Raw genomic sequence first — 72,089 nt, forward strand, 5'->3', positions numbered from 1 at the left:
TCTATTCCATAATGCTTTATTTTGACTTAACCATTGGTTTTCTGAATTTCTTTATGTAGTAGGTTTTTAAATGAAAAGCTCATAGGTGCCATACTTTCTGAATTCCTGAGAATATTTGCCTGTTGCCTTTGGGCTTGAATGACTTCAGAGACATTGTTCCACAATGTTGTGACATTGAATAATGCTGAGGAGAAGACTTTTCCTTCTGAAGTGCTTGAAATATTTTATCTTTATCCTTGAAGTTTGATAACTTAATCAAGGTATGTGTAGGTATTGATCTTCCTGCACCAATTATTCTTGAAATAAGAATAGGTACCCTAGAGTGCTGCAGAATTAGTTCTTTATTTCAAGGAACTTTTCTGCTGTTTATCTTTGAATACACTTTCCATTGCATTCACTGGGATTTCTACTTCAAGGATACCAAATAATCTTCTGGTAAACAATTTTCTTTTTACTTTTTATCTTCCCTCCATTTAGGCATTGGGAAGAAGGAGAGCCTCTCTCTTTTTTGTAACCTGGAAGTCATCAGTAAATTAATCCAAGAAACATCTCTATTAAATGAGTACATTTGTAAAACCAATCAACCAGCATCCACTGATGACCTGCTATTCACCATACAATTCATTCGGTCACAAGATTTAGCCCCTGTTCTGTGCCAGACTCTGTGCTGAGTCCCAAGGACTGAGAAGACTTACACCTGGTTTATTAAACTGTTCTTGCATTGCTATAAAGAAATACCCGAGACTGGGTAATTTGTAAGAGAAGAGGTTTAATTGGCTTAGGGTTCTACAGTCTGTACAGGAAGCATGGCACTGGCATCTGCTTCTGGGGAGGCCTTAGGAAGCTTACAATCATGGTGGAAGGTGAAGAGGGAGCAGGCATTGCACATGGCGGGAGCAGGAGCAAGGGAGGTAGGAGGTGCCACACACTTTTAAACAACCAGATGTCATGAGAACTCATTTACTATGGTAAGGACAGCACCACACCATAAGGGATCCACCCCCATGACCCAAACACCCCCGCTAGGCTCCCTACCTCCAATATTGGGGATTACATCTCAACATGAGATTTGGACAGGGACAAATATCCAAACCATGTCACCTGGTCTCCACCTCCAGGCCTTGCAGGGTAATGAGAGGACACAGGTACAATCAGAAGATGAAGCAGAATTGAGATGAGCAAGAGGCCCAAGAGCAAAGTAGGGGCCATACTCAAATAAGGCAGTTGATACAGATCTGAAGCATCAGATCTGTACGGGAATACAAGACCATCAGTGGGAAAGAGAATGAGGAGTCAGTATCTTCAGAATACTAGAATCAGGTTGGGAGTACAGGATGGGTTGGGACGAAGGCCTCAGGATGGTGGTGGTGAATGAGGCAATAGTGCTGGCTGTGTGGCCATGGGGCAGAGAGACCACTTCACAGGTACTTAGACTAAATTGTAGGTTTGAGTCTCCTGAGCCCTTCCCTTGTCCTCCCTCCACAGCGCTCTTGGGAGTATTTCCTCCTCCTGAGCTTTTCTCCATCAGCTGCTTTTCCTAGCAGCCTTGTCCTTGCAGCTGGTTCTGATTTTGTCTCCAGGTTCATCCATCTAGGCAACTTGGAGGCACCTTTCTTATACTTTCCTGTGGGAGAATGTCTATGGTGCTTGTGGGTGGGAGAAGGAAACAAACAAAATAATTTTTCTTTGCACCCCACCTTCTAAAGATGATGTCAGAAGTAAAGTCCTGAGTAAAGAAGAGGCTGGAGTCTGGGAGAAAAAGGACAAAAACATTAAGGAGTCTTGAAATCACACTGACTTTTCAAGCTGTGCTCTGCAGCTGTTCTGGTCCCTGTGATCCTGTCCTGGGTAGGACTCACCCTGACCTATCCTTTCTCCAGGGACAAAGTAGCTGGACTGTTGGGAAGATACAACAACTGATGTCTCTGAACCCTGAAAAAAGACAGGCAGAGGAGAGCTCTGCTGTGTATTAGTCAAAACATTTTTGGTTCCACAGGGTAGAAGTTCAGCTCAAACTAGCTGTACCAGTCTAGCAAATAGCAGAAAACAACTCTGACTGGTTTAATCAACAGATAATTTTACCAAAGGATATTAGGTATCTCACGAAATCTATATGGGGTCAGAGATCTGGGTCATATGTCTGAGCTCTACTTGCAAGGGAGGTTGGAAAGCAAGTAAAGGCTTCTTCAGTGGCAGGAGAAGGTGGGAAACTCCTCAAACATAGGAAGCTTCTGGGCAGCCAAGATAATGACAACGTCCAACACACCAGCTTGAGTAAACACAAAATTCATTTGTTCACTTAACTGGGATGTCCACGGGGACTGTTTGGCTTCTAATGTGGCTGACCCAAGAATTCAACCAATCATTCTGTTTTGCTCCATCTCTCAAAGATATTTTCCCCATATTGGTTTCATTCTCAGGTAAGTCCTTTCCAGAGTCACATTATAACTTTCATAGGCCCTTGGTACTTTTGCTTTTTGGGTTCCTCCCTCCATACAACAATATTAAAAATTACATTTTTACAGTTGCATGAGTATAAAGTTGAATATAATCCAGGCTGAACTGTATTTCTTTTTTTCTGATTTTAAAAGAGTTAAAACATTTTCATGGGCTCCTGAAAGTATAGTGGGCCCTAGGCACTTTTCTGCTGTCCCTAATGAATAACTCAGCCCTGGCTCTTTTCCCTGGATGGAGGAGTTGGTCAGTAGCAAATCCTGACTAACAGAGCTTACTCCATCCTTGCAGCTCCTGATCCCAAGTGATGAAAGTGCACAATTGTCTCTCGTATGAAGTATTGGCTCATTTGTGGAAGAATTGCTGCGTTCAGGACATGGGAATTTTCTAGTTAGACCGGGTCACGTGCCCATCCTTGAGGTGGTGAACGTGGTGCTGTGTGGTCACCAGCCCCACTGGAATCACACGGAGTTGGCGGAATTGCAGTTCCTAAAAACAAGAGCTGCTGGGCACACAGGAAAGTAATAGGTATCCACTCCAGCACCACAGTGAAGATGTTGCAGGTGGAGAAGAGGTTCACATCATAAATGATCTGACCTTACCAGGAAGTGACTGAACCATTTGGCAGCTATGACCTTCATGTAGGTTTGCCCCTGAGTATCATCTTGGAAGGTGCCAAGCACTTCCTGGCAAGTGGGCTGGAAAGTTTATTTATCTGTTCAGGTACCACCAGTGAATAGGTATAAAATCATAGAGCTAAAGATCCCAGACTGTTAGACTCTTAGACTTAAAATTTTAAGAATTTGGAATCATTGACACTTAGATTCTAAAGATTTTAGCATATTAGTCTCCAAAAATCTAAAATATCTAAAATCATGGAATTTTAGATTTTTACATTCTTCCCCTTGGAATCTTTGTTTCTAAATTTTAAAACTTTACAATCTCAAACCATAGACCTCAAACCTGAGAACTTTAGAATCTTAGACTCTAAGAATGGTTTTAACATAATAGAATATTAGGATATTTGAAGGAAAATCTTGAATCTCAGAATCTTGCCTTGGGGGTCATGTGTCTTCCAAATCAGAGAAGCTTGGGCTCAGACCCCTGGTCTCCTGACCCTAGAATCTCTGAGCTGTCAGGGACTTAAAGTCAGGAAAGAACCATATTTGGCAACTCAGACCTTTATAAGGAGGCACTGGGGTGGATGGTGAATTTACAGTCCCAGGGGTCAGTTTCTGTTCTGATTGTCCCATCTTGAACCTGACCTGATCCTTGCCCAGGTACCTCACAGTCTCCCTCAGAGCCTAGAGCCCGAATCTGCCGCACCCCCAAACCATGCCACCCCATCTTCTTAGGGCTGTTTCTTTTCTTTTTATGCCTAGGGTGCCCAAGCCTTCCCTGGTGACCACTCACATGAATAGGATCCCAAACTGGGCAGATGAGCCCATTGGAGAGGACAATAGGTTCCTTCCCCAGACCTTTTCCTAGGGCTCTCTGAGCTTTCTGGAGGCTAGGACTCCTTCTCTGAATATTATGCCTCTGGAACCTAGAGGAGTCATCCAGTAAGATACAGAAATGCCAGTGGAATCTCACAAGGCTCTTGCAAGGTGCCATAGAGCAACTGTTGGCTTTGTCTAGGGTCTGATATTCAGTAGCACCCTAATGTTTCCTTCATACTACTCAAGTCTGATAGCCACCTCTCCATAAGGAGCATTAATTAAGCAGCTTAGGGACAGAAAATTTCCCTGAAACTAGAGATTGTTCAAGACAATCTACTGAGAATAAAAGGTAACACAAAATAATATTTACTCCTTGATGTGGTTTGGATCCTGTCCCTGCCCAAATCTCATGTCAAATTATAATCCCCAATGTTGAAAGTGGGGCCTGGTGGGAGGTGATTGGATCATGGGGGTGGAATTCTCATGAATGGTTTAGCACCGTCCCCTTGGTGCTGTTCTCATCATAGTGGGTGAGTTCTTGTGAGATCTGGTTGTTGAAAAGTGTGTGGCACCTCCCCCCTCACTCTCTCTCTTGCTCCTGCTCTGGCCATGTAAAGTGCCCGCTCCCCCTTGGCCTTCTGCAGTGATTGTAATTTTCCTGCAGCCTCCCAAGAAGCCAAGCAGATGCCAGTATCCTGCTTCCTATACAGCCTGTAGAACCATGAGCCAATTAAACCTCTTTTCTTTATAAATTACCCAACCTCAAGTATTTATAGCATTGCAAGAATGGACTTAATACACTCCTGAAGGTTTTTCTGATGGTCATTAATTTGTTTTAAGCAGAAGTCTTCATAATTATATCTATGCATTTATAATACATATATATTTATTTATATTCTATGTATCAGAAAGATTTGAGATAGCTTTAGAAACTATAGACAAAGTTTTTAAAAAAGGAAAAAACATAACAAAAAATAATTTAGGAGGAGAGAGAAGAACAATTGATATTTTTAGGCACTTGAACAAGAGAGGTGCAAAAGATGAGGAAGCGGCTGAGTTCCTGTCAGCTAAGGCAAAAAAGAATCTAGCTGGATACGAAGCATTTCATTACCCAGCAAAAAAAGGAAAATAGTTTGCTTTTATGTAAAACATTTTTCTTCCACTATCTTTAAGGAGAAAGTTATTGGGCAACACTGAGTAATATTATGGGGATGACATTAAATTAATCAATTCTGCACAATAATATTAAAAGCTAATGCTTACTGAGTGCTAGCTATGTGCTTTCATCTGTTAGAAATGCAAACCCAGCTGGGTGCAGTGGCTCACGCCTGTAATCCCAGCACTTTGGGAGGCCGAGGTGGATGGATCACCTCAGGTCAGGAGTTTGAGACCAGCCTGGCCAACATGGTGAAACCCTGTCTCTACTAAAAATACAAAAATTATTCAGGTGTGATGGCGTATGCCTATAATCCCAGCTACTTGGGAGGCTGAGGCAGGAGAATCACTTGAACCCAGGAGGCAGAGGTAGCAGTGAGCCGAGATCGCACTACCGCACTCCAGCCTGGGTGACACAGCAAGACTCCATCTCAAAAAACAAAACAAAAAAAGAAAAAAAGAAAAGAAAAGAAATGCAAATCCTTCAGCACCACCCAAGATCTATGTGATTAAAAAAATCAGGTTAGAGCCCAGGCACCTGTGTTTTCATGAGCTGTCACTATGATTTCTATGCACACTAAAGTTTGAGAACCCCTGGTGTAGAGGATCAGGCACTGAAAGAAGGGGCACCCTGAAATTCTGTGTCGCCATGAATCACCCTCCATATCATCAAGCCTCTTGAGGAGAATGGACCTTTGACTTTGTTTTTACTCATTCTTCTTGTAAGGCTAAGGGGAGGGGCACTTAATGAGCGAAGACAGCCTAATGGAAATGAAATGGACCTCAGCCAGGACACTGGGGCTGTAGCTCTAGTTTTTCTTTAATTTCTCTGGTCCTCTCTCTCTGGACATGTGTCTATCTATCCATGCAATGTAGAATCTGATGAAATGTTTGTTCAGAGAGAGGGAGGGAACTAATGGTGAGTGACACCATGGGCCATGGGCTGAACTAATAAAGCCACTCTGTGTCCCAGGCCCTCTGAGAGGTGCTGTGGATACAGAGATGAAAAAGAGACCCAGTTTCCATCCTCACATGGCTTCATTCTTCTCATAAAAACACATATAAGTAACAACAAGGTAATTATAATTCAGTGTGATAAGGGCAGTTGTTGGGAACCAATATACTAGCTAGAAACTGGTTTTCTTTCTCTAGCATAACAATTAGAAAAAAATTTTAATGTTTTTCATGATAGTAACATAAATAAAAAAGTTTATCCTACCAAAAATGACTACCAAGTTTGTTGAAAAAAATTAAAAACTTAAATGAAAGAAGATTCAAATAAATGGGGAGGTATATCAGATAAGTGGGAGGAGTAGCATAATGCAACCCCCTGAAAATTGTGCTGAATTTTTGAGAGAGCTTGCAAACTTACTGCAAAATTTATTTATTTATTTAAAGACAGAGTTTTGCTCTTGTCACCCAGAGTGCAATGACACGATCTTGGCTCATTGAAAACTCTGCCTCCTGGGTTCAAGCAATTCTCCTGCTTCAGCCTCCCGAGTAGATGGGATTACAGGCACCCGCCACCATGCCTAGCTAATTTTTGTATTTTTAGTAGAGACAGGGTTTCACCATGTTAGCCAGGCTGGTCTCGAACTCCTGACCTCAGGTGATCCATCCTCCTTGACCTCCCAAAGTGCTGGGATTACAGTCATGAGCCACCACACCTGGTCCAAAATTTAAATGAAAGAATAAAGACAAGCAAATAGCTAAGTCAATTTTTAAAAATACCAAAGGATTGAAGGGGCTTCCATTATCAGCTAGGATAAAAGACATACTTCAAAGCTACAATAATAAAATAGTATTGTTCTGGCATAGCAATAGACAAAATAATAATAGAATATAATAGCTCAGAGGTAGATGAGGTGTGTAGGAATTTGATATTGATAAAGATGGTACTATAAAACAATGAGGAAGGACAGATTGTTTTTAAAAGATAGATTTTAGAAAAAAATGGCTTCTGATATGAAGAAAAAGAAACGAATTTCTTCCTTACACCTTAAACAGAGAGGAACTCCACATGATTTTAAGATATAAGTTTGAAAAATAAAACTGGGAAGCTAATGAAAAAACTGCTGGGAAATTCCTTTATGATACAAAAAGAAGACTAAAACTCCACAGGCCATAAAGTTTAAATGTGATGGATTTGACTACATCAAATTAGAGATTTCTGCTCAATGGAGGATAGATTACAAACTGGGAAAACATATTTGCAATTTAAAGTTGACACGGCATGAACATGTGGCAGTTCTGCAAAGCAATACAATAAGATAGAAGATCCAAAGAAATGAGCAAATTTTCTCAATAAGATTTGCAAAAGGGGCATGCTAAGTGCTAACAAGTATTTAAAGAGTGTTTGTATTTATTAGTAATCAGAAAGGTGTATATTAGGCAGAACGAAGTAGCTCTTTAGCCTGATAAGAATGGCAAAAATTAGAAAACTGGATAATAGCAAGTCTTGCTGAAGATGTGGAAAGATGGGAACTGTTTAGCTCATTACTGCTGGGAGTGTAAATGGCACAGCCATTCTAGGAAACAATCTCAAAGTACAGTCAACTGTCATTATTTACAGTAGTTATGTTTTATAAAGTTGCCGCAAACACTGAATTAGTGAATCCTGAATCATTTCTCTAGGGGAAATACAGGATTAGGTTTCTGCAAGCCTCTGGTTACAACATTTTTATCAATCAAACAATGCATAACCTGGTTTTACATATGTTTCTGTTTAAAGATATTGTATTTAACATGTATTATTGATTTGTTGACATTGAAGTCATGGCCAACAGCACTATAACTCAAGCCTGAACACAGCTTATCTAACACAACATTTTTTTCCCACAAGCCTTCTTGCATTAGGAACACTAGACAGCACTTCAGCACCATGCTTGGAAACGTTTTAAACAGTGATGTCACCAACAAAAAGAGCACAAAAATGTGAAAAACCTGGCTCTAAATAGCCCGCCGAAAGGACACTTATTTACGGAGCTGAACCACGAAGGCAGAACGTCATCATGTTTGATCTCAGCTAGGAACATGCTCACAGGGTGACTCAGATTTTTGGCCACTGTGTGCATGTTCGAGAATGACCCTGCAAGCTCTGTGAGTGTTGGGGTTAGCAAGCAGGCAAATCTACAATCTTCAAACGATGAGGATGGACTGTATTTAGCTAAAGGTTATGCATACCCTATGACTAATGTATTTCACTTCTTGGTATATATTTCAGGAAAATGCTCCATGGGTCTGTAAAGGGACATAACACAAGGACATTCATCAAGACATAAAGGTAGCAAAGAGTTAGAGGCAATTTGGGCGCCCTTCACTAGGAGAAAAGTAAAATGTGATCAAATCATACTATGGAATATTATGTATCAGTTGAAACTAATGAAACTAGATGTATAAATAACAACGTAAATATATCTTTAAAAAGTAGAATGAGTAAAAAATGTAAGAAATAAATTGAGACATGAAACAATTCTTTTATTGTAAATTAAAATTACACATACATGCACAAAGCAACACTATGCTTTGTGCTTATGTGGGAAGGAGATTGAAAGGGGAAAATAAGTAAAACAAGCAAGGGGCCTGCAGAAACTAATGAGTATGCCATGCTCTGAACTCTTTTCGCCTAAGGTCCAAAAAAAAAAGTGCCGTAATGGTGGAATTATAAAGTGCTACAGGGCACCAGCTGGCTGTGGTGGTTCACACCTGCAATCCTAGCACTTTGCAGGGCTGAGGTGGGAGGGTTTCTTGAGACTAGGAGCTGGAGACCAGCCTGGTCAACATAGTGAGACTCTCTCTTTCTCTCGTTCATAGGGTGACTGGGAATTTTGGCCACTCTGTGCATATATATATATGTATGTATGTATTCACACACACAGACACACACACACACACACACACACGTAAAGAATGACATCTACCTCACATTTCAGAATTAAGAGCCAGGACAGGCTTCTAATTCTCTAATTTCCTGGATGATTCCCTGGAGGAACCTGGATAAAATGTATGCAAGTGAGATGGACAAGGAGGAAAAGTGCTTCAGGAAGAGAGAAGAGTTTGCTAGAGTTTGAAGAGAGAATGAGAACTTGGTGTGTTTGAGAAACTGAAAAGAAATTCAGAATTGCCATGCAAGAGATAATGGCGAGACTTGAGGCCAAACAGATCGTTCAGGACTGGATCAGAGAGAATCTTTAAGTCACATAGAGGGTGGTAATATGACCAGATCTGTGTGTCAGAAAGCCTGCTCTGGCCACTTTATGTATGGGAACACGGACACACAAGCAGAGAGATCTGTGAAGAGAATGCTGTGCTCATCCAGAAGAGATCAGATGGTGACATCTGCACCCGGGTCAAGGATGTGGGGATGGAGAGGAGCCAAGGTGTCTAGGGATACCTTCACAACCACCACCTCAGGTTCACAGGGGTGAAAAGACTCCACCAAGTGTATAGGGCTTCAAACTCCCTCCCTCTCACCCTTCTTTTTAAGACAAACTGCTCCACTGATTCTTTTTGTAGGTTATTTATTTATTTATTTATTTTAATCAATAAACAAAAACTGTATATATTGGCTGGGCTTGGTGGTTCACGCCTGTAATCCTAGTGCTTTGTGGAGCAGAGGCGGGCAGATCACTTGAGCCCAGGAGTTAGAGACCAGCCTAGGCAACATGGCAAAACCTCATCTCTTTTTATTTAAAAAAAATGAAAAAAAAATTAAAACTCTATATATTTATGGTGTACAACATGATGTCTTGAAATATGAATACATTGCAGAATGGCTAAATCAAACTAAGTAACATGTATATGACCTTAAATACTTATTTTTTGTAGTGAGAACACAAAATCTATTCTTTTTCAATTTTTAAGTATACAATACATTGTTATTAATTATAGTCATCATGTTGTACAATAGATCTCTTGGACTTATTCCTCCTGCTTAGCTGAAATTTTGTATCCTTTGATTGATATCTTCCCAATCCACCTACCCTCCCTCCCCCAGTCGCTTCCACCGATTAGGTGCCCCTGTTAAATCATATGATTGAACTCATGCATTTCCCTCTGGCCACAGCTAGTTTGGTCCAGAGCCAGCATCTGACAAAAAGCAGCCAACTCCCAGGCTATCCGTGACCTGTGATCTATGGCCTGGCTTGAAACTATTTAACTTTAAAAAATTATGGTACATATACATAACATAATATTTGCCATTTAACCATTCTTAAGTGTAGAGCTCAATGGCATTAAATACATTTACAATGTTGTCCAACCATCACCACTACCCATTTCCAGAACCTTGTAGTCATCCCAAACAGAAACTCTGTATTTATAAAACAATAACTTCCCATTCTCCTCTCCCCTCAGCTCCTAGTAACCATTGTTCTACTATCTGTCCCTACGAATTTGATTATTCTAAGCACCTCATGTAAGTGAAATAATATAATAGTTATCCTTTTGTGTCTGGCTTATTTCCTTTAGCATAATGTCTTTAAGGTTCATCCATGTTGTAGCATGTATCAGAATTTCATTCCTTTTCAAGGTTGAATAATATTCCATTTAGTGTATATACCACATTTTGTTTTTCCATTCATCTGTCATTGGATATTTAGGTTGTTTCTGCCTCTTGACTATTGTGAATAATGCTCCTATGAACATAAGGATAAAAACATCTCTTCAGGACCCTGCTTTCAATTCTTTGGGATATATAACCAGAAGTGGAATTACCGGGTCATGTGGTATTTATGTGTTTAATATCTTGAGGAACTGCCATATTGTTTTCCATAGCAGCTGCACCATTTACATTCCTACTAATAATGCACAAGCGTTCCAATTTCTCCACATTCTTATCAACACTTATCATTTTCTGATTTATTTTATTAATAATAATTTTATTATTAAATATTTTATTAAGTATCATTATAAATTATTATGTCATTATAATAATATAATATTAATATTATATAATATATAATATATACTAATGTAATAATGTTATTATATGATGTGTTAATATAATAATAATTGATTATTATTTTATTAATAGTTATTATTGATTATTGGTTATTATTTTATTAATAATAATTATTAATTATTATCAGATATGTGATTGGCAAATATTTTCTCCCATTCTGTGGATTGTCTTTTCACTCTCTTGATAGTGTCCTTTGATGTACAAAAATTGAGGCAATTTTTTCTTACTTGGGAAATACGGAGAGACTACTAATTAGCAGGTACAGCTACAAGTGAAAAACGTTGTTGTTGCTATGATTTCATGTCTACTCGGATAAATGTTTAGGAGAAACCACAGGAAAATACTGAGTGAGGGTAGAACTAGCCTGAGATTCCATATCACTACAATTCACTTAACATGTGATTAATGCTTTGTTCATCTAGAAGGGGAGCTGAAGATGAAAAGATGTCATGATCTGGGGACACAGCAAACCAAAGCCCTGACCTGAAACTGAAATTGGTACCAGAAGGGAGGTTCTGAACAGATAAACCCCAGACAGAACTTTGGTAGTAACACAGGAGTACTTTGGGAATTGTTTATTGGGTGGTGGTGGAGTCGACAGTAAAAAAGTTTCCCCTCTACATCCTTAGGTTAAATTCTGATAGTGCATGGAACTCTAGGGCAAGGCGACTTATTAGGCTACCTCCTTTAGACCTTAAGGATGTGGTCCCACTGACATTTAGACATCAGTTTCAAGGAGTTGGAAATAAATGTCTTGCAAAATTAGTAATGTTTAGATAAAAGAACATGAGTCCCAATCCCAGCTGCCAGGGTCAGTAAACAAGGAAACTCAGAGCCTTCATATCACCCTGTTTTGGGAAGCCCTTTCTGACCATAGCAGGATCTCTGAGATCACAGAAAGCTGAGTCCAGGAACAAATCATATCCTTTGTTGAATTGCACCCATTGAGGTCCCATTTACATTGGGTCTTATGCAATGGGAGAATGGTTAACAGTATTGCCTTGATTGACAAAAACTGGGACTCTAGAAATTGGAATGAGGCTATCTGTGAAGAGCCAACGATGAGGATATTTGTCACCTGGGTTCCCCCTTAACACTTTTCATTGCTCTACATGTCCCTCAATGGACAAACCTGACAGGTCTTCAAGAGGAAATTTGCCATAGGAGAAGGGAATAAGGAGACTGGGCTTGCCACTTGGGGCAGGAAGAGGAATATCTAGGACCATACTTTGAGAAAGGGTGGTGGCCCCAGGAACAGCATACCTCTGATAAGGAGAAACTTCTCCACTCAGCCACCCGGTGTCTCTACTTAGCCACCGTGGGGAAACTATGGTGTGCTGAGAATTAAAATAACTACTGCTTTTTACCCAAACAGCTGTGCTAAGGGACACTGCTTGCCTGAGCATAAGCTGCGTGAGGGGCATGCTCTGCTTCTAGGGCATCACGCAGGTCTAGATAGCAGAGGCAAATTTCCTGTGTGACTGGTTTTGAAAATCAGTTGGCAGTGAATTTTCAAGCAACAAGGATTGAGATGTGAGCGGTTTCAGAGTTTTTCTATTGAGGGATATTTCTATCTAAGTTGCTATTTCACCAAAAAGGGCAAGAATAATTCATATCCAATAGCCAGCAATGCTAGGGATTTTCAGAAACATCGAAAGAAGAGATCCAAGGGAAAAGACAGAGTTTCTTGCTAATCAAATACTTGGAATCTCCAAGAATCAAAACTGTTTGAATTAATGGTAATGTGACCTCAATTATATTCACAGTCTTGTGAAATTTGGGGTTCACACCTTAAAATTAAATTTAAAAATCCTATTCTTTTTTTCTGTGAATTAAGAAAAAAATTATTATTTGATTACAGTGGAGGACTACCTAGGACGATATTTTGAGATTGAGTGTTCTGACTACTGGGTTTTCTAAATTTGCCATTTTTCCCCTCTATGTTATTGATGTTTATGAGAGAAGATGAAGTTATTTCTTTGAATCAGGGTTTCCTAGCGTTCTTTGGCTACCGGGGACATGCAATCTTGGTGATGGCTGCTTCGACATCCTTGTTCCTCAGTGTGTAGATGAGAGGGTTGAGAACGGGTGTGAGAATGGCAAATACCACATTGCCCATGATGTGGAAGTCGAGGAACAGGTCAGCCCTGTACGCCACATAGGCTAAGGCAATGGATGAGTAGCAGGCGCCCACCACCAGGAGGTGGGAGCTGCAGGTGGAGAAGGCTTTGGAGCGTCCTTCTTGGGAGTTGATGCAAAGCACCGAGGTCAAGATGTGGGCATAGGAGAGAAGCACCAGGAGAAGGGGGAGGAAGGACACCACCATGGCGATGCAGAAGCCCATGAAGGTCTGGGGGGTAGTGTCAGAGCAGGAGGCCTGGACCACAGCCAAGTGGTCACAGAAGCAGTGGTAGATGCAGGCAATGCTGTCAAATGCCATCCGGGAGGTCCTTACTACTGCTGGGATGGGCAGGAGGAGGGCAGTGAGCCAGGCACTGGTTGCCAAGACAGTGTTGGTCTGTGGGGTCATGAGGACAGGGTAGTGCAGTGGGTGGCAGATAGCCACATAGCGGTCATAGGCCCTGACCACCAGGATGAAGGCTTCTGAGCAGGAGAAGCTGTGGAACAGGTACATCTGCAGGAAGCAGGCAGGGAAGCTGAGGAAGCGGTCCCCAAGCAAGAATAGGGACAGCATCTTGGGGACAGTGGTTGTGGTGACAAGAATGTCCAAGGTGGAGAGGTTGATTAGGAAGAAGTACATGGGCTTGTGGAGGCTGGGCTTTGCCACCACAGCCACCAGGATCAAGGCATTACCCATCAGGATGAGCATGTAGAGGAGGAGAAAGACAAAGAAAATAGGAAGGAAGAGGCATTTTGGCAGAGAGGGGATGCCCATAAGGTAGAAGATGGTTGAGGAGTCCCCTGATCCATTACAGGTGATTGTTTCCATGGTGGGTTAAACCTGGAGGCTCTGAAGCTGAGTACTGGGAACACCTGGGAACCAGGCCCATCTGGAAGCCAAAACAACCAGAGATTCTGTAAGGAGAATTACTAAATGATCACTATATAATAAATAGATGATGGACTCGATCTTATCTCAAAATTCTTCATCCTATCCCAGAATTCTCTTTCCTTTTTAAATCAAGTATGGAAAAAGTACCTACAATATATAAATAATGTGTTATTTGCTGGATATATAGTAGACAACTTAGTGGGGTGGAAGAAAGACATTAAGCAATGAATCACATAATTATTTAATTGCAATTGTGTTAAGTGCTTTGGAAGAACTTCTAGTCCACTTTTCCATGTTCCATGTGATTATTTTGGGGATATCAGATCTCTTAAACCAGAACACCAAGTTCCTTTTTCTTTTGGCATTTGCTTTAAGTTTTTTTAAAATGGCATCTTTGTTACCACATCGAATAGGGAGGGCTGATGTCTCCCAGGTTTACTGCAACATGCTGTCTTTCCATCATAATTATTAACTAGGGAATGGCTCCTTTCTCTCTTGTTTGCTTGGTGCAGTGGTTCTGCTGTTTCCATCTAAGCTGAGTTCTCTGTATCCTGTCTCTGACTGTGGGGCTGTTCGTTATGCTACAGTGAAGGGAGTGACACTGGAATGCTCTTGGTAGGAAGAGTCATTCCAGACTGGGTTCCTGATAATGGCTTCTTCCACAGCTGGGCAACAACAGAGAATCCAAGACAGTCTCTGTAACTCCTTTGAGCTTCCCTCCCTGCTGGCTGCTGCAGCTCAGCTGTGCTCCTGTTTGACCACTGCATTCCCACCACCCAGCAGCCTTCTCTGCTTCTTTGCTAGTCAGAAAGTGTCACGGTAACCTGGGAAAACTTGGGAGGCATGATTGATAGAAAAGAACCACCTGGAAATCTGTTTGTAGTAGCTGCTCCGAGTCAAAAGAACCCCTTTTGGAACCAGGAATGAGTGCTTCAACCCACAGACACGGGGATTTTGAGCTGAAGGAAAGTACTGATTCCCCCTCTACTTCAGGCTTGTCTCTTGCGCTAAAGGACCCCCGGCACAAGTCTTTGTTGACGTTTGTATTACTGTCACATTAATCCCAATGATTCGGGAGCAGTTTCCACTATTTTTCCCAAGTCACTTCTAATTTCCCATTCCTCTAATGAAATATCTCTCATGGATAAAATCACTAATGTAAAAAATGGAAAAGGTGTTTATTTTCAAGTCCAAATAATTTACCCCCCATAGTCCAGAGGCTGCTCACAGAAAGGCTAGGGGCTTTCCCGGGTGCCACGGACAGCTGGCTGCGGAGCCAGAAACACTGCCAGGACAGGGTTCTTTCTTCTATACATGTTTCCTGAAGAATACAGAAGTCCAAGTTTCCAAGGGGAAGTCTTTTAAGACAAAGGTTTCTATTTCCCTTTTTTGTTTTCTAGTTGATAACATCAAACAAAACTAAATTTCACATGTTCCTGTGGGTTTTTATACGGTAGGTACTAAATCACTGTCTAGCAACGCAAATGCTCCTTTAAAATAATGTCGCAAGACCTGGCAAGAGTGAACTTGCTTTGTCCCAAGTTGAGAAGGTTATCCCTCAGTTAACCAGAACCCTGTCCCAACAGATTCAGTAGCTAGGTTTTCCTCATACCCAAAGCGGGCAACTGCACTTCCCTGGACATTGCTGCACTCGGAGAGTGAGTCATGGGCTGACTATCCTCACGTTAGGCTGAGTTGGGGGTCTGAGGGACAGAAACTCAGAAGGTCAAAGCTAGAGGGGCCCTTGGAGGCCATCCAGTCCAGCTGCCCCTCCTCCTCTCTCCTGTATCCACTGCTTTGCAGAAGGAGACATGGATGCTGAGACCCCCTGGTGGAGAGACAGCCTGAAGCTTTTCACAGCCAGGTGGTGCTGGACTACCCAACAGGCAGACTAGGCTTGGGTCACCAGCAAAGCAGAGGCACCAAAAATACTTCCTGAGAGAATTTAATATGTATTTTTTCAAAGCACCATTCAACTAGCCCATCATAGGAAATATCAGAATTTGGCTGGACTTTCTGTACAATTTAGAGTTATTTTATTCTGAATTACTTGCTATCTCTAAGTAATGCAGCCCTGTGCTTAGGGCTAAAACGACACTGTTTCCCAGGGCAGAGAACTTGTCCAGCAGACCTTTCCAGTTAGGTTTGTCTATGAGTCAGTTACAGTGCTGGTGGGGGAGAGAAAAGGACAGAAAAACTGATGACCCGAATGTCATCCTGTACTTTCTGTACATCATCTCTCCCCATCAGACAGCCCTGCAAGGAAGTGCTTATGCCCCTTCAACTAATGAAGAAACTGAGGGTCGGAGAAGGCCAGACCCTCCTTCAGGGTCACAGTTGGTGAGGGGTGAGAGCACAGGCTGCTCCTGGAGCCTGGCAGCCCACAGTCCTGCCTCCTGGGCCAGCTCTGACACTCTCTTTCTGTGGCTGTGGGTCTCTGAGTCTTGATTTTCTCATCCATGCAGTGAGGGGTTTGAGGAAATCATCTCTGAGAGGTTTCCAATTCAATGAGGCATTTTCTGAGTGTCCCTCTGCGTTTTGCAGAGTGGGAGTTCAGGACAGATATCACATGACCCACGCCTCTAAGGGTGAGGATGAGGGCTCTCGCACTGAGGGAACACCGCAGCAGAACTGGGTTCTTGACCTTCATTATGTCATGTGCACCTTAGTGGTTATGTGTGTGGACTCAGGAGTCAATCCCTGCTTCTAACTCCAGCTGTGTGACATTGAGCAAGTCACTTTCCCCTCTCTGAACCTTTTGCCCCTGATCTGTGACCTCATGGGGTTTTCTTTATGTAGAGAACGCTTAGATATGCTTACAAAGAGCCCGGAACATGGAAGAGCACAAAGTGTGCTAGTGTTTCCCGTGGTTCCTGCTGTTAACAGTCTTTTCTCCCTGCAGGAAGCATTGGCCAAGAATATTTGAATCCCGTCTGTAAGTGCATTCATTGCCCAGGCCTGTCAGGATATCTGGCCAAAGGTCTCACAGCCCAGGCATGCACCTGGATCCCAGGCACCTTCCAACCTGGATCCTGGGTGCCTGCTCTGTGCATACTAAATCTGTCTTCCTGACCTCTGGCCCAGGTTTGTAGTCCCTGGACACCCTGTCCCTGTCTTTCCATCCCAGATTTCTCTGCCTATCTCTGGGCACCCCATCTCCAGCAACGTTCACCTGTTGAGCCTGCTGCACACTGATATCTCCTGTGTTCCTCCATGAGAGACCTTGGAGGAGGTGGCAGGCTGGGGCTGAGCCATGGCCCATTAAACCCTCAGGCCCCTCTTTTCTGGCAGGCCTCCTGGGGTACTTTCTCTCAATGGTGCTTCCATGGCACGCCACACTCACCATCCCTCAGCGATCAACTCCCTGGCATCTCCTTCATCTTGTATGTGATAGAAGTAGTATTTGTCCCTGGGCTTTGCAAATAATAACAAGATCATTATTAACAGCCCTCAAGGGCCCAAAACTTTACACCAATGGTGTAGCCTTTATCCTCATTATCCTCTCTGATCCTCACAATAGCAGAGAAGACAGGAATTAACAATAGGATATACAGTAAGTCCAAGAGAAAGAAAACGAGGTCTAGGAAGTGAAACAGCTGGTCCATTTTAACATTGATGGCTAGAGGAAGAGCTGGAATTTAGACCTAAGGCTTTATTCCCTGCCTAGTGCCTTGACTGCTGCAACAGAAGTATATAATAATCAAGAAGATGGGGCCTGGAGCTATTAAATATTAAAGATCCTCCTTTATTGATTTGCTGGTTTTCCACTTACTTTTCTAAATGTACACAGAATTGCTAATATGCAGTTCAGAGAAGTGCTTGGTTCCAGAAATACCTCCTCTTCCTCCCATTACGTAGTCACAACCCTGGTTTCTCTTTCTAATCAGATGTATTCGTTGTACCCTTCTTTGCCAGTTAATTCAGTGGCATGGGGAGACCCAAAAGTTCAGGTGGCAATCTCCGCTTCCAGTTCAATGAAATGATTATTTCACTCCTGGTAGATCTATTCCGTGCTTAGGAACTAAAATACATAAACTGGCAGAATCCAAAGTTAGGGAGGAGGAAGCACGTACTTTGATTCTCCTTTTTTATTTTTTTCCCCCAATTCCCTTTCAGGTTCTATATATTATAGAACTGGGTTCTTAGGGGTAATAAGAGGAAGCACTACCACTTCCTACCTTGGTTCTCAGACCTGTGTATTCTGGCTAGACAGGAAACTGCTCTATATGTTGAATACTGGTTACAAGTATGTATTTCAGCTTACAAGACAGCACCCAAGTCCTTTGAGGTATTATCATTCAGCCAACACCCAAAACTGAGTCTCAATAAGTCATTCTTCTAGTCTAGCAGGCCACCTGCTTCTGAGTGATGGGGTGCATTGTAAGATCAGCGATTCCGTGGGCATGAGACTTACTGCTTCACTTATTTTGCCTTAAAATTGACTTTTTTTTTTTTTGTCAAAAACATGGCCATATGGGATAGTATCATGATGAATAAGGCATTTATTAAATCTATAGAAAGTGGTAACAGAAGAAACATTGTAAGAAAGGCAAATTCATATCCAGTATAGGTTTCTAGTCCAATAAAGATAAACCACTGCCCCGTCAATGATGGAAGGGATCCAGTGTGTTCATCCTGTCACCCACAGCTGGCCAGTTTCCTTGGCCAATGGTTCATATCATAGACTCAGTGTTGGTCTTTGTTGCTGACATATTGGATATATAGCATAAGCTAAGCCAGACCAGCCTTTATGAATCCATGCACAACTTCCTTCCTTGTCACTGTGCCTTTTATTCATGAATCTATTGAGCAAACACTGAAGCATCTAGGAAAGAGAGTCTAACTGATTTTCACGGATGGATCATCTTGTCTACCTGATTTTGCCTACTCTTATTGATTTTGGAGAGCTTTTTCTGCCATGATACCCTCTGGTAAATAGTCACATGGCACACAAATATCTTCACAATCTGTACCCATTCTTAGAGGTCTACCACCTTAAATCTTCTCCATACCTCCTCTCCACCAATCTTCTTTCTAAGTACTTGAATGTCCAAGCAAAACCATTAGCATTTGCCCACACTCTGTTATGGATCCATACCTCTTTCCATTTCACTTTTCAGGTGAGATGAACTTACCAGGGTGAAAAAACAGATGCACTGCCAAGGGTTCTGCCCACTGGCAGGATTTACCTGGTTGGCGATCCTTCGGGGCCCTCCTAAATGGGGCTGCAATGCAGCAGCAGTCCACTCAGGTGGCCCCAGCATATTTTGAAGAAACATTTGTAAACCAGGTTTGAATGTTTTTATTCGTCAGGGAATTGGTTATAGGGAACTTCCCATGAGATCATACGTTAGAGTTGATGGAAAGTTGCCAACACAGCAAGACTGGGTGTCATGGGAGTGTGAGCTGCCTACTCACTCAATTTAATAGCTCCTTCAAGATCTGCTTGAGCCTAATAGAATAACATTTATTACTTCCATTTGAAGAAGGGATGTTTCTGTACATGTTCAATTTTATATTTGGTTTGTTCAAATTAATATCCAACTCATAAGGAACAGCGTGGGACTCATATTCATTCAGTGTTCCCTGGTCAGCCATTCAGTCTGCTCCAGGGCCAGGCACTATTTTTCAGAAGGAGAATAGTTAACTACAGAAAAAAGCACGAATTTGCTCTAAAATTCAAGTGGGCTGTGCTGTGATTCAATAGTGTATTTTACCTCAAAAATTCAAAGGGAGCCAGGCGTGGTGGCTCATGCCTGTAATCCCAGCACTTTGGGAGGCCGAGGTGGGTGGATCACTTGAAGTCAGGAGTTCGAGACCAGCCTGACCAACATGGTGAAACCCTGTCCCTACTAAAAAAATAAAAAATTAGCCAGGCATGGTGGCACACACCTGTAATCCCAGCTACTTGGGAGACTGAGGCAGGAGAATCACTTGAACCCGGGAAGCGGAGGTTGCAGTGAGCCAAGATTGTGCCATTGCACTCCAGTCTGGGCAACAAGAGTGAAATTCCATCTCAAAAAAAAAAAAAAAAGAAAGAAAAGAAAATTCAAAGGGGACTTTTAAGTTTTGAGTATGACAGTGTGGCTTGTCTGGGACTAAACTTTCTGCCAAAAACAACTGTAAAAGCTGGACAAGATGTAAAACAATGGTCTGAAGACCTCAGAGAGCAACCAATGGCAGGTCTTAAAGGACTGCAGTCCTTGAGAGGGGAGTCACATGGGGCTAGTTCCACCTGACTCCACCTTTTTATCCTAAGGTATTTCCCAGCTTGCAGGATGGCAAAGTAGAGCCCAATTAGGAAACACAAGCCCCACTGTTTGGAGTTTAGGTTACCAAAGTGACTAGAACTTAAGAAGCAAATTCTAGGAGAGGATGACAGTGCAGAGAAGGAACACCAAAACCTGTGTACAGATTACCTCTTGTCATTGACCAACTCCTAAGGTGCGCATATGCAGGGAAAGACTCAAAGAACCCAGAAGAATACAGCATCTGGGAAGCCAGAGAGCTTCAGAAAGACTGTAATAGCCACATGATGTTGGAGATTCAGTGGTTGGAGTTTAGCTCCATGCAAATGGAGGGGCCATTGTAAGTACCCTAGAATTTCAGTTGAGACCCTGGAAATTCCAGGCTTTAGAATTACGGCTAAACCCTAAAAGTAATAGCAAAATTGAAATAAACATGACATAATATAACCTAAAACCAAGCCACAACAAGGCAATCCATTAGTACTCTTTGCTAGAAAAATATAACTCTTTCTGGAAAAAACTGAATTATCCAGAGCTTTAAATTTTAAAAATTTTTGACGTCAGGTAACCAATCAAAAAATATGAGTCATGGTTAAAACAAAATAAAATGAAAGATCAAATGAACAAAAACAAGAGGAGAAAAAGAGAGTAGAAGCAAGTACACAGATAATTCAGATACAGTTATCAGGCAGGGATCTTAAAATAACTATGGTTAATAAATATATTACAAAAAAGAGGAAAAGATAAATAAAATATGAGAAATGGAGAATTAAAGAGAGAACTAGAATCTATAGAAAGATGAATAAGGCCGGGTATGGTGGCTCACACCCAAAATCCCAGCACTTTGGGAGGCCAAGGTGGGCAGAGCACCTAAGGTCAGGAGTTAGAGACCAGCCTGACCAACATGGAGAAACCCTGTCTCTACTAAAAATACAAAAATTAGCTAGGCGTGGTGGCGTGCGCCTGTAATCCCAATTACTCAGGAGGCTGAGGTAGGAGAATCGCTTGAACCCGGGTGGCAGAGGTTGCAATGAGCTGAGACGGCACCATTGCACTCCAGCCTGGGTAACAAGAGCGGAACTCTATCCAAAAAAAAATTTTTTTTTTTAAAGAAAAAAGACTACATATGCCTCCAAATCCAGAAAAAAATGCACATTTTTATTACTGAGCCCCCTGACATATCTAATGCTTCCCCCCACATATCTTTGGCTTTATATTCTTTGATTGTCTTTCAATGTGTCAGTAATTTTATAAAATAATTATTTAGCAAAGAAAATAGAAATATGACTGGGCACAATGACCCATGCCTGTAATTCCAGAACTTTGGGAGGCAGAGGTGGGTGGATCATCTGAGGTCAGGAGTTTAAGACCAACCCGACTAACATGGCAAACCCGCATCTCTACTAAAAATGCAAAAATTAGCTGGGTGTGGTGGCATGACCTGTAGTCCCAGCTACCTGGGAGGCTCAGACATGAGAACCGCTTAAACCCAGGAGGCAGAGGTTGCAGTGAGCAGAGATCTCACCACTGCAACTCCAGCCTGGGCAACAGTGTGAGACTCTGTCTCAAAAAAAAAAAAAAAAAAAGAAAAGAAGAAAAGAGAAATATAATTCAGCTGTTCCTATCAGCATGGTTGCTTGATAATTATTATTTTTTAATTAAAATACTGAATTTTATTTCACATGTATATTTTTGTCTCCCCATCATTTCCATGTCTGACCACCACTACTACTATGTCCTATCATAACGTTCCATACATACTTAAAGCCAAGCAAAGCGTGGAGTTCCATCTTTAAAAACTAAACAGGCATTTTGGACAAAACATTCTTGGCAATGGAACCTGGACAACATTTATCAAACACAGCAGGGAAAGTTCTCATTCTGCATCATAAAAAGGACAGTCAGATATCAACTGTTACAGAAATGAAATAAGACAGAGTCTCGCTCTTGTTGCCCAGGCTGGAGTGCAGTGGCACAATCTTGGCTCACTGCAACCTCTGTCTCCTGGGTTAAAGCAAGTCTCCTACCTCAGCCTCCTGAGTAGCTGGGATTAAAGGCATGCACCACTATGCCCGGCTAATTTTGGTATTTTTAGTAGAGACTAGGTTTCACCATGTTGGCCAGGCTGGTCTTGAAATCCTGACCTCATGATCTGCCCACCTCAGCCTCCCAAAGTGCTGGGATTACAGGCGTGAGCCACCACGCCTGGCAACAAAAAATTTTTAACAAATTGCTTAAACTATTTTCTTCAAGAGACTTCCTCCACTGCCAGAGATCTTGAATAGCCTCCTGGCCAGTCATCTGAAAGCAATTCTTCACATAACTGATGAACTTGGTTTCCACTTTGGGAAGAGAACCACCTTTTTCTATACTTGCTTGCATTTTTGCTTTAACGTCTTCTGCAGAACTAGGTCCTTTTGGTGTTTTTAGGAGTTTTTTCCTGTTTTTTGTTGGTGTTGATGACGGTTTTGAGTCTTTTCCATTCTGATTTGACTTTTGTGCATTTTTGGCTGGAGTATCTTGTATAGATTTCTTCACTGGTGCTTTTTCTTCAGTTTCCCCATCATCAGAATCATCATCATTATCATCCTCTTCATCATCATCATCTTCTTCATCAGCAGCAAGTTTTACTTTTTTCTGTGGAATCTTGCTACCACCTCCAGGGGCAGACTGCTTTCTAGATATACTCAGGAGTTTCACACCCTCCTCTTCATCTTCTGACTCTGCATCTTCCTCCACAGCTACTAAGTGCTGCCCACTAATATGTATTGGCCCTGAACCACACTCTAACCATAAGGTGGTGTTATTACAAAGCCCCCAAGGAAAACCGTTGGCTGTACAGACATTTTCAAAGTTGCCAGTGTTACCTTAATTGGACTGTCTTCGCAATTCATTGCCTCTGCTTCAACAATGTGCAATTCTTCCTTTGCACTAGTCCCTAAACTGACCGTTCTTAAAGATAACTGGTGCTCATTTTCATCATTATCCACCTTAAAGTGATAATCTTTGTCGGTCTTTACTTCCCAACTGAAAACATAGTTCTGGGCCCTCAGGGGCACATGTGTAGGTCCATCGAATCTGCCAATGAGTGGCAGCACGCCGTTAGGTGGGAGAGAAGGCAGACAGAGATAAACAACCACTGCTCAAGAGAACAGCTGCGCAGGATGGAATCACACCAGGGCAATAATTATTATTGATAGTTGGGATTAATAACACATGGGATTTCTGTGTGTGTGTGTTTTTTTTTTTAATTTCCAACTTTTAAGTTCAGGGGTACGTGTGCAGATGTGGAGGTTTGTTACATAGGTAAACAGGTGCCATGGTGGTTTGCTGCACAGATCATTCCATCATCTAGGTATTAAGTCCAGCATCCATTAGTTATTCTTCCCAGTGCTCTCCCTCCTCCCACCCCCCCAGCCTCTGACAGGCCTCAGTGTGTGTTGTTCCCCACCATGGGTCCATGAGTTCTTATCATTCAGCACCCATTTATAAGTGAGAACATGCGGTATTTGGTTTTCTGTTCCTGCGTTAGTTTGCTGAGGATAATGGCTTCCATCTCCATCCATGTCCCTGCAAAGGACATGATCTCATTCCTTTTTATGACTGCGTAGTATTCCATGGTGTATATGTACCACATTTTCTTTATCTAGTTTATCATTGATGGGCATTTAGGTTGATTTACTGTGTTTGCTATTGTGAATAATACTGCAATGAACATACACATGCATGTATCTTTATAATAGAATGATTTATATTCCTTTGGGTATATTCCCAGTAATGGCATTGCTGGGTCAAATGGTACTATTATGCCTCTAGGTCTTTGAGGAATCACCACACTGTCTTCCACACTGGTTGAACTAATCTACACTCTGATCAACAGTGTAAAAGTGTTTCTTTTTCTCTACCACCTTGCCAGCATCTGTTGTTTTTTGACATTTTGGTAATAGCCATTCTGATTGGTGTGAGGTAATGTCTCATCATGGTTTTGATTACATTCCTTTAAGGATCAGTGACGTTGAGTTTTTTTCATACATTTGTTGGCCACATGTATATCTTCTTTCGAGAAGTATCTGTTCATGTCCTTTGCCCACTTTTTTCTTTTTTTTTTTTTGATACAGAGCCTCGCATTGTCGCCCAGGCTGGAGTGCAGCGGCATGATCTTGGCTCACTGCAGCCTCCGCCTCCCAGGTTCAAGCAATTCTTCTGCCTCAGCCTCCTGAGTAGCTGGGACTGCAGGCGCCTGCCACCACACCCAGCTAATTTTTTGTATTTTTAGTAGAGATAGGGTTTCACTGTGTTAGCCAGGATGGTCTCCATCTCCTGACCTTGTGATCCACCCACCTTGGCCTCCCAAAGTGCTGGGATTACAGGCATGAGTCACCGTGCCCGGCCCACACCCAGCTAATTTTTTGTATTTTTAGTAGAGATGGGTTTCACCATGTTGGTCAGGCTGGCCTCGAACTCCTGCTTTGTCCACTTTTTGATGGGGTTATGATTTTCTTCAATGTATGCTATAATAAAAAGCATAATAAAAATTATTATGCTATAATAAAAGAAATAATTATAATATTCTTTCATTTCCATGGTTACCTGACCTAGATTAGACAAGTATTAGGGCTTTACCTTTCTTTTTGTTGTCAAAATCTGGTGTTGGCATACCTTTTTTCTAATTTGAACTGGTATTGCTTATGTTTGATACAGCATTAAGGAATTTGATGATTTTTGTTTTCACAATAATGAAATTAAATTCACAAAAATGAAATTAATTAATGTCATTTTTCAGAGAAATGACATTAAGTGCAATAATTTTATTTATCATAAAGATTTTGTACATCATTACATCATGTCGTAATGTTATAACGTGTATAAACATTAAAAATCAACTTAAAAAAACACAATCCCATTTATAATAGCCACACACAAGCACAAGAAACCTAGGAATACACCTAACCAAAGAGGTGAAAGATCTCTACAAGAAGAACTCAAAACATTGCTGGAAAAAACTATAGATGAAACAAAAAAGTGGACAAACATTCCATGCTCATGAATTGGAAGAATCAACATCATTAAAACGACCATACTGCCCAAAGTAATATACAGATTGAATGCTATTCCTATCGAACTACCAACATCATTTTTTTTCACAGAATTAGAAAAAGAAGCTATTCTTAAATTCATATGGAACCAAAAAAGAGCCCAAATAGCCAAAGCAATCCTAAACAAAAAAGAACAAAGCTGGAGGTATCACGTTACCTGACTTGAAACTCTAAGGCTACCGTAATCAAAACAGCATGATATTGGCATAAAAACAGACACATAGACCAATGGAACAGAATAGAGAACCCAGAAATAAAGCTGCACACCTACAGCCATATGATCTTCGATAAAGTCAGCAAAAATAAGCATGGGGAAAGGACTCCCTCTTCAATAAATAGTGCTGGGATAGCTGGCTAGCCATATGCAGAAGAATGAAACTGTACCCCTACCTTTCACCATACATAAAAAATAACTCAAGATAGATTAAAGATTTAAATGTAAAGATCTCAAAGTATAAGAATCCTAGAAGGAAACCTAGGAAACACCATTCTAAATATTGGCCTTGGGAAAGAATTTAGACTAAGTCCTCAAAAATAATTGCAACAAAAGCAAAAATTGTCAAGTGGAACCTAATTAAACTAAAGGGCTTCTGGACAGCAAAAGAAACTATCAAAAGAGTAAACAGACAACCTACGGAATGGGAGAAAATGTTTGTAAACTGCCGGGCTCAGTGACTCACGCTTGTAATCCCAGAACTTTGGGAGGCGGAGGTGGAAGGATCCCTTGAGCTCAGGAGTTTGAGACAGTTGGGCAACGTAGAGAGACCCTGTCTCTACGGAAATTAAAAAAAATTAGCCAGGTGTGGTGGCACATGCCTGTAGTTCCAGCTACTCGGGAGGCTGAGGTGGGAAGATTGCTTAGGCCCAGGAGGTCAAGGTTGCAGTGAACTGAGATCACGCCACTGCCTTCCGGCCTGGGCGACAGTATAAGACTGTCTCAAAAAAGGATGGTGGGGGAGGGGTGGGGAGAGAGAAGGAAAAGAAAGAAAGAAAAGAAAGAAAATGTTCACAAACTATGTATCTGACAAAGGTCTAATATTCAGAATCTATAAGGAACTTAATTCAATAAGCAAAAACCAAATAATACCATCAAAAAGCGGACAATACACATAAACAGACACTTCTCAAAAGAAGTCATATAAGCAGCCAACAGACATGAAAAAATGCTCAACATCACTAATCATCAGAGAAGTTTAAATCAAAACCATGAGATATTATCTTACACCAGTCAGGATGACTATTACTAAAGTCAAAGAAGAACAGGTACTGACCAGGCTGCAGAGAAAATGGAATGCTTATACATTGTTGGTGAAAATGTAAATTAGTTCAGCCACTGTGGAAAGCAGTTTGGCAATTTCTCAAAGAACATAAAGCAGAGCTATCGTTTGACCCAGTAATCTCATTACTGGGTATATATCCAAAAGAAAATAAATTATTCACCAAAAGACATAGGCACTCATATGTTCATTGCTATTCACAATAGCAAAGACATGGATTCAATCTACATGCCCATCAGCGGTGGACTGGGTAAAGAAAATTGGTCCAAATATGGCTGGGCACAGTGGCTTACGCCTGTAATCCTAGCACTTTGGGAGGCCGAGGCAGGCGGATCACCTGAGGTTGGGAGTTCGAGACCAGCCTGACCAATATGGAGAAACCCCATCTTTACCAAAAATACAAAATTAGCTAGGCATGGTGGCACATGCCTGTAATCCCAGCTACTTGGGAGGCTGAGGCAGGAGAATCCCTTGAACCTGGGAGGTGGAGACTGTGGTGAGCCAAGATCATGCCATTGCACTCCAGCCTGGGCAACAAGGCAAAACTCCGTCTCAAAAAAGGAAAAAAAAAAGAAGAAGAAGAAAATTGGTTTATATACACCATGAAATGCTACATAGCCATAAAAAAGAATGAAATCATGTCTTTTGCAGTAACGTGGATGAAGCTGGAGCCCATTATCCTAAGCTAATTAACACAGGATCAGAAAACCATGTACTGCATGTTCTCACTTGTAAGTGGGAGCTAAACATTGGGTACTCATGACCATGAAGATGGCAACAATAAACACTGGGGACTAATAGAGGGTGGAGAGAGGGTAGCGAGATTTGTAAAACTAACTGTTGGGTACTATGCTCACTATCTGTGTGACGGGATCATTCATATCCCAAACTTCAGCATCATGAAATTTACCGATGTCACAAACCTGCATGTGTACCCCCTGAATCTAAAAAGTGGAAATTTTCTTACAAACTGGTGAAATTGAAGGGAGAAATGGACAAATCCATAATTATTGTTAGAAACTTTAATATTTCCCTTTCAGGAATTGATCAAGCAGATAGAAAATCAGTTAAGATATAGAAGGCCTAAACAACAATATTAAACAATTAGACCTAATGGACATTTATAGAACACTCCACATAATAGCAGAATACACTTCCAAGAGTGCACAGAACATTCACCAAGATAGATCATATTTTGGGCCATTAAACAAAAAATGTAAAAGAATAGAAAAGCTTTTTAAAGAATAGTAATCATACAAAGCATATTCTTAAACCATAAGGGAATTAAACTAGAGAACGGTAACAGAAAGTGATTGGGAAAATCTTCCAAATATTTTGAAATTAAATAAAAACACTTTGAAATAACCATGGGTCAATTAGGATGTTTTAAGGGAAATTTAAAATACATTTAGAATGAAATGAAAATAAAAATGCAACATATCAAAATTCGTGTGAAGTTGCTAATGTGGGAGCTATTGGGAAATGTACAGACTTCAACGCTTACACTGAAAAATAAAAGTCTTGGCCGGGCGCGGTGGCTCACGCCTGTAATCCCAGCACTTTGGGAGGCCGAGGCGGGTGGATCACGAGGTCAGGAGACCGAGACCATTCTGGCTAACACGGTGAAAAGCCCTCTCTACTAAAAATGCAACAAATTAGCCGGGCGCGGCGGCTGGCGCCCGTAGTCCCAGCTACTTGGGAGGCTGAGGCAGGAGAACGGCATGAACCTGGGAGGCGGAGCTTGCCGTGAGCCGAGTTCAGGCCACTGCACTCCAGCCTGGGCGACTGAGCGAGACTCTGTCTCAAAAGAAAAAAAAAAGAGAGAAAGAAAAAGAAAAGTCTCATATCAATGACCTAATCTCCCAAGTCAAGAAATTAGAAAAACGATCAAATTAAACCCAAAATATGTAGAGGAAAAAAATATAAAGATTAGAGGAAGAATCAATAAAATTGAAAACAGGAAAACAATTAGAATAAACAAACTAAATGCTGATTCCTTGAAAAATCAATAAATTGGTAAACCTAAAGCTAAACTAACCAAGAAAAAATAACAGAAAACACAAATTGCCAATATTAGGAATGAAAGAGTAGACATCACAGACATTAAAAGGATAATAAGGGAACAGTACAAACAACTCTTTATAAATTCTAAAATTTGGACAAAATGGACTAATTTCTTAAAAGGCAGAAATTATAAAGTTCATTCAAGAAGAAATAGATAATGGAAAATTTTCTGTATCTATTAAATAGTTAATTTTGTAGTTTAAAACTTCCTGTAAGAAAGTTCCAGGCCCTGGAAATTTTACAGGCAAATTCTACCAAATATTTAAGGAAGAAATAGCACCAATTCTATACAATGTGTTTGAGAATGTGGAAGAGACAGGAAAGCTTCCTAACTCATTTTATGAGGACAGCAATTATCTAATACCAAACCAGACAAAGAAATTACAAGAAAACTACACCCTGATATCTCTCATAAATTTTGATGCAAAAATCCTAAACAAAATATTTGCAAGTCAAATCTAGTAAAATATAAAGGAAAAAATATGTCACAACCAAATGGGGTTCATTCATCCCAAGAATGCAGTTTGTAATGAATAAAATTAAAGAGCTAAGTAAATGGAGAGATATATTATATTCATGGATTGGAAGACTCAACATTGTTAAAATGTCAGTTGTCCCAAATTTAATCTATAGATTTAACATAGTCCCTCCCCTCCCCAAATCCCAGTAAGTTGGTTCTAAAATTTATATTAGAAAGCAAAGGAACTAGAATAACCAAACAATTATAAAAAAAATTTAACAAAGTCAGAGGAGTCACATTACGGAATTTCAACACTAACTATAAAGCTACAGTATTCAAGACTATGTGGTATTGGTAAAGGATAGACATATATATCAGTGGAACAGAATAGAGAGCGCACAAATAGATACACACAAATATAATCAACTGATATTTGACAAAAGTGTAAACGCAATTTGATAGACAGAGAATGGTTTATAACAAATGGTGCTGGAATTATTGGATGCTCATACGCCAAAAAAAAAAAAAAAAAATCTCAACCTAAACCTCACACCTTATCCAAGAATTGACTCAAAATTGTTCATAGAATGAAATCAAAAATGGAAAACTTCTAGAAACGTTGTTTTCTATAGGGCAAAATCTGCATGACCTTTGGTTTGGTGATGAGTATTTAGATATGTTATCAAACATCATAATCCATAAAGGAAAAATGATAAGTTAGACTTTATCAAAATGGAAAACCTTTGCTCTGCAAAAGACACTGTAAGAGAATTCAAAGACTGGGGAAACTACTTGTATATCAAATATCTAATAACAAATTTATACCTAGAATATATAAAGAACACTTGAAATTCAATGTTATGAAAACAAACAACCTGGATTAAAAAGCAGGCAAAGGATCTGAACACACTTCACCAGAAAAGATATATGGATAGAAAATGAGCACATGAAAGATGGTCAACACAATTAGTTATAGGGAAAAGTAATTAAATTGAATTACGACCACAATAAGATACCACTACATAACTGTTAGAATGACATCCCCCACCAGAGTTGTTACATTTGTTACATTCAAGCCTACATTGACACAGCATTATGACCCAAAGGCCATAGTATACTCTTGGTGTAGTACATTCTATGAGTCTTGACAAATATATAACATGTATCCACTATTGTAGTACCATACAGAATAGTTTCACTGTCCTAAAAGTCCTCTGTGTTCTGCCTATTAATCCCTCCCTTCTCCTAGCCCCTGGCAGCCCCTGAGCTTTTTACTGTCTTCATAGTTTTGCCTTTTCCAGAATTCCAGTTAGAATCATACAGTATGCAGCCTTTTTAGATCGGATTCTTTCACTTAGCCAAATTTACTATTGACTCTTCATAAGTGTCAAGGTCACGAAAGACAAGGAAAGACCAATAAAAGGTCAGGCAACCAAGAAGATATAATAAAATGCAACGTGACATTCTGGATTGGATCCTGGAATGGAAAGAAGACATTACTGGAAAAACAGGAGAAATTTGAATAAAATCTCTGGTATAATTAATAGTATGTATTTTACCAATGTTAACTTCTTACTTTTGATAAGTGTATCATGGTTATGTAAGATGTTGACACAGAGGAAGTTGGGTGAAGGATATATGGGAACCCTCATATCTTTGGAACTCTCTGTAAATATAAAACCATGCATGGTAAAATAAAATGATAAAAATGGTTTTGGTTATAGAAATACGTAATTTACATCTAATATATATTAAAGAAGTAAAACTGTAATATGCATGTTTTTAAAACTCCTCTAGCTAAGAGTAGTGGTGCATGTGCCTGTGGCCCCAGCTACTCAGGGAGATAAGGTGGGAGGATCACTTGAGCCCTAGCGGTCAAGGCTGCAATGAGCTGAGATAGCACCACTGCACTCCAGCCTGGGTGACAGAGCAAGGCCTCTTCTCAGAACAAACAACAAACAAACAAAAACTCCTCAATGCAGTTTAAGATGTGTTTTTTCTTGTCCTTTTAGTATACCCCTTTTAGGATGTATATCAAAACATTGTTTAAAAGTCACTTATAGTAATTTTCTGTGTGGTCATGCCACTAACTTGCCACTAACTTGAGAGACAGCCAGGGTCAAGTGCTTCTGTTTATTTTAAATTGAGGGAATTGTGGGGTTTTTCTTTCTGATTTCTTTGAACTATGTAAAAATAATTACATATATCTAGTCTTGCTTCCATTCCGGTTCCGTCCCTTCCTGTTCCCTCCCTCTCCTTATAGATAACCATCTTTATGAGTTCGCATTTTCCCCCTAGTTTTTTCCTGAAATTTTAAGCAAACTATCTCCTTTCTTACAAAAACACTTTTCTGCAGCTTGCTTTTTTTCACTTAACAAATATCCTAGAGATGATACCATATCAGTAGAGAGCTTCCTCATTTCCTTTTTATTACTGCATCATGCATTTTCACAGTTTATTCAGTAAGTTCCCTGTATAGTGATGAATACGTAACCTAATGAATGATTGACAGTGACTCCTCGGGATAGATCCCTAGAAGTGATACTGCTGAGTCAAAGGGTAAATGCATATGTACTTTTGGTAGGTACTGTGGTAGTGTTATGCCAATTTGTATCCTTACAAGCAAGTTATAAAAGTTCTGTTTTTCTACATGCATATTGTCAAAATATTGGATTTTTGCTAATCTGATTAAGTGAAAAATAGCATTTCAGCACAATTTAAATTCGTATTCTTTTTATAAAATGAAGACACATTATTTAAAGGCCACTGCATTTTTTTGGTGATTTGTCTACACATATATTTGCCCATGTTTTTATTGAAGTGTTTATTTCAGTCTTCTACATTCTTTGTATAATATGAATATTTGCATTTCCCTGATATGTTTTTTATTTGTTTTTTTGACTTTGCTTATAAGAACTTTTTGCCATGAAGATTTTTTATTTTAGTAAAGGTTTCTTGGATTACTAAATAGCAAAATTTTATACAACAACTTAAGATTCCTATAAAAATTAACATTATTTCATTATTATGTATTGAGTCCTTACTCTGTGCTAAGCACTGTTATTTGGTGTCCTGGAAGCAGAATTAGCTGCATTTAAAGGTCAAATGCTCCTGTCACAGCTTAGGTCTTGAGATGTGATTTTGGTGATGGCTGCCTTTACATCCCTGTTTCTCAGAGTGTAAATGAGGGGGTTGAGAATTGGTGTAAGAATGGCATATACCACATTGCCCATGATGTGGAAGTCAAGGGACAGGTCAACCCTGTAAGCCACGTAGGCTATAGCAATAGATGAGTAGTAAGTGCCCACCACCAGGAGGTGGGAGCTGCAGGTGGAGAAGGCTTTTGCCCGTCCTTCTCGGGAACTGATGCGAAGCACCGAGGCCAGGATGTGGGCATAGGAGAGAAGCACCAGGAGAAGGGGAAGGAAGGACACCACCATGGCGATGCAGAAGCCCATGAGGATCTGGAGGGTGGTGTCAGAGCAGGAGGCCTGGACTACAGCCAGATGATCACAGAAGCAGTGGTAGATGTAGGCAATCCTGTTGTATGTCATCTGGGAGGTCCTTACTACTGCTGGGATGGGCAGGAGGAGGGCAGTAAGCCAGGCACTGGCTGCCAAGGTAGCATTGGTCTGTGGGTTCATGAGGACAGGGTAGTGCAGTGGGTGGCAGATAGCCACATAGCGGTCATAGGCCATGACCACCAGGATGAAGGCTTCTGAACATGTAAAACTTTGGAAGAGGTACATCTGCAGTAAGCAGGAAGAAAAGCTGAGGAAGCGGTCCCCAAGCAAGAATAGGGACAGCATCTTGGGGACAGTTGTTGTGGTGAAAAGGATGTCCAAGGTGGAGAGATTGATCAGAAAGAAGTACATGGGCTTGTGGAGGCTGGGCTCTGCCACCACAGCCACCAGAACCAGGGCATTACCCATCAGGATGAGAAGGTAGAAGAGGAGGAAAATAAAAAACACAGGGAAGAAGAAGATCTCTGGCAGAGAGGGGATGCCCACCAGATAGAAGATGGGTGAGCCATCCACTGATTCATTACAGGCTGTGGCATCCATGGTGAGACAGAGCTGGATTTCTCAGAGATGAGCACCTGGAACATCTAGATACTGGAAACCTCTGGAAACCATAGAAACAAAGGATTCTGGAGTGATAATTCTATAATGTTTACTCTGTAGGTAATATAAGCACAATTATTTACAACCAACTGTAGAGGACTGATGAGGGGCTATGGTATTGACTTTTACCATGTGAACCCAAAATTTGTCAAATATTGATTATTAATTAATTAATAACCTACCAAATAGAAGTCTGTACGCTTTGTTTAGGTGATGAAGTGATCAAAGTGAAGAAGGCAGGCAAAGTTCTTGTCTTCCCAGAGTTTATATTTTACTGGAAAAATCAAATCTAAACAGTTGATTGTTGAATTATAATTATGAAAGTGCTTTGGAAAGGCTTCTGCTGGTCTTCATCTAAGGTTCCATGCTGTGTGGTTTAGGTTGATGTCAGATCTCATAAATCAAGTCCTTAAGCTCATGTCTCTACTTTTGCACTCACTCAAAGTTCTACCGTGTTCCATTGAGGGGCTCCTTTCTCCAAGGCTGTGTGTAATATGCAGCTGCTCACACTCTTATTAACTCTTGTATGCCTTGAGTAGTGGTTCTTTCTGACTCCATTTAAGCTAGGTGTCTGGACTTCGGCTCCTGCATTGGATATAATAGACCATGATAGCCCAACACTTTCACTGCAATGACTAGGGAAACCTGGATAAATTACACAAATCGTATTTTTAAACAAATTGAGGAATATGGGTACCATAAGGATGCGATGAAGTCAAACTCCAATGGGTGGGACCCTCCAAAGTTAACTAATAATCACCAGCTCTTTTGTTCTCCAGGAGTATTTGATTTGGGAACCATAGTGTGGCTGAGACTTGGACTAGGCAGAGAATCATATATGAGAGAAAGAGAAACCAGTAAGACTTGTGATAGTTAAAAAAGGATTAGCAAAACATATTGGAAATTTGAGGCACTCTAAATGCATAACAAGTTTTCCCTATGGGACATCTGAATTCTGGCTATGCAAGGGAAGCTAGAAAGCTGGGCTGAGGGCCTCTAAAAGACAAAACAAAATCTTCCATGATTCCCATGATGCTTAAGAGAATAGAGGAAGAGGGATTTCCTCACACACACACTGGTATTTCCTCTCAAAACATTCTACAAAGATGTGAAGCTATGTGTGTATGTAGTGGGCGGGGGGAAAGGAGGGACAGGGAATGCAGCTAACGAATTAAGCTCAAAACCACCAAAGGATAGATGCAAATCTCCCATACTCCTTCAGGGCTGAGGAGACAAGGATTAACCAGGCTGTAAGCTCAAAACTCAGGAGGGTCATAACTTCAGAACAAGAACAAGCCAAAGTTGGACTAAATTTTACTAGAACTGAAACTCAGCCCTAACCTAACTCAAGCCTTAATTGGCTTTAAGTAGCCAGCCTACCTTACTCTACCTGCCTAACAAAGAAAAGGGAGGAATCTGTCTGATGAGAGACATCATCTGGGGCCTCTATGAATCTAATATAAATAATGTTTGGTGCACAACATGAATTATTGCAAAAGGCAGGAAAATGTGACCAACAAGCAAGAGGGAAAATATATGATAAAAGTTGACATACAGATGATCCCATTACCTGAGTTAGCAAACAAGGACTCTAGTATAACTATGTTTATATATTAAATAAAATAGAGGAAATGTTGACAAAATGGATTTTAAAATGGACAATTTCAATAGAAAATTGGAATCTATTTTAAAAAGAATCAAGCAAACATTCTAGAAGTGAAATATCCAATATTTGAAATTAAGAACTCACTGAATAGGTAAAATAGCAAACTGGACACAACAGAAGATAGGATTAGAGACCTGGAAAATAGATCAGTAGAAGTAAATTTTACTTCGCTCAAAAAAGACAATAATAAATACAATAAAAAGAGAATAAGAAAAGGCAGGAACCAGACTAGAAGATATTTTCCTATTTTCAATATATTTATCGAAGGCCATGTATCCAGTATATATAAAAACCTCGACAACCAGTAAGAAAAAGATAGATGACCTAATAGACAAATGGGCTCAAGACTTGAATAAGTGGGCACTTTACAAAAGAGAACATCCAAATGGCCAATAAGCATATGAAAAAATTAGCCTTCTAGAAACGTAAATTAAAATACAGGATGTTAATAGTACATACTCACTAAAATGGCTAAACTTAAAAGGACCACAAGTGTTGGTGAGATATGGAGTAACTGGTACCCTCATACATTGATGGTAACTAGTACAACCACTTTGGATAACAGTGTGGCCACAGCTTCTTAAACTTATGACTCAGCAATTTCACATCAAGACATATAACCAAGAGGTAAGACAAGGTATTCAGCTATTTTTGTTTGTTCATTTGTTTAAGGTACTCAGGTGTAATAAAGCCCAAAACTATTTGGGATGAATAATATGTAGATAACTATAGATATAAATACAAATCTATATAGAGATACAGTTAAAGATATAGCACATTTCTAGCAACCCATAAACGGCTAGTGATACAGCTGAAGATATAGCACATTTCTAGCAACCCAGAAAGCTCCCTTGCACCAGATCCAATAAATTCCCCTACCCCCAATGTAGCTATTGTTGTGAGTTCTGTCACCATTGGTTACATTTTTCTGTTTTTGATGTTCCTCTAAACAGCTTTTGTTAGGCTGGGCATGGTGACTCACACCTGTAATCCTAATACTTTGGGAGGCTGAGGCAGGCAGATCACAGGAGTTCGAGACCAGCCTAGGCAACATGGCAAAACTATGTCTCTACAAAAAAATTTAAAAATGAAAAATAAGATATAAAAAAAAAGATAAGGCTGGGTGCGGTGGCTCATGCCTGTAATCCCAGCACTTTGGGAGGCCAAGGCAGGCAGATCATGAGGTCAGGAGTTTGAGACCAGCCTGACCAACATGGCGAAACCTCGTCTATACTAAAAATACAAAAATTAGCTGGGCATGGTAGCGCATGCCTGTAATCCCACCTACTCAGGAGGCTGAGGCAGGAGAATCACTTGAACCTGGGAGGTGAATGTTGCAGTGAGCTGATATTGTGCCACTGCACTCCAGTCTGGTGACAGAGCAAGACTCTGTCTCAAGAATAAATAAATATATACATACATACATACATAAATGTTTATTGTCATATTACAGTAAAAGGAAGGGCAAAAGATGCCTTTTGTGAGGGGACTTGCTTCCAGATTGGAATCTAAGTTAAAGGTGTGTTCTACCCAATAGCAGCAACAGAAATTGGAGGATGTCCCTGTATAAGAGCATGACTTTTGTTCTCTCCTATCAGCTACGCTGTTCAGCAGGTGCTCCTGATTAACCATGTCATTATCACTATCCTGTAGTCTTCCCTACCCCCAGATAAGATGGTACTACAGGAATCTGGAAACTTGGGAGTCTTGGGAGCCATTGTTGCTAGAGAACATCTTGTGACAAGTGCCCAAAGGCAGAAGACCCCATCCTAGAGGTTGTTCTTCCCCTGTCAAGGAAGAAGAGATGTGTGCTTTTGTCTGCCCACAGAACCAGAGATCTTTAACTGAGGGAGAATATTGACTGCTCTACTATGTTCGGGATGTCTCTCTGAATAAACAATCCAGGAGCAAGTTCACGTTTATGTTTACATCATTGCCTCTTGACCCTGAAGATTCTAAGAGTAGCTTCTCTCTGATTTTCCCTATTTCTCTTACCACTACTAAAATATCTCTCATGCCATTGAATCGTAAAAGTACCAAACCTGGAAATATCCAGTCGGCCTTTCCTTTTTTTTTTTTTTTTTTTTTTGAGACAGAGTCTTGCTCTACCGCCCAGGCTAGTATGCAGTGGGGCAAGCTCGGCTCACTGCAACCTCCGCCCTCCTGGGTTCAAGCAATTCATGTGCCTCAGCCTCCTGAGTATCTGGGATTACAGACATGTGCTATCACGCCCAGCTAGTTTTTGTATTTTTAGTAGAGACGGAGTTTCACCATGTTGGCCGGGCTGGACTCGAACTCCTGACCTCAAGTGATCCGCCTGCCTCAGCCTCCCAAAGTGCTGGGATTACAGGTGTGAACCACCACACCTGGCCAGCTTTTTCTTTTAATAGAGAAAGGGCAAAAGACAAAAACATCCAGGGCTTTCCCATACTGTCATGGCCAGCGAGCCACAGAGATAGACTGGAGCCCAGGTTCTAACTCCCAGACCAGCATTCTTCTATAGTCGGTTCCCTGGAGAATCTGGAAGTTCAGGTTTTCATGAGGGGAGAGACTGGGGCAAATGTTTTCTCTTTCCTTCTCCATATCTTTGGCTGATATTATTAGCAGCAAACTAAATTTCAGAGTTTGTTCTTTAGTTTCCTAAGTGTGGGGTGGCCTGGTTCTCTGTCAGAGAGTGAAGGCTGATAAAACGTCTTTCTAAAAGACATATGAGGCGGGGCACAGGGGTTCACAGCTGTAATCCCAGAACTTTGGGGGGCCAAGGTGGGAGAATGCTTGAGACCTGGAGTTCGAGGCCGGCCTGGGCAACATAGCAAGACCCTGTCGCTACAAAATATTAAAAAATTAGCCAAGTACAGTGGCTTGTGCCTGTGGTCTCACTACTCAGAAGGCTGAGGCAGGAGGCTCACTTGAGCCTGGGAGTTCAAGACTACAGTGAGCTATAGTCATGCCACTGCACTCCAGCCTGGGCAACAGAGGGAGACCCTGTCTTTTAAACAAAACAAATAAACAAAAGGACACATGGGACAGACCACTCCATTGTGAATGCTCCCTTGAAAGAGTATTCTACAGATTGGCCCCCATTACACAAGCAGGAAAGCAAAACCGCTGCACCTCCACTTAAGAGAGAACCCTCAGTTCACAGAACCAACCTGCCTAAGCAAATCACCAGGTTTTTCTAATACCCAGAGATGCAAACTACATTATTCTGAACATTGTTACAGCTCAGGGAAGTCAATTATGGATTGAATGCCACCGAGTTAGGCTGAGTTGGGGTTTGAGGGGTAGAAATTCAGAGCCGTCAAGCCTGACTGAGCCTCTCTTCCCACCTCCTCCCTCACCTCTATTAAACAGCAGGAGAGACAGATGCTGAGTCTGAAGTCCAGAAATAGTGCCTTTTCAAGGTCAACCAACAAATTCATAGCAGAAGTAGGTCTTAAAGCCGGTGTCCTGGCTCCCACCCAGTCTTTGTGGGATTTTTCATGAGAGGATGATTCCTTAGCCTGCTATTCAAAACCTGTCTTCTTGTAGCCTTGTTTCTCCTTATTCTAGTCAAATGGCAACTCCTTGCTCTTGCCTTGTGCTTCTGCCAAACTCAGCTCAAATATTAATTACTTCCTCCAAGAGGTCTTCTATGTTCCTGGCTGGACCATATCAGGAGCCTCTTTCCTGGGCTCTTGAAGTTCCTGGGCTTCTGTTTGTTGTAATTATGATTACACTGGGTTGTCACTGTCTATTTATGTGTTCGCCACACCAGAAGCACTCTCAGATCATCTCTATTTAATACTGCACCCCCCTCCCAGGAGCTTAGTGCTCCAGAATGCGGCTTTCCTGACTGGCCTTGTTTTGCTGATAAATCATCAAATAGGAATGAAGGGGTCATTAGTGATTAAGTAGTTTTCACCTAACCTCTTTTTTTTTTTTTTTTTTTTTTTGAGACTGAGTCTTGCTCTATCGTACAGGCTGGAGTGCAGTGGTACGATCTCGGAGCACTGCAACCTCTACCTCCTGGGTTCAAGCGATTCTCATGCCTCAACCTCCCGAGTAGCTAGGATTACAGGCACATGCCACCGTGCCTGGCTAATTTTTGTATTTTTAGTAGAGATGGGGTTTCACTATGTTGGCCAGGCTAGTCTTGAAGTCCTGACCTCAAGTGACCCGCCTGCCTCGGCCTCCCAAAGTGCTGGCATTTCACCTAACCTCTTTATTATACCGATGGGGACAGAAAAGGGAGTCCCAGAAATGGGCTGTAACTTTCCCAAGGTTACACAGTAAGCAGGCGATAGAACTAGAACTAGACTCTCAACAGGGTTAGATTATCAACTCACCTTGAGCCAGGGGTAACTCGGGGATGAGCCCAGGCTGCCCCACCTACATGGGGCCACAGGACAGACCAACCAGTTGAGGTGTCTGTGCTCCTCTCAGTCCAAAGGCCCGGAAGCACTTCCTTCCCCTCAAACTGCTGTCTTGGCAGAGCAGGCCTAAGCAATGGAAAAACAGAGCATGTGCTTTGGGCACCAGCTAGATAGGAACATAAAAAAAAAAAAAAAAAAAAGATCAGGCGCAGTGACTCACGCCTGTAATCCCAACACTTTGGGAGGCCAAGGTGGGCAGATTGCCCGAGCTCAGGAGTTCACAACCAGCCTGGGCAACACGGTGAAACCCCAACTCTACTAAAATACAAAAAAAATTAGCTGGGCATGGTGGCACTTCCCTGTAGTCCCAGCTACTTGGGAGGTTGAGGCAGGAGAATTGCTTGAACCTGGAGGCAGAGGTTTCAGTGAGCTGAGATTGTGCCACTACACTCTGGCCTGGGCGACAGAGGAAGACTCTGTATTAATTAATTAATTAATTAATTAATTTTGGAAAGAATTCAGGGCAAGGCACAGTGGCTTACTCCTATAACCCTAGCACTTTGGGAGGCAGAGGCAGGAGGATTGCTTGAGGCCAAGAATTTAAGACCAACCGGGCCAACAGAGCAAGACACCATCTTTAAAAAAATTATTTTTAAAGAAAGAAAGAATTCAGAATTTGATATTTTTAAAAAACGTTAATGTGTAGCATCATGGTAAAAATCAGAAAATGTTGGGCTTCTTTACATTTGCTTTGTAGTTTAGATTAAGTGATTTTAGTTTGAATTACATATTGCAGGGATGTTTTTAGTGCTTCTAGTCACTGAAAGCATAATTTAGGGGAACATTTCCTTAGGAGGACCCTCCCTGCCAGGATTACCTGTGAGTCAGTTATAGTGCTGGTTGAGGAGAGAGAAGGACAAAAAAACCAGTCACCCCAATGTTCAACCTGCATTTTACATACGTCATCTCACATCACACAAACCTGCCAGGGAGTGGTCATGCCCCTGCAACTAATGAAGAAACTGAGGGTCAGAGAAGGACAGGCCCTCATTTAAGGCCATGGCTGGTGAGGGATGAGAACAGAGGCTGTTCCTGGAGCCAGCCTGCTGCAAGGGATTGAGCCTCACCAGCCTCCTGGACCAGCTCTGCCACTCTCTTCCTGTGATGCTGGGTCTCTGTGCCTCAGTTTTCCCATCTATAAAATGAGGACTTTGGAAGCAATGATCTCCAGCTTGATAAACACTTTTGAGTATCCACTCTGTGCTTAGCTAAATGAGAGATTCGAAGACGGATGTGTCATGGCCTCAGCCTCTTAGGAAGGAGAGCAAGGGCGCTCCCATTTGTTAAGCCTCTGTTGCATGCTTGATTTTTCACAGTCATTATGCCATTACACATCATTACGACCCCCAAACTCATGCAGTTCTCTCATGATATTCTCACCACCCTGCACTGTTCCCATAGAAAAGGAGCAGGATATACGTGAAGCACAGAATTTAGGTCTATTAACTTCGGAGTTAGAAAGACCTGAGTTTCCTTCCTGGCTCCACCACTTTCCTCCTATGGACTGCAATTCCCTCAGAAATTATTCCCATTTCTCTTATTGTCATCAGCTTTGTCTCCTTATGAGGAATTCTCTTCCAAGATCATCAGCCTCTTGCTTGTGACTGCACAGCCCTGCCCCTGCCTGCCAGGGTGTCTGGTCTGCACTCACCCAGGCTGACTGTGCATGGTTGACTTGGATCATGGGACCCTGACATTCCCAGGATCTCTACTATGGTTGTATATGCCCCCAGCCTCCCTGAGCCTATCTCCCCATCCCAGCCTCTGCCTGCTCTGTGCACTCCATCTCCAGCCCAGCTCACCTACCAAGCCTGGTCCGCCTTGATGTCTTGTGTGGAGTCGTCACGCTTGGCCTTGGGTGGGAAGAGCCAGGTAGAAACTCAACCATGGCCCTTTAAACCCTTGGACCCCTCTCTGCAGCCAGGCCTACTGGGGCTCTCTCCCACAAGATGGCTCTCCTGTGGGACCAGAGACCTGCCAGTCAGCTGAGAACAACTTCCGAGGGTGGAGTGGGGGACTTTGTTCTGGGCTTTGCTGATAATGGAAACATCGTTAACAACCCTCATGGGTCCCAGAACTTTATTACCAGTATTATTCCTATTTTCCCATCTGGCCCTCACAACAGCCAGGGAAGACAGGCAGAGTCAGGATTATTTCCACTACTTTACATTTGAGGAAACTGAGATCTAGAACAGTGAGGTGACTTGCCAAAGGTCACATGACTGGCTGGTGGCAGAGCTGGGATTTGCACCCAAGGCTCCAATTCTGGTTCAGTGGTTCAGCAACATGTTATCTAATGACTAAGACCCGAGTTATTCCCAGTAATATCACTTTGAACAAATCCCTTAACCTCTCTGGGTCTTCATTTTGTCATCTGTAGAATGGGTATAATGACACTAACTCTCTCACAGGATGACTGGGCAGGTTGAGGTGCTTCACCCAGTTCCTGCCGCTTATTAGGCATTCAATAAGTGAGAGCTATTATTTAATGAACCAAAGCAGTAAAGCCCTGTTGAATGAATATGATACTTCTGCTGCTGTGCAGTGAGAACTTGCAAAGGTTTTGTGGAAAGAATGTGAGGGTGGAAGTCTCTGCCCCAACCCCAGACAGGACAAAGTCAAGAGTCACAGACTCTTCCTGCCTCAATCTTTCTGATTCTCTCCTTTGGCTCCAGTGTTCTATGTTTCTGACTTAACTGACTTGGTCACTCCTACTAATACACATAAAATTTTAATATTTTTTAATTTCTTTTTTTTTTTTTTTTTTTGAGGCAGAGTCTTCACTCTGTCGCCCAGGCTGGAGTGCAGTGGCACCATCTCGGCTCACTGCAAGCTCCGCTCCCGGGTTCGTGCCATTCTCCTGCCTCAGCCTCCCGAGTAGCTGGGACTACAGGCGCCCGCCACCGTGCCCGGCTAATTTTTTGTATTTTAGTAGAGACGGGGTTTCACCGTGTTAGCCAGGATGGTCTCGATCTCCTGACCTCGTGATCCGCCCGCCTCGGCCTCCCAAAGTGCAGGGATTACAGGCGTGAGCCACCGGCGCCCGGCCTAATATTTTTTAATTTCACAAGTAATAAACAGAACCTCATCGTAAGACATTTTAATCAATACAGAGCTTTACTGAGTCAAAAGTTAAAGTTCTAGGCCGGGTGTGGTAGCTCACGCCTGTAATCCCAGCACTTTGGGGGGCCGAGGTGGGAGGATCTCTTGAGCCCAGGAGTAAGAGGGCAGCCTGGACAACATGGCAAAACCCTATCTCTACTGAAAAATACAAAAAATTAGCTAGGCGTGGTGGCATGCACCTGTAGTCTCAGCTACCAGGGAAGCTGAGGCAGGAGAAACACCTGAGCCCGGGAAGTTGAGGCTGCAGTGAGCCAGAATTGTGCCTCTGTACTCCAGACTTAGCAATGGAGTGAGACACTGTCAGGAAGGAAGGAAGGAAGGAAGGAAGGAAGGAAGGAAGGAAGGAAGGAAGGAAGGAAGGAAGGAAGGAAGGAAGGAAGGAAGGAAAAGAAAAGAAAGAAGGAAGGAAAAAGAAAAGAAAGAAGGAAGGAAAAAGAAAAGAGAGAGAGAGAAAGAAAGAAAGAAAGAAAGAAAGAAAGAAAGAAAGAAAGAAAGAAAGAAAGAAAGAAAGAAAGAAAGTTAGTTTTTTTCACACCAATTCTTACCCACATTTTTCCTCCCTGCTCCAGAAGTAGCCATTACTACTGATTTGATATGTTTCTCCCAGACTTTTCTAAGTGTGTGTGTGTGTGTGTGTGTACAGTTTTGCTTTTCTTTCAATTTACATTGAATCATTCTGTATTTATTGTATAGCATATCTTAATTTAATAAGTCTTGGAATTTTTCTGTGTCTGATCTGCTTCATTTTTTGTATCTGATATTTGGCATTTTGTAGTACAGATACGACATAGTTTGTCTAATAACAAACATTTAAGTTGTATCTCATTCTTGCTATTAGGAACACTATTATAATTTAACATGCATTTGGGGTCACATGTGTTCAAATATTTCTCTGAGATAGACAGATCCTTAGAAGTAGAACTTCCAGGCCAAGCAGTCAGCACATTTTCAAATGGAATGGGGTGTGCATGTGCAGGGACTATCCCAGCTTCAAACCCAGAGGCTTTGAGGATACTGAGTCACAGTGATGACTGAGATGACCCTGTTACACCCGGCCTGATGCTTCTGCCCAGGACCAGGGGAAACCCATGCATGAAGGGTTCATTTCAGCCTGCAGAAGAGACTTCCCTAATAGACCTCTGCAGACTGCAGACTTTCAACTGCAGACTGCGAGGTTACTAAGTCCTTGGCAGCTGAGCACAGAACATGATGGAAATGAAAACATGGTACAACAGAGGTTAGAGCCCTCTCCTGACCTGATAAACTTCATGATGGAGCTGAAGATGGTTTGGGAAGTTTCTTTGAATCACAAGCAGAACTATATGTGCTGTCTCCTCCTGTCTAGATCTACTCACTACTTGCTAGTAGTAGTGAGTAGATCAGAGAAGAATTATGGTTTGGGATAAATTTGTTTATGTGGATCTTCACTTTGGTGCCATAAAGGTAAGTGCTAAAGATGTTTCTGGGGGAGAAGACTAAGCTCTCTTAAGTTAAAGGCAAAGAATCCCGCAAAATCACCAGGATGTTAGGTGGATTCTTTTGTTCTGTTTTCTGTTTCTTAGACATGATGATATCCTTAATAAGCCTTAAAAAGCCATCTTTTGGCAGCATAAGAATGACTTAAGGCTTTTGAGATGTTATGTATGAAAGTGACTAAAAGACTTGGGCACTTGGGCCAAAATAACCCATATGGAATGCAACAGTTAAGAGAATTGCAATAAGTAGGAGAAAACAAACAAAAACTACAATTTAGAATCCTTTTGGATTTCCTATTTTATTTTACTAAAGAGAATGAACCAAAATAGGAGAGAGTAAAACTGTTGGCTGAGATTTCTTTGTATGAAAAGCCAACATTCTAAGACTCACTTTTATAACATTATGGGATAAAACAGGATTTCTTTTATTACCTCTGAGAATAAAACTGTCCTCATCCTGCTGGGAAATAACTGGCTATTCTATAGCCATGGTAACAATGATCAGAACTTGTCTGAAACATACTTAACTTGCTGGGCGTGGTGGCGCACATTTGTAATACCAGCATTTTGGGAGGCCAACGTGGGTGGATTGCCTGAGCTCAGGAGTTCAAGACCAGCCTGGGCAACATGGCTGAAACCCCGTCTCTACTAAAATACAAAAAAAAAAAAAAAAAAAAAAAAAATTAGCTGGGCCCAGTGGTGTGCACCTGTGGTCCCAGCCACTCAGGAGGCTGAGGCATGAAAATTGCTTGAACCCAGGAGGTGGAGGTTGCAGTGAGCCAAGATTACACCACTGCACTCCAGCCTGGGCAACAGAATGAGACTCTGTTTCCAAAAAAGCCCCTCCCAAAAAAACAAAGAAACATACTTAATTGTTTAATTACAGCTTTGAGCCAGTACACACACTTCTGAAAGTCAGCGAATCTTGAAGTCAGCCACTCAGCAATGATTTAACTCCAGTACCCACACTTCCATAGCTAAAGGCAAACTAATCCCTAAACATCCCCACCTCTGAAAGTCCACCAACCCCAGATCTCCACATTTTCCACAGCCCTGTGCAAGATCAGCTCCCTGTGTTTCTCAAAAACAGATTATATCATAAACCATAGCATCCTGTGCTTACGCTAGTGACACATTCAGCCTTTTGTTTCTGACATTGAGTAGTGATCTGTTCCTTTAATATTTCTTATTTATTTCTATATGGTCTATAGTAATGTCCCCTCTTTCACTTCTGATTTTAGTAATGGGAGTCTTACCTCTTTTTATATTGGTGGGCTAAAGTTTTAACAGTTTTGTTAATATAGTCAAGGAACCAACTTTAGTTTTGTTATTTTCTTTATTTTTCTATTCTCTATTTCATTTATTTCTGTTCTAATCTTTGTTATTTTATGCCCACTTCTTGTTTGAATTGAGTTTGCTTCTTTTCTAATTTCTAAAGATAAACAGGGTATTGATTTGAGATTTGTTTTCTTTTTAATATAGGCATTTACAGCTATAAATTTCCTTTTCTGTACTGCTTTAGCTGTAACCCATAAATTTGGGTATGTTGTTTTCATTTTCATTCATCTCAAAATATTTTCTAATTTCCCTCGTTATTTCTTCTTTTACCCACTGGTTATTAGAAGTCTCTTGTTTAATTTCCACATATATGTGGAAGTAGTGATAGAGGTTTTATTATTTTAAAGATAGCACAGAAAAAGTAGACAGGTTATTTAAAACATATATTGCTTAGAACAAAAAAAAAAAAAACATTTTTTAAAGTAAGTTTACAAAAAAATGAAGCCCTCAAAGTTGAAATTAGACAAAGTCATGTACATCATTCTGGAAATAAAAGGAGGATAAAAGGAACTAAATTGAATCATGGTATTTGAAATATAAACAGAAAGCACAAAATAAGAATTTAGTATAAGTATTTTATTTTATTTACCATTAAGAGTATATTAAATTGGCCGGACGTGGTGGCTCACACCTGTAATCCCAGCACTTTGGGAGGCCGAGGCAGGTAGATCACCTGAGGTTAGGAGTTTGAGACCAGCCTGACCAATATGGTGAAACCTCATCTTTACTAAAAATACAAAAATTAGCTGGGCATGGTGGCATGCACCTGTAGTCCCAGCTACTTGGGAGGCTGAGGCAGGAGAATTGCTTGAACCTGGGAGGCGGAGGTTGTAGTGAGCCGAGATCACGCCACTGCACTCCAGCCTGGGTGACAGAGCGACACTCCATCTCAAAAACATATATGTTAAATTAATGCAGAAGAAATCGCATTTCAATAAATATTATTCTTGTAATGGAATCATTGTCTCATGACTGCAAAAGGACTACATTAAATATTTTTACTACATGTGATAATTGAAGTCAGGTTTTGAGCTCAATGTTTTATTTGATTTTAGAAATATTTTAAACTAGCTTTTGATATCTTAGAGTTTATCTTTTTATCTTTCTTTCTCCCTCTCCCAGCTACACTGAGATATAAAATATAGCACATAGTAGGTTCATGATATATATACTTACTATGTGAATGACAGCTATGTCATTTAGCTGACTGTTTTAATTTTCTTGTCAAGAGGTTTAGGTAGCCACTTTTGAGGACAGATAAATGATTAGGTTAAAACAATTCAGATCATTGCCACATGTAAAACACATTAGTTTATGTAAGCATCCCAATGTTTGGTTAAAAAAACCCAAAGCTCTACTGGAGAGAATCAGTAAAATTAGGACCATTAGTCAGACATACTGTGACTCAGAATGAGCACTGCACTCTGAGATAAAAATGAGATCAATTTTAAGACAGTGTTTTCTGGATGTAAGTATGCCTCATGTGAGTTTAGTGTGAGGAGCCTCTTCAGATAACAAACCTAACTCAAGTGGGACTTTGATGCTGCCAGACATTCATCCTATACGTCTCCGTTCTTTTCTCTCATCTCCTCTTTTCAGTGACTTTTTCACACCTTCTCTTCACTCCTCAATCCAGCAATACCTCTTCCCATCGCCACTCCAGCAATCGTGCGATAACTCCCACAGACTGTCATCCCACAACCACCCACCTACCAGCCTCTGCACCCACACACTGCGCTTTCCTGTCTGGGACCACAGATGAACTCTTCATGCCCTTATCTAAAGTCAGTCACAGCCTAGGCAACATGCAAGACCCCATTCCTAAAAAACAAAAAAATTAGCTGGGCATATTGGTGCATGCCTGTAGTCCCAGCTACACAGGAGGCTGAGGTGGGAGGATCACTTGAGCCCAGGAGGTCAAGGCTGCAGTGAGCCATGATTGTGCCACTGCCCTCCAGCCTGGGCAATAGAAGAAGATCCTGTCTCGGGGGGAGGGATTGCATTGGGAGTTTTACCTGATGTAAATGACGAGTTGATGGGTGCAGCACACCAACATGGCACAAGTATACATATGTAACAAACCTGCACGTTATGCACATGTACCCTAGAACTTAAAGTATAATAATAATAATAAATTAATTTAAAAAATAAAAATAAAAAAGAAGAAGACCCTGTCTCAAAAAATAAAAAGAAAGCCACTCTGCTGTTGGCTCCACCTCCTCAAAGCCAAAAGGAGCAGTCACGAGGGCCATTGTTGCTAGAAGGGACCCAGAAAACTGAAAGCAGTAGCTGTCCAAAGACAAGGGAAGTTTGTCTCAAAGTTTTCAGGGATTGTTCTGAAAACTTTGGCACATGCTCACTATGTTTGTGCTTGGGTCAGTCCTGGACTGGTGCTCTGCAGCTGAGGGAAATACTGGCTTAGCCTACTTCAGGAGAAGCTTCTGATAGGTGGTCCTGTCAGCTTCAGGTTCATATCCACATTGCTGCTCTTTGAATTCCAGTGATTCCATGAGCAGTTTTTCTTTGATTTTCTTGGAACTACATCTACATTCTTTTCTAGAACAAAAGCATTCATAATGTGTAAAAAAATCACGATTCGTACTGTACAATCTCAATCTCATAAAACTGGATGTTATACCTATATGCACAGAGGACCTGGAAACTGTAAAAGCCTATGATTGTGGGTGACTTTGTTCTTTACTTCTTGTGTTTTTAAGTATCCTAAAATGCACATATTAACTTAAAAAATAAAGGTTATGTCACTAATCATTAGATAAATGTAAAGTAAAACCACAATGAGATACCATCTTACACCAGTCAGAGTGGCTATTATTAAAAAGTCAAAAAATAACACATGCCAGCAAGGTTGTGGAGAAAAGGGAATGCCTATACACTGCTGGTGAGAATGTAAATTAGTTCAGCCACTGTGGGAAGCAGTTTGGTGATTTCTCAGAGAATTTAAAACAGAACTAACATTAGACTCAGCAATTCCATTATTGGGTATATACCCAAAGGAATAATCACTCTACCATAAAGACACATGCATGTACATGTTCATCACAGTACTATTCACAATAGCAAAGACATGAAATCAACCTAAATGCCCATCAACAGTAGACTGGATAAAGAAAATGTGGTGTACATATATACCATGGAATACTATGCAGCCATGAAAAGGAACAAGATAATGTCCTTTGCAGCTACATGGATGGAGCTGGAGGTCATTATTCTAAGTGAACTAATGCAGAACAGAAAACCAAATACTTCATGTTTTCACTTTAAGAGGGAGCTAAACATTGAGTACACATGGGCACAAAGAAGGAAACAACAGACACCAGAGCCCACTTGAGGGTGAAGGGTGGGAGGAAAGTGAGGATCACAAAACTACCTATCAGGGCCAAGCACAGTCACTCATGCCCGTAATCCCAGCACTTTGGGAGACCGAAGTGGATGAGATCACTTGAGGCCAGGAGTTCAATACCAGATTGGGCAATATGGTGAAACCCCATCTCCACTAAAAATACAAAAATTAGCCGACTGTGCATAGCGGCGCATACCTGTAATCCCAGCTACTCAGGAGGTTGAGGCAGAAGAATCACTTGAACCCAGGAGGTGGAGGTTGCAGTAAGCCAAGACTGCACAACTGTACTCCAGCCTGGTGACAGAGTGAGACTCTGTCTGGAAAATAAAAATAAAAATAAAAAAGAAAGTCCTGGGTTGCTTGTTGCTCTGATTTATTGTGAAGCCTGGCTCCCAGATTTGGAAGTGGTGACTGGAAAATGCTTTGTCTAAAATGAACATGGGATAGATGACCCTCTTGTGTGAGAGCTCCCTGATAAAGAATCTCAGAGGTCACCCCCATGAGCTGTACAGGAGTTGAACATGGACTATCATCATTCTAAAGGGTTAATGCTCAGTTAACTAAAGCCCCATCCCAACAGATCTAATAGACAGGTTTTCATTGCACCCAAAAGGATGCAAACTGCACTTCCCTGGACATTGCTGCACTCAGAGTGTGAGTCATGGGCTGACTGTCCCCAGGTTAGGCTGAGTTGGGGGGTTTGAGCGACAGAAACTAAGAAGGTCAAAGCCAGAGGGGCCCTAAGACGTCATCCAGTCCAGCTGCCTTTTCTTCTCCCTGCTCCTCCGTTCACGGCTTTGCTGACACCCCAGTGGAGAGGTGGTCTGAGGCTTTTCACTGCCAGGACTATCCAGGGGTCACATCAGGCTTGGGTCACCAGCAAAGCAAGGCCACCAAAAATACTTCCTGAGAGAATTTAACATTTGATTTTTCAAAACATCATTCAACTAGTCCATCATAGGAGATATCAGGATTTGGCTGGACCATCTCAACACTTATTTTATAAGTTAGGCTTCTTTTATTTTGAATTATATACTACATCTGAGTAATACAGCCCAGTGCTTAGGGCCAAAAGACATTTTCCCAGGGCACAGAACTTGCCCGAGCAGATCTTTCCTGTTGGGTTTTTACAGTGCTGGTGGGCAAGAGGGGTCAGAAAAACCAACATCTGAATGTTCATCCTGCACTTTCTGTACATCATCTCTCCCCATCGGACAGCCCTGCAAGGAAGTGCTTATGCCCCTTCAGCTAATGAAGAAACTGAGGGTCAGAGAAGGCCAGACCCTCCTTCAGGGTCACAGTTGGTGAGGGGTGAGAGCAGAGGCTGCTCCTGGAGCCTGGCAGCCCACAGTCCTGCCTCCTGGGCCAGCTCTGACACTCTCTTTCTGTGGCTGTGGGTCTCTGAGTCTTGATTTTCTCATCATACAGTGAGGGGTTTGAGGAAATCATCTCTGAGAGGTTTCCAATTCAGTGAGCCATTTTCTGAGTGTCCCTCTGTGTTTTGCAGAGTGGGGGTTCAGGACAGATGTCACATGACCCACTCCTCTAAGGGAGAGGATGAGGGCTCTCGCACTGAGGGAACACCGTAGCAGAACCGGGTTCTTGACCTTCATTATGTCATGTGCACCTTAGTGGTTATGTGTGTGGGCTCAGGAGTCAATCCCTGCTTCTAACTCCAGCTGTGTGACATTGAGCAAGTCACTTTCCCCTCTCTGAGCCTTTTGCCCCTGATCTGTGACCTCATGGGGTTTTCTTTATGTAGAGAACACTTAGATATGCTTACAAAGAGCCCAGAACGTGGAAGAGCACAAAGTTTGCTAGTGTTTCCAGTGGTTCCTGCTGTCATCAGTCTTTTCTCCCTGCAGGAAGCATTGGCCAAGAAGATTTGAATCCCGTCTGTAAGTGCATCCATTGCCCAGGCCTGCCAGGATATCTGGCCAAAGGTTTCACAGCCCGGGCATGCACCTGGATCCTGGGCACCTTCCAACCTGGATCCTGGGCACCTTCCAACCTGGATCCTGGGCACCTGCCTATGGGCACATCCCGTCTATCTTTCTGGATCCCTGGCCCACACTCCACATTCCCCCACCTCTCTACCCCTGTCTTCCTATCCTAGTCTTTGCTGAGCTCTGGGCACTTTACACCCAGTTCACTCATCTGCCATGCCCTGTCCACCATGCTGTCTCCTGTGGTGTCCCCTTTGTGTCTCCAAATCTGACCCCAGAGGGAAGAGCCAGGTAGGTGCTGAGCTGTGGCCCATTAAACCCTCTGGCCCCTCCCTTCAGCTAGGCCTGCTGGAGCCTCTCCCTCAGATGGTGCTCCTTTGGGCACTGTGCCCCCAGGCACCCAGGATGAACTTTTTGGGCCTTTGTGGAGCATATGTTGGGAGGAGACTTGCCCCTGGAATTTGCCAATAATGAGAAAAACATCATTAACAGCCCTCATGGGTTCCAGAACTTTACAACCAATGGGGCAGCTTTTTACCTACCTTATTCCATCTGGTCCTCAGAAGAGCCAGGGGAGATAGACAGCCAAGAGGAGAAAACTAAAGAGAGGTGAAATGATGTGCCAGTACTAACACAGACGTGTCATATCAGGGCTGCAATTCAGACCCAGGGCTTGATTCCCAGGTCTGTGCACTATAGTATTCCATAGAGATTAAGGGCATAGGGTCCAGAGTTAGAAAGCCCTGGGTTTGAATATCAGTTATAATACATTTTAGTTATGTCACCTTAGGTAAGTTAGCCTCTCTGAGTCTGAGTTTTCCTTCCGTAAAATGGGGAGGACCTTCTGGGGCAAGTCCTATGCCCTAGAAAACAGTGTCTTTTTGGCCGTATGCACCACATTGCATTACTTAGGATCCATTATATAATTTCAAATTAAACAAGAACCCTACTCTGTAAAATAAGTGTAAGAGAGTCCAGCCAAATTCTGGTATTTCCTGTGATGGAATAATTGAATGGTGCTTTGAAATATCAAAGGTCAAATTATCTTAAGAAGTATTTTTGGTGCCCCTGCTTCGCTGGTTACCCATGCATGTGCCTGGCCAAGTCATCCTCTCCACTTGGTTGTCTCATGCCTCTTTTGCTGTGGATGCTCTCAGAATTGAAGTTTCTCCAAAGATCTTACACTTCTGTGATTAAGCCCTTTGCTTAGTCTTCAACTCAGTCTGCCCTCTGCAGAGGATGCTGTCAAGGAGCGCCTCTGACTCTCACACTTTGCACTGGGGATTAATAGATCTGAGTCTGTTTTCTCTCTACCCTTTGATACATCATTGTCCTTTTAGCAACATCCTCCAGTCCCACAGTTCTTAAAGTTTTTACTTCTGCCATATCTCTAAAACACTAGAGATGATGCACAAGCTATTGCAGCTGCTTTATCTAGGTCCCAGCCAGCTTGCAGCAGATAAAAGTCTTAGCAATCACATTCCTATAGCATAGGCCACAATCTCTTGTTTACCATCAGTGACAGGGTCCTCATTGCCATTCAGATGGTGAGCGATCCACTTACAGAATCTCATCCTCAGAATCTGTCTTCTAGAATTACTCCTGGCACCAACTTTCTTGGGCTGGGCTTCCCAGAAGCAGAGCCAGAGAAAGGGATTCTTGTGCAAGTGATTTATTGAGGGAGTATTCTCAGGTGAGACCTGTAAGGAGGGAAGCGGGGTAGTGCAGGAGAAGTTAGGCAAATACGAGTTTCAACTGATATTGAACCTCATGCCATAGGTGCTCTGGAGTGTGAAAGGCACTATAGCATTGTTCTGCCTTGGGGTGAGGGATACCTTTTGTATCCCCTCATCAGTTAGTCATCACTATAGGTTATCCCCAGGGAAAAGGTGTCAACTACCAGACATTTTTCCTGGCAGGAAGAATTAGTTGAAGGCAACTCTCTAGAGAATAGTATAGCTGTGAGCTGTTAGCAGCTAATATTCATAGCAGATAGATGGATTACCAACAGTGACTTCTACATATGGTATTTACCTTTCTGTGTCTGTTTTTCTTTTTTCAGTATTATGTTTATAATATTGTTGAGTTTGTTTTATAATATCTAGTATACATTATAAAATGGTGCAAATATACAATCTATTTAGCCATTATATTCTTAATGAACATTTAGCTGGATATAAAACTGTAAATTAAAGTTACTTTTCTTCAGTACTTTAAAATTATTGCTTCTATGTGTTTTTGTATCCAGTGCTCCTGTTAGGAAATTTGATATCAATCTGAATCTCATTTCTTTGCAGATGATCTGTTTTTTCTTTCTGGAAGTGTTCAGAGTTTTTAAAACTTTGTCAGTAATTGATCCAGAAGAGATGTTCATAGTGATGAACTTCAAATAAACTTCAAAAACAGAAAAGATAAAATTAAGCAATTAGACTTCTGCTTTCATGAAGATGGAGTAGATGTACTTTTCTCTATTCCTCCTGCTAAGTACAACCTAAAATCCTGGATGTTATGTATAAATCAAACAAAAGAAGACTATGAAAGGGAGAAAGAAGAAGGCAGAGTGGCTTAGGACCTTGGGACACAAAGAACAGCATGGTACTGGGTTCCAGGAATTTTCCTTTCGCTTCATAAATCTTAGACTTGGAGCTGAAGAAGCTAACAACCTAAAAAAAAAAGGCCAATGAAAGGGTAGTCTGTTTAACCCCAAAAGGCCAGAACAGGGGCAATTAGCGAGACAGGAAACTTTTAGGAAGCAACTTTTGTATACTTGCCAAATACCACAGAGAAAACTGTGGCTCAGCTTCCACCTCCACCAGCAAAAGCCAAATGGGGAGCCTAAACGTCCACCAGACTGATATTAGGTACTTCAAGCTCCCCTACAGCCCCTTCACTGTTGTGTCAGATAATTATCTGATGAAGATTTTAAGGCAGTCATTATAAAAATGCCTCAATGAGCAATAACAAAGGCACTGGAAATAAATTTAAAAAATAGATTTGTTTTTGAGGCACAGTCTCACTCTGTCACCCAGACTGGAGTGCAGTGGTGCAATCTTGACTCATGGCAACCTCTGCCTTTCGAGTCCAAGCAATTCTCCTGCCTCAGCCTCCCAAGTAGCTGGGACTACAGGCATGCGCCATCACACCCAGCTAATTTTTGTTTTAGTAGAGATGGGGTTTCACCATGTTGGCCAGGTTGGTCTTGAACTCCTGACCTCAAGTGATCTGCCCACCTCAGCCTCCCAAAGTCCTGGTATTACAGGCATGAACCACCATGCCCAGCCAAAACATAGAAAATTCCAACAAAGAAATAGAAGATGTAAAAAAGAATCAAATGGAAATTTTAGAACTGAAAATTATAATAAACAAAATAAAAAATTCAATGGATGGGCTCAACAGAAGAATAAACAGAGGAAGAATCAATAAAGAGAAAAATAGAATAAAAGAAATCACCAGTCTGAACAGTGATAAACAGACTGAAATAATAAAGCTTTGGAGACCTGTGGAAGGACAGCAAAAGATCTAGTGTCATTGAAGTTACAGAAGAATAGGAGAAATAGGTAGAACTGAAAAAAAAAAAAAAAAAAAAAAAAACCCTACAGAAATCATGGTTAAAGACTTCCTGAGTTGGGTAAAGAACATAAACCTGCAGCTTTAAGAAACTAAGTGAACCCCAAATAGAGAACCCCAAGGAAATCTACTCTAACACACATAATAGTCAAACTTCAGAAAACTAAAGACAAAGTAGAAATCTTGAAAGCACAAGAGGGAAATGACACCTTACCTGTAGGGAAAAAACCATTTAAATGACAGTAGGTTTATCATCAGAAACCATGGAGGCCAGAAAGAAGTGGAACATTTTTGAAGTTCTGAAAGAAAAGAACTGTATAACCAAGAGTCCTTTATCCAGCAAGAACATTCTTTGGTAATACAGAAGTTAAGATATTATCAGAAGAGAGAAAACTAAGAGAATTTGTTGCCTGAAGACCTATTCTAAAAGAATAACTAAAGAAAATTCTCTAGGCAGAAAGGAAATGATAAAAGAAGGGCTCTTGAGACATCAGGAATATTGATAAAGATATTGGTAGACCGATTTTTCTTCTCCTCTTGAGCTTTCCAAGTTATGTTTGACAATAGAAGCAAAAATTATAAATAACTGCTGATATGGTCTTAAGTGTATATAGAGGAAAGATTTGGGACAATTATATTATAAAAGAAGGAGTGTAAAGGAAAGGAAATTTAGGTAAGATTTTGTGAGACAAAGTAACAAACATAAGGAAGCCACGTTCGCCCATTTCTGCTTGCCAGCATAGTTTCACAAAGCCCCTGACTCTATGACAAGTGCAGCTCTCCAGAGAGATGCTTTGAAAACAAGATGGGATAGAGCACATGGCCCCTCAGGTCTCTTTCCCGAATGACTACATTCCTTAAAATATAAATAACTGCAGTAGTCTGTTCTCATGCTGCTATGAAGAAATACCCAAGATTGGGTAATTTATAAAAGAAAAGAGGTTTAATTGACTCACAGTTCCCTGTGGTGGGAAGGCCTTAGGATACTTACAATCATGGCAGAAGGCAAAGGGGAAGACAGGCACATTCTTTAGAGGGCATCAGGAAGGAGAAGTGCCAAGCAAAGCGGGAAAAGCCCCTCATTAAACCATCAGATCTTGTGAGCACTCACTCACTATCACAATAACATCATGGGGGTAACTGCCCCCATGATTCAATTATCCCCCACCGGGTCCCTCCCACAACACATGGGGAATATGGGAACTACAATTCAAGATGAGATTTGAGTGGGGACAGAGCTAAACCATATCAATGACCCTAGTCCTTGCCTTTTCCTACACACAAGATAACATCTGACAGGGTAAGTGATTATGTTTCTATAATCTATAACCAGATGTACTCTTGCCCCCAAACTTTGATGTGATTTTACATGTACTGAACCCCCCACTTTCTGTGTATACACTCTAAGCTAAAACACTTTCAGATCAGCCTAACAGAATCTCTCTGAACAACTCCTCTCAGGCTGTAGTCCTCATTCTACAGTCCTCAGTAAGACTTCTGAATAAAACTAACTTTAAAGGCTAGATTTTTTCCTTTAGTCAATAGTTTCTCTACTTCACTCAAACTGATAAAACGTAAACAGCAATAAATGGTGATGTTTTATATATATATAATGTAATACTTGGAGTAACCACTAAAAATGCTACATGCAGAGATAACACTAAAAATACTATAGATAAATCAAAATGGAATGCTTAAAAAATGTTCAGGTAACTCACAAGAAGACAGGATAAAGAAAACAAATAATTGAAAAAAAAAAAGAATAAACAGAAAGCAAAACATAAAATGGCAGACTTAAGGCCTACCATATCAACAATTACAGTAAATGTGAATAGTCTAAACAGACCAATTAAAAGACACAGATTGGTAGAGTGGATTTCTTTTATGATCCTGCAAGAAACACACTTCAACTATGATAATAAAGTTGGTTGAAAGTAAAAGGATAGAGAAAGATGTATAATACAAACATTAACTAGAAGAAAACAGGAGGCCAGGCATGGTGGCTCACACCTGTAATCCTAGTGGTTTGGGAGGCCAAAGTGGAAGGATCTCTGGAGGTCAGGAGCTCGAGATCAGCCTGGGTAACATAGTGAAATCTTGTCTACACACACACACAGACACACACACACACACACACACACAAAGCCAGGTATGGTAGTCCTAGCTACAGGGGAGGCTGAGATAGGAGGATCTTGAGCCCAGGAGTTTGAGGCTGCAGGGAGCCATGATTGCACCACTGCACTCCAGCCTAAGCAACAGAATGAGACCCCATCTCCTTAAAAAAGAAAGATAAACAAAAGACAAGAGTGGCTATACCAACATTAGATAAAGTAGACTTCAGAGCAAAGAAATGATCAGAGACAGAGAGGGAAGTTACATAATGATAAAAGGGCCAATCTACTAAGAACATAAAGCAATCCTATATGTGTATGCACCAAACAACGGAACTGCAAAAACTGAAAACTGAAATGAAAAGGCAGATCCACAATTACAGTGACGTACTTCAACACTCCTCCCTCAGCAATTGATAGAACAGCTAGACAGAAAATGAGTACAAATAGAGAACTCCACATCACCAAAAGGGTCGACTGTGACATTTACAGAATGCTCCACTCAACAAGAAAGGAGTACACATTTTTTTCAGGCCAGGTGTGGTGGCTCACGCCTGTAATCCCAGCACTTTGGGAGGCCAAGGTGGGCAGATTGCCTGAGGTCAGGAGTTCGAGACCAGCCAGATCAATATGGTGAAACCCCATCTCTACTAAAATACAAAAAATTAGCCAGGCGTGGTGGTGCGCACCTGTAGTCCCAGCTACTCAGGAAGCTGAGACAGGAGAATCACTTGAACCCGGGAGGTGGAGGTTGCATTGAGCTGAGATCGTGCCACTGCACTCCAGCCCAGGCAACAGAGTGAGACTCCATCTCAAAAAAAAATACACATTTTTTAAGTGCCCACAGAACATATATGAAGATAAGCTATACCATGAGCCATAAAACAAATCTCAACAAATACAAAAGAATTGCAGTCATACAGAATGTGTTCTCTGACCACAGTGGAATTAAACTAAAAATCAATAACAGAAACATAACAAGAGAGCCTTCAAACACTGAAAATTAAACAACATATTCCTAAATAATTCATGGGTCAAAGAGAAAATCTCAAGGGAAATCTTTAAAAAATAATAATAATTTAAGCCTGGTTTCAATACACTGTACCAAGGAAAATTTAAAAATACATTGAACTGGCTGGGTGCAGAGGCTCATGCCTGTAATCCCTGCACTTTGGGAGGCCAAGGGGGTGAATCACTTGACCCCAGGAGTTCGAGACCAGCCTGGGCAACATGGCAAAACCCATCTCTACAAAAAATACAAAAATTAGCCAGGCTGAGGTGGAAGATTGCTTAAGCCTGGGAGGTGGAGGTTGCAATGAGTTGAGATTGCACCACTGTACTCCAGCCTGGGCTTGAAAGATATTTTCACTGGGCTAGAATTCTGGCAGTTATTATTTTTTTCAGCATTTTATAATTATTTCTGGAAGAAATAATTCCAAAGGCTCTGGCTTCTAATGTCACTATTGAGCAGCCTTTTTTTATCTGGTTACTTCTAAGGTTTCTCTTAGTTTTCTTTGTTTGTTTTCTACTGTGTCATTATTATGTATCTAGGTAATGTATTTCTTTTTATTTATCTTGCTTGAGTTTTCTTTTTTGAGCTCCTTAAATCCATTGTTTGATGTCTTTATACTTACAAACATTCTTAGCCATTTGCTCTTCAAATATTATCTCTACCCATTTGTGATGGTTAATATTAGGCATCAACTTGATTGGATTGAAGGTTGCCTAAATAGCTGCTAAGTATTGTTTCTGGGCGTGTCTGTGAGGGTGTTGCCAGAGGAGATTGACATTTGAGCCAGTGGACTGGGAGAGGAAGACCCACCCTCAATGCAGGTGGGCACCATCCAATGGGCTGCCAACTGGCTAGAACAAAGCAGACAAAAGGTGGGATAAGCTGGTTTCCTGAGTCTTCCGGCTTTCATCTTTCTCCTGTGCTGGATGTTTCCCTCTGTTCCTTCTGCCCTTGGACGTCAGACTCCAAGTTCTTCAGCCTTTGGACTCTTGGACTGACACCAGTGGTTTGGTGGGCGTTCTCAGGCCTTTGGCCACAGACTGAAGGCTGCACTGTCAGCTTCCCTGTTTTTGAGGCTTTTGGACTCAGACTGAGCCACTACTGGCATCTTTCTCCCTCAGCTTGCAGATAGCCTATCATGGGACTTCACCTTGTGATCATGTGAGTCAATACTCCTTAATAAACTCCCCTTCATATATACACATATCCCATTAGTTCTGTCCCTCTGGAGAACCCTAGTACACCATGTATTTCTCTCTTCCTGGGAATATGATTAACATATATCAGACTTTTTACTTGAGTCTTAGGTTCATACTCTCTCTTTTGCGCTTTTTATAGTTTTTGTCTTTCCAAGCTTCATTTTGACCTTCCTTCCAGTTCACTAACTCTTTATTAAATTGTATCATACTTACTATTAAAGTTGTTCATTGAGTTTTGAGTTTCAGCTATTTTATTAGTTATTTCTAAAAGTTACATTTCATTCTTTTTTCAAAAGTTTTAGGTCACTTTTTACATTTTCTTGTTTTATTCAAATATTTTTCAATCATCTTTTATCTATTTAAACATAGTAAGAATAGTTTTGTATGTGACTGTTTATTCTAATACTCATTTACGTTTTTCTGCCTAATCTCACTCTGGTGCTTTTATTTATTTCCTTGTGGGCCTGGTGGATCCTTTGAGCCCAGTAGTTTGAGACCAGCCTGGGTGAAACTCTGTCTCTACAAAAATAAATAAATAAATTAGCTGGGCATGATGACATGCACCTGTAGTCCCAGCTGCTCCTCAGGAGGCTGAGTTGGGAGGATCTCTTGAACCCAGAAAGGTGGAAGTTGCAGTGAGCCAAGATCACAGCACTGCACTCCAGCCTGGTGACAGAGGGATATCCTGAAAAAGAGAGAGAGAGAGAGAGAGAGAGAGAGAGAGAGAGAAAGAAAGAAAAGAAAGAAAGAAAGAAAGAAAGAAAGAAAGAAAGAAAGAAAGAAAGAAAGAAAGAAAGAAAGAAAGAAAGAAAGAGAGAGAAAGAAAGAAAGAAAAGAAGGAAGGAAGGAAAGAAGGAAGGAAGGAAGGAAAAGAAAAGAAAGAAAGATAGATTTAAATCTAGGGATGAATCAAATTTCTTCTAGCAGAATTTATGTTTGTTTTTATCAGGCACTTGGGAACACTTCAGGACCACGTTAAGCAAAGGTAAGTTATGAGGTTCCTTAGAATGCCCAGGAGATATGATCCTGGGATCCAGATCTTCAGAAGGTTTATCACAATTCTGGCTCACTGATAAAAGGGTGTAGCCCATTGAAGTTCAAGGTTATTGTGGTGAAGTAACTCTTTATTAAATTCTCCACCTTAAGCATCTTTGGTCTTTGATTTCTGTCCCCTCCCACTTCCCCATTCTATGAGGCAAACAAGTAAAAATCTGAATTTTCAAGGTTAGAAAATTGCCTCAGAGAAAATTCTGTTTCTCTTCTTTGCCTGTTTGTATTCCTTCCAGTTTTGGCCTCGTTGTTCCATAGTGTCTTATCAACTCTATAATGTAATTGATAAATTTAAATATGCAATCTAGAATTTTTCATTCTTTTCACCGGGATTTTTAATCTGAATAACCTAATCCATCAGAACCCACCACTGAACAATTTCAAAAAAATATAAAAACTTAAGGATAAAACTGAGTTAGTTTACTTTTTACAGGCTTAAGTGAAGTAGATTTGAAAGGCAGGGAGGGGGCCAGGTGGGGTGGCTCATGCCTGTAATGCCAGCACTTTGGGAGGCCAAGGCAGGTGGATTACCCAAGGTCAGGAGTTGAAGACCAGTCTGGCCAACATGGTGAAACCCTGTCTCTACTAAAAATACAAAATCAGCTGGGCATGGTGGTGTGTGCCTGTAATCCCAGCTACTCAGGAGGCTGAGGAAGGAGAATCACTTGAACCCCAGAGGCGTACCATTGCATGATCTCAGCTTAGAGAACGAAAATCCGTCTCAAAAAAAAAAAAGAAAAGAAAAGGCAGGGAGTACAGCTAGACGTAGATAAGAAAGTATATAGCTGTCATGCAAACCTACAACCTGTATGATTGCTAATGACCAAATTAGAAATTCATCACATGCATTGTAAAAACTACAGCTTAATCAAATACTCCAATTACTCAAATACAGTCTGTTTTATGGTCAGTGTTGCTGTGATTCGCAAAGAGTGAGACTGTAGCAATTGGGTAGGGGATATATGGGAAGAGCCAGAGGAATTGAGGATGCTTGACTCTCCAGGCTCCTCTGAAACACATCCCACCCTATCCTCCACATTCTCCCCCTTGATAAAGGTGGCAGTGCCTTTAATTATGAAGCCAGCCCAATGTTTAATGTTGAAATCCCAGAGTTAGCAGTGGAAGTGGCAATATGCAATGGCAGATTAGGAAAGACAGGGATCTGCTCCCCCATTATCTTGTTCCCCTACCCACATTAGTCTATTCTGCGTCAGGGCTTGAGGCTCAGTCATTAAACAAAGGATAACAGGTATGGAAGGAGCAAGGGTTTAGTTTAGGGGGTTGACACTAAGTAAAAGTAATCTTGGGGTTTCTCCACTGTAGACAAGAACAACTCTGAAAAATCAGCATTCTTCCTGATGGTCCAACTGCCTCCTCTACCAAATTATACTTCTACAGATGAGCAATGCAAATTCTGTGTTAGCCTTTTTAGGTTATGGTTCTAAGGACTTGAAGGTTCAAAATATGACCTTTTCTAGACTGGTAACTACTTGAAAACCCTAATGCCTACTACAATCATCATATTATCTCAGCTCAGTGAAGTCTTGACTCCTAGGTTTGGTAGCCCAAGACCAAGACAGCTGGTTCATTTTCAGCTAATCCAATGACATTTCAAATCAGACAGGCTGTGTGGTTTTGGAATCAAGTATACTCAGTGACTAGCTGTCAAGTTAACTGTTGAGGGTTATTGAGGGGGCCCAAGAGTGGGGCACCTCTCTTCCCCACTTCAGTTCTGAATGAACTGTGGGTCTGAACAAAAGCATCAGCAGAGGGCATGTAAATATCACTAGGTTGAAGGACATGGCATATATCCGACAGCGTGGGACTTCTTCAAACGAAACTCCAAAATTAGAGAGATTCCTGCTCAGCCCTAGGCATTTTAGAACCACCCCAAATATCACTGCATGAGAAAAAGTCTCTATAAAATGCCCAGATGGAGGAGCAGAGGAGCATGTAAGGGCAGAGGCGAGGGAGAAGAGAGAAGTTATGCTAAGCTTATTCAGATTAGTCTTCCCAAGCAGACTTTAGGTTAAGTCATCCTAAATGTCCCAGGATACTGTGGCCAATGGGAGCGGTCAAAAGCTTTCCATGAACTGAATTCCCTCTACATGGAAGAAACATCAGGAGGAATCATTTCCTCAGTGCTGGCCATTTCTTTTTGAGCTATTCAGTACTTGTATATGGGGGATGCTGTAACTTGTTGGTTGACTAATGGGTTTTTTTATTTTAGTTGTTTTCAGTGCTATTGAGGAATCAACTGAATTATTTCAGGTACTTGTTGCTACAATAGGAGAGAAAATATCACTATGTGGGTAAAAGAAGGGTTTAACATTTCAAACCTCTTCTTGGGAGCATTGTTGACATATGGACAGATTTAATTGTACATAGATAAGACATACATAACAAATGTTCCATTTTGTTCCCCAACCCATTCTTTCTGGTTTGGGAGGAAGAGCTAACCTTGCAACTGGTTATGTTTCACATCGGGAAATTGACATGTATAACTGCCTAATGGCCAAGTATTTTGTGGGGGTTTCAATGAGTACTTCTTGGTCATAGTAAAGAATATGGCAAAGGAAGCTTGGCAATCTTATCAGGCAAGACAGAGAGACAGTTCTGAAGTCTGAGACAATCTATCATTAAACCTAAGGTTACAGTTTTGCCCAAGTTTACTCCTAGTCATTGTAATATTCCAGGAGGACTACTGTTTTATAGGACAAGAGATCTGTGTTTGAGTCTTGGCTCTGGCATTGACTTGCTGTGTGACATTGGGCAAGTGTTATGAGCCTCAGTTTCCATAACAATAAAATGGGAAGGGTAAAACTAGATGATCTGTTTTTTCCAGCCCTGATATTCTGGGACTCCTCATTCTAACCAAAATGTTCTCAAATGTCTCCCAGTGATGGTGGGAGTGAAAGCCATTCCGCTCCCTGTGAAACACTATGATACAACCAACATTTCACTCTGTCATTCTCATGAGGCATAAGCTCCCTTGTACAGGATCTTATTGTGCATGGACCATATAAAATTACAACCAAGAATACATATGTAATTGAAAAGGAAAGTTTGGCTGGGCATGGTGGCTCACGCCTATAATCCCAGCACTTTGGGAGAATGAGGCAGGTGGATCACCTGAGGTCAGGAGTTTGAGACCAGCCTAGCCAACATAGTGAAACCCTGTCTCTACTAAAAATACAAAAATTAGCCAGGCGTAGTGGTGTGTGCCTGTAATCCCAGCTACTAGAGAGGCTGAGGCAGGAGAATTGCTTGAATCTGGGAGGCGGATATTGCAGTGATTTGAGATTGCACCACTGCACTCCAGCCTGGGCAACAGAATGACACTGCATCTCAAACAAAAAAAAAAAAAGGAAAGGAATATGTTTAACTAATTGACTTTCCAAATATTCTTTCTTTTTTTTTTCTTTTTTTTTTTTGACAGGGTCTCACTCTGTACCCCAGATTGGAGTGCAGTGGCGTGACCTCGGCTCGCTGCAACTTCTACCTCCAGGGCTCAAGCAATTCTCCTACCTCAGCCTCCTGAGTAGCTGGGACTACAGGCATGTGCTGCCATGCCCGGCTAATTTTTGTATTTTTTATAGAGACAGGGTTTCACCATGTGCCCAGGCTCCTCTCAAACTCCTCAGCTCAGGTGGTCCACCCATCTCAACCTCTTCCACATTTTCCAATTAATATATATTTGGTATTTATGTATTCCTATCTCCACCACTAACATGTTATATAGCATATCCTAACGATGTAATTTAGGCTAAGAGAGTGTTCTGGAAGGAAATGAAGAGACTGGTTATTTGGTCTGTCCTACCATGGGCATCAAACTATTAAGAATGACAGTCAGATGTTTCCACTTCATGCAGAAATCTGTTTATGATACTTGGGTTAATTCCTTAACAGATACATTAAAAAGCTAACTTGGAGTTCAGCTTGGGAATAATTGAACCCAAACTCTGAACTGAGAATTATATGTAGTTTACTATACTATTGACATAAACATAAAACTATACCACAAAACCTAAAGGAAATACTAATTGCAATTTACAGCCAGGCGCCTGGAATCCTAGCATTTTGGTACGCCAAGGTGGGAGGATGGCTTGAGGCCATGAGTTCAAGACCAGCCTGGACAACATAATGAGACCCCATCTCTACAAAAATAAAAATAAGAAAATTAGCCAGGCATGGTGGTGTATGCCTGTGGTTCCAGCTACGTGGGAGGCTGAGATGGGAAGGTCAGTTGAGCCCAGGAGTTTGAGGTTACAATGAGCTATAATCACATCCCTGTACTCAAGCCTGGGTGATAGAGTGAGACCCTGTCTCTGATGATGATAATAATAATAATAATAATAATAATTGCAATTTCCTTTAAGAACTACCAAGAATCCATGGCTCTAACTAAGAAAGTCTTTGATCTTAGACTCGCCTGTGTTCCTCATCTCTCACAGTCTGGTTCTACAGATGTCATAGGCTTGTTGCTCATGGGTCTGCAGGATGTCATTTCCTCATATGAATACCCTTATTAATGGGGTTTGTGAAAAATTCTCATTTCTTATCCACTTTTTCAGGGTCCGGCTAAGTGCCGAGGCTTTCTCGCAGATTTACTTCCCTACAAGATGCACCACAAAGTGCCAGCTTCCTGCTGTGTGCTCTCTTGGCAATGTTGTTCCTTTCTGCCTGATTGGGACACAATGCAGCTCTGTCCATCCTCACTCTGATCCTTGTGTGATTTCTAAGGAGAAATGAGATTTAAACTCCTTTAGCAGTGTAGCAGGACAAGCCGTAGACAAAATTCCTTAGACACCAGATTAAAGAAGGAAGAGGTTTATTTGGCTGGAAGTGTCAGCAGACTTGTGTCTTAAGAGCTGAGCTCCTTGAAAAAGAAATTCTTGGCCTTTTTAAAGGCTTACAATTCTAAGGGGTCCAGGTGAAAAGGTCGTGATAAATTGAGCAAGCATGGTGAACATGACTGGGGGCTACGTGCATCAGCTAACAGAAGTTTTGCAATGCTTTTTCATACAATGTCTGGAATTTAAAGATAACACAAGTAGTTTAGGTCAGGGGTTGATGTTATTACTCTTAATTTTTTAACTCCTAGGGCCGGGTGGTGGTGGTGCCAAGGTTGTCTGGCTATTTATCTTACTTTTGTTTCTTTCCAACTTTTTGCTTTCTCTCTTTCCTCCTGTCTTGTGAACTAGGCAAGGTGGAGGGGAGGAGGGCAGCAGGAGTAGTAGTGGCCTCTTTTTTTTTTTCGAGATGGAGTTTTGCTCATGTTGCTCAGGCTGGAGTGCAGTGGCGCAATCTCAGTTCACTGCAACCTCCACCTCCCAGGTTCAAGCGATTCTCCTGTCTCAGCCTCCTGAGTAGCTGGGGTTAAAGGTGCCCGCCACCACACCCAGCTAATTTTTGTATTTTTACTAGAGATGGGGTTTCACCATGTTGGCCAGGCTAGTCTCAAATTCCTGACCTCAAGTGATCTGCCCACCTCGGCTTCCCAAAGTGCTGAGATTACAAGCGTGAGCCACCATGCCTGGTCATAAGCATCCTATCTTGATGGTCATTCAAACTAAAGATGAATCCTTCCAACTGGGCAGGAACATGGACAGTTACCACTTCCTGGCTGGAGCAGCTAGTGGTTACCCGATCTTTCCAAGCTCCCCAACCCTCCACTGCCCATGTTGCTGATACATGAGTACTTGCTAACAAATAAGTGATACTCAATGCCAAAAATATAAGAACTTATAGGAGAAGATGTTAACATTGAATGAAATGCTAACTTCTGAGCTCCTTCAACCCCTTTTGTTTCTCTTTGTCCTAGGACCAGATGTTTTTTTCTCTCTGGGTCTGACTCCTACACTCAACTATAGATACCTCCAGGGAAACAGTTTGTGTCTGGTTCATTTCTGTCTCTAGCACCCAATAAGAATTTTTATGAATGACTGAATGATAAAATTTTATTTATTACATTAATGACGGATGAAAATTGTGAAGTCGGCCAGGCGTGGTGGCTCATGCATGTAATCCCAGCACTTTGGGAGGCCAAGGTGGGCAGATCACCTGAAGTCAGGAGGTCAAGACCAGCCTGGCAAAGATGGTGAAACCCCATCTCAATTAAAAACACAAAAATTAACTGGGTGTAGTGGCGGGTGCCTGTAATCCCAGCTACTCGGGAGGCTGAGGCAGGAGAATCACTTGAACCCAAGAGGCAGAGTTTGCAGTGAGCCAAGATCGCACTACTACACTCCAGCCTGCCTGGGCGACAGAGTGAGACTCTGTCTCAAAAAAAAAAAAAAAAAAAAAAAAAAAAAGGGAAAGAAAAGAAAAGAAAAAGAAAAGAAAATTGTGAAGTCTTCAATTATTCTACAGTACTATTGGGAAAACTTCCTGATCCAGTATTTGAAAACCAGATTGTAGCTATCTGCTCAACTAAACGAAACCAAATTAGATTGCTGTAATTCATTTAAAAATATTTATTGAGTTGTTCTTCTTAGCTAGGTGCTGTCACTGGTATCCTGGGAGCTGAATTAGTTGGATCTAGAGATCTAGGGGCCCCAGAACACCCTGGCTCCTGGGGATATGCGATCTTGGTGATGGCTGCTTTGACATTTCTGTTCCTCAGCATGCAGATGAGAACGGGTATGAGAATGGCATGGCATATACAGGGAGGGAAGGAGGTATTTTTAAAAAAAGAAGAAGAAGAAGAGAATGGCATGTACCACATTGCCCATGATGTGGAAATTGAGGGGCAGGTCAGCCCTGTAGGCCACATAGGCTATGCCAATGGATGAGTAGTAGGTGCCCACCACCAGGAGGTGGGAGCCACAGGTGGAGAAGGCTTTGGAGCGTCCTTCTCAAGAGTTGATGTGAAGCACTGAGGCCAGGATGTGGGAATAGGAGAGAAGCACCAGGAGAAGGGGGAGGAAGGACACCACCACGGCAATGCAGAAGCCCATGAGGGTCTAGGGAGTGGTGTCAGAGCAGGAGGCCTGGACCACAGCCAAGTGGTCGCAGAAGCAGTCGTAGATGCGGGCAATGCTGTCAAATGCCATCTGGGAGGTCCTTACTACTGCTGGGATGGACAGGAGGAGGGCAGTGAGCCAGGCACTGGTTGCAAAAACAGCGTTGGTCTGTGGGGTCATGAGGACAGGGTAGTGCAGTGGGCAGCAGATAGCCACATAGCGGTCATAGGCCATGACCACCAGGATGAAGGCTTCTGAGCAGGAGAAGTTGTGGAACAGGTACATCTGCAGGAAGCAGGCAGGGAAGCTGAGGAAGTGGTCCCCAAGCAAGAATAGGGACAGCATCTTGGGGACGGTGACGGTAATGGAGAGGATATCCAGGGCTGAGAGGTTTATCAGGAAGAAGTACATGGGCTTGTGGAGGCTGGACTCTGCCATCACAACAACCAGGATAAGGGCATCACCCACCAGGATAAGCAGATAGATTAAGAAGAAAATCAAGGCCAGGCATGGTGGCTCACACCTGTAATCCCAGAACTTTGGGAGGCCAAAGCAGGCAGATCATTTGAGGCCAGGAGTTCAATACCAGCCTGGCCAACATTGTAAAAGCCCATCTGTACTAAAAATACAAAAATTAGCCGGGCATGGTGGCAGGTGCCTGTAATCCCAGCTACTCCAGAGGCTGAGGTGGGAGGATTGCTTGAACCCAGGAGGCAGAGGTTGCAGTGAGCAGAGATCATGCCATCACACTCCAGCCTGGGCAACAAGAACGAAACTCCACCAAAAAAAAAAGAAAGAAGAAAGAGAGAGAGAGAGAGAGAGAGAGAGAGAGAGAGAGAGAGAAAGAAAGAAAGAAAGAAAGAAAGAAAGAAAGAAAGAAAGAAAGAAAGAAAGAAAGAAAGAAAGAAAGAAGAAAAGAAAGAGAAAGAGGAAGAGGAAGGAAGGAAAGAAAACAAAAGAAAAGAAAGGAAAAGAAGAAAAGAGGAAAGAAGAAAGAAAATCACGAAGATGGGGGTTGGGGGAAGAGGGACTCTGGCAGAGCAGGAATGCTGACCAGGCAGAAGACAGGCTAGGAGTCCTCTGATCCATTTCAGGCTGTGACCCCCATAGTGGGTCAGAGCTGGATGTCTGTAGATACACACTGGGAACATCTGGAAACCAGAACAATCAAGGAGACATTCACTAGAACATGTATCTTTTTCCTTTCCAACTATGGATCTCAGTCCCAACACTTTCTTTGTGCCAGGAATTGTATTGCACAATTAAGATTCCTGGAGTGGTGAGATGTCTAACAGCAATGGCAGAAAGACCTGGTCCTGTTTTGGGGGGAAGAGAGGTAGACACAAACACCTAAGAACTGTCAAAGAGAAGGAGCAACACTTACAAAGAACTGGGGCCACTGTTAGCAGCTTCAGGGGCCCAGAGATCAGTCCCACATATGGAAGAAGTTTCTTACCATTAGAATGACCCCACAATGAAAGCCGGGCGCGGTGGCTCATGCCTGTAATCCCAGCACTTTGGGAGGCCAAGGCGGGCAGATCACTAGAGTTCAGGAGTTGAAACCAGCCTAGACAACATGGTAAAACCCTGTCTCTACTAAAAATACAAAAATTAGCCGGGTGTGGTGGCACATGCCTATAGTCCCAGCTACTCAGGAGGCTGAGGCAGAATAACTTGAATTCCGGAGGCGGAGTTTGCAGTAAGCTGAGATTGCACCACTGCACTCCAGTCTGGGCAACAGAGTGAGACCCTGAAAAAAAAAAAAGAAAAAGAAGAAGAGAAAGAAAGAAAGAGAGAGAGAGAAAGAAAGAGAGAGAAAGAGAGAGAAAGAAAGAAAGAGAGAGAGAGAGAGAAAGAGAGAGAGAGAGAAAGAAAGAAAGAAAGAAAGAAAGAAAGAAAGAAAGAAAGAAAGAAAGGAGAGAGAGAAAGAAAGAAAAGAAAGAAAGAAAGAGAAAGAGAGAGAGGAAGAAAGGAAGGAAGGAAGGAAGGAAGGAAGGAAGGAAGGAAAAAAAAAAAAAAAAAAAAAAAAAGACTCCATAATGCAAAAACAGACTTGATAATTAGTGAAGTCCATGTAACTAGAGGTTGTAAGGCCAAGGTCTTTGTCTGGAATGCTACAGAGATTTAATATTTGGATAGCAGCTAGATTAAAAACCTTTAAGTAACTTTCTAACCCTAGATTCATTGCTTCTAAAAATAATAATAATAACATAAATGAATCACATGAATAAGATTGTAGCCAGGCACAGTGGCTCACACCTGTAATCCCAACACTTTTGGAGGCTAAAGCCAGAGGATCGCTTGAGGCCAGGAGTTTGAGACCAGCCAGGCAACATAGGAAGACCCCTTTTCTACAAAAAGTCAAAAAAGTTAATCAGGCATTGTGACATGCACCCGTAATCATAACTACTCCAGATGTTAAGGTAAGCATAGGAGTTTGAGGCTACAGTGAGCCATGATCACGCCACTGCTCTCCAAGCTGGGCAGCAGACCAAGACCTTATCTTACAAAAATTAAAAAATAAGATTGCAATGTTGGTGGGCAAATTTAACCTATTGGAGAGAAAAAATCTGAGAGGCATCTGCTTGTGTTCAAGCGCCAATCAAAAAATCAAGTAGCTCTTTTATTAGTTCAAGTAGCTCCTTTAAGGATGTCTGGTTTTTAGCCCAGTTCCCACTAGCACAGGTGAAGTGATCTTCTAGGTATGGTAATGTTGATGAATACACTTACCAGGTTTTGCCCACTCTAAGCACCAGGATCTTGACTGTAGTCATTTGACATAAGCCCATCCGGTCCAGCTATGCCTGCGTGATTCCTGAATGGGGTTCGTTATCTTGGGACCTTGTGAAGACAGCAGAATCACTGGTTGCGAGTGAGTAAAGCTAAACCCTTGGAGTGAAAACTATGTCATTTATTCTAAGGTTCCCCTGACGCTGTGTTCCTCTGAGTCTGGAGGATTGTCAGGGGCCACTGATAAAGACTTCTAGCTCATGAACTCTAGGGAGCTGCTGGGAAACCTTCTTTGGGGATAACCGAAACAACAGCTTCTGTGGTGCTCTGGATTCCGTTCCTCTTCTATGCCCCGCTCCATTCTCATCTCACTCTATCTGGGACGGAATGTTATGTCTGAATCAGTGCCCTTTGTTTTAGTCTCTCCATTTCCATTCACATGAGAATTCCTTTTCTGTGATATCTTTCTCTTTGGTGGCTTCCTCCAAGAAGCACTACAAAATGTTGTCTGCTTACCCCAGAAATAGCTTCCTTTTCTGTGTGCCTGTGCAGGGGCTTGCTCTGTCTGTCTCTGTCTAACCTGGGTGCCCTAGGATCTGTCTTTGTATCCCTTCTCTTTGTCGTATCATACAGTGACCAACCATATTGATTTGCCCAGAACTGTCCCGGTTTTAGTACTGAAAGTCTGATGTCCTGTGAAACAACTCTGTTGGTCACTTTCAGAGGGCAGAGACATTGTATATGCCTTTGATAGAAGAAGTTATTTCCTGAATGGAACCCAAGTTGAAAATAAATTCACTCTCTATTAAGATAAAGCAGACCTGGGTTGGGTGCAGTGGCTCAAGCCTGTAATCCCAACATTTTAGGAAGCCGAGGCAGATGGATCACCTGAGATCAAGAGTTCAAGACCAGCCTGGCCAACACAGCGAGACCCTGTTTCTATAAAAAATAAAAATAATTTTAAAATACATTTTTTTAAAGCTGAAAGGAGAGCTGACCTTGGTCAAGGCTACACAGAGAGCTAGTGGCAGAGCCACACCAGAAGCCAGATGCCTGCTCCCTGTTCAGGGCTCCCAGGTGTCCTCTATGGGAGGGTCCCTGAAGCTTTCCCATCTGGCAGCCCAGACAATGCTGGGAGCTATCCATGTTCACATCTGCTTTCTCACCAGACTAGGGGTTCCCTGGGGCCTGTGATGTGTTCTGACCCCTCTTTTACAAAACCAGCATATCAGAGGGGTCTGGGCACCTGGCTTCCCAGTTTTCCACAGGCAGACTGGACCATGACTGTCCTGACAACCTCAGGGCTTCCTGTCCAGTGCTGCTACAGAATCAGACAACACTGGACTCTATAGAGAGCTCCTAGTCCAGCTCCTGTATTGCTGCTGATAGGCAGGGGGAGGCCCAGAGGGGGTTCTGACCCAGCCACAGTCACACAGATGGTAAACCAGCAGCATAGCCTGCCCACCCGGAATGCTCTAAATCAGAGCACAAAGAGTTTGGCTCAGATACCTTCTCTTAGAGCCCCTCTCCTAGCGGGATGAGGGTCCCTAACTGCCCACCTCCCCAAACGCTGTCTTCCCAGAGCCTAGCCCCTCCTTGACTATGACAGGCTTTGGGCACTTCACTTTCAGCCTTCAGACCCGAGACCTCTGCAGGTCGGCCCAGCTCATCTGCCCAACCCAGGCCATGCCAGCTGCTCCTTCCTCTCCCCAAGCCAGTGCTGCCTCAGTGGGAAGAACCAGGTTGGAGCTGAGCCTATCCCATTAAACCCCCAAGCTCTACCGCTTCTTGGCCTGCTGAGGCCTTGACCCCCAGAGGTTCCCTTTTACTGGGCCCTGAATAATATTTTCTGGGGACCCCCATGTGGCTGGTTAGCAGTTACCATGGGCTTTGCTGATAATTAGAACAACAAGATTAATAGTGCTAAGTGGGACACAGAACTTTATGGTCTATGGGGACTTTCCCACGTATGGAGCAACTATTGGTATCCACACGTGACAGATGAGGAAACAAGCTCAGAGGTGAAAGGGATTGCCCAAAGTCACACAGCAATCCAAAGACAAGGCAGATTTCCTAACTCTCACTCCAGCCTCTGCACCAACTAATGACACAAATGAAAAAGTTTGTGAAAATTTTCTGTGTAAATGTAAAATGCTGTGCTATTGGCTGCTGGGATCCTTCAAGTGTATTGAAGCTGGAGGAACAAGCGTGACAGAACAGAGAGCCACTTAGTCTCCCAAATCCACACTCTTGCCCTCTCTTGCTCACTCTTAATCGTTCTTAGAGGCTGATATGGCTTGGCTCTGTGTCCCCACCCAAATCTCATCTTGAATTGTACTCCCACAATTCCCACGTGTTGTGGGAGGATCCCAGTGGGAGACAATTGAATCATGGAGGCGGCTTCCCCCATACTGTTCTCTTGGTAGTGAACAAGTCTCACGAGATCTGATGATTTTATCAGGGGTTTCCGCTTTTGCGTCTTCCTCATTCTCTCTTTGCCTGCTACCATTCATGTAAGACGGGACTTGCTTTTCCTTGCCTTCTGCCATGATTGTGTGACTTCCCCAGCCAAGTAGAACTGTAAGTCCAATAAACCTCTTCCTTTTGTAAATTGCCCAGTCTCAGGTATGTCATTATCAGCATTGTGAAAAAGGACTAATACAGTCAATTGGTACCAATAGAGTGGGGCATTGCTGAAAAGATACCCAAAAATGGGGAAGCAACTTTAGAACTGGGTAACAAGCTCAGGTTGGAACAGTTTGGAGGGCTCAGAAGAAGTCCAGTCTTGAGTATGTCTTTATCAGCAGTGTGACAATGGACAAATACACAGGCCTTATAA

The 72,089-nt window shown here is 41.9% G+C and overlaps 2 protein-coding genes and 2 pseudogenes across 2 annotated transcripts; all 4 read right to left on the reverse strand.

Annotated features, from left to right (window-relative positions):
• Positions 1–12,924: 12,924 nt before the first annotated feature.
• Positions 12,925–14,042, reverse strand: LOC103248048 (olfactory receptor 2AT4-like). Its single transcript, XM_038004865.2, has one exon. It carries the CDS (start codon positions 13,958–13,960, stop codon positions 13,019–13,021), a length of 942 nt encoding a protein of 313 aa, XP_037860793.2. The 5' UTR covers positions 13,961–14,042; the 3' UTR covers positions 12,925–13,018.
• Positions 14,043–16,172: 2,130 nt separating this feature from the next.
• Positions 16,173–25,677, reverse strand: LOC103248919 (nucleophosmin-like; annotated as a pseudogene).
• A 6,534-nt stretch (positions 25,678–32,211) lies between these two features.
• LOC103248049 (olfactory receptor 2AT4) lies at positions 32,212–41,242 on the reverse strand. Its single transcript, XM_008020156.3, has 2 exons — positions 41,176–41,242; positions 32,212–33,877 (listed from the first exon to the last, which is right to left on the reverse strand). Exon 2 carries the CDS (start codon positions 33,230–33,232, stop codon positions 32,270–32,272), a length of 963 nt encoding a protein of 320 aa, XP_008018347.2. The 5' UTR covers positions 33,233–33,877; positions 41,176–41,242; the 3' UTR covers positions 32,212–32,269.
• Positions 41,243–66,048: 24,806 nt separating this feature from the next.
• LOC103248050 (olfactory receptor 2AT4-like) lies at positions 66,049–69,309 on the reverse strand (annotated as a pseudogene).
• Between the last annotated feature and the right edge of the window lie 2,780 nt (positions 69,310–72,089).

Source organism: Chlorocebus sabaeus, chromosome 1 (genome assembly GCF_047675955.1).
Source record: "Chlorocebus sabaeus isolate Y175 chromosome 1, mChlSab1.0.hap1, whole genome shotgun sequence".
NCBI lineage: Eukaryota > Metazoa > Chordata > Mammalia > Primates > Cercopithecidae > Chlorocebus > Chlorocebus sabaeus.

Coding starts and splice junctions, on each gene's coding strand:
- LOC103248048 (XM_038004865.2), bottom strand. CDS start 13,960: ATGGAAACAATCACCTGTAATGGATCAGGGGACTCCTCAACCATCTTC.
- LOC103248049 (XM_008020156.3), bottom strand. CDS start 33,232: ATGGATGCCACAGCCTGTAATGAATCAGTGGATGGCTCACCCATCTTC.